Source organism: Lissotriton vulgaris, chromosome 4_1 (genome assembly GCF_964263255.1).
Source record: "Lissotriton vulgaris chromosome 4_1, aLisVul1.2, whole genome shotgun sequence".
Taxonomy (NCBI): domain Eukaryota; kingdom Metazoa; phylum Chordata; class Amphibia; order Caudata; family Salamandridae; genus Lissotriton; species Lissotriton vulgaris.
In genome coordinates, this window is record NC_141691.1 from 1,006,986,392 (window position 1) to 1,007,058,480 (window position 72,089).

At 42.8% G+C, this 72,089-nt stretch overlaps 1 protein-coding gene across 1 annotated transcript; it reads left to right on the top strand.

Annotated features, from left to right (window-relative positions):
• The first annotated feature begins 14,055 nt into the window (after positions 1-14,055).
• Positions 14,056-39,656, top strand: LOC147722811 (uncharacterized). Its single transcript, XM_086967391.1, has 5 exons — positions 14,056-14,386; positions 17,622-17,819; positions 24,514-24,533; positions 24,592-24,628; positions 39,088-39,656. The coding sequence occupies exons 1-5, from the start codon at positions 14,056-14,058 to the stop codon at positions 39,654-39,656; spliced, it is 1,155 nt and encodes a 384-aa protein (XP_086823517.1).
• Positions 39,657-72,089: the final 32,433 nt, after the last annotated feature.

Sequence of the window (72,089 nt, forward strand, 5' to 3'; positions counted from 1 at the left end):
AAGAATAAGAATAATAGGAGTAAGAAACAATATTTATCCTTTTATATGAAGAAAATATTGATAAGAAGAAATTGGAGAAAAGGAGAAAAAAGAGAACAAAAAGAAAAGAGTGAGAAGTAAGGGCAGGACACATAAAAAACTAAATAACAATAAAAACATACCTCAGGGACAAAAAAATTGAGGATGGTAACGCCACATAAGGGGGATGACAGAACCGAAACCATGACGCAGCTAAAAAGAGGAATGGTAAAGTTAACCGACACAATCTACTCAATAAGGAAGAAAATATGAAAGTTAACAATACAAGACAAAAGTATAACCAGCATTTCCTAGGTTTTCCGAGAAAAAAATGTTCAAAAAATTGTTCATTCATGTCAAAGAAACTTTTGAAGTACCCAATCCTTCACCTTTGCAAATATTTATGAAACGTTGCAGCACCGAGGGATTAACGTATGTTGTTTTTTTTTTATTGGTTACTTTAAACAAACATGGGTGGAATGGTCCAAATCTTGCATTTAAAGATCGAAGAGCCAGTCTTGTCTTAAAATAATTTCCTCCAATCCGCCGTAGCTTTTGCAAACTCTTTTGCAAAATATAGTTGTGAACCAGACCAAAATATTCGTCCTTTGGCTTTAGCAGCTTTGATAACATGGAGAAGTTCAACATATTCTAAAAAGTAAAGAATAACAACTATAGGCTTCTGTCATGATGAAGGGTATCTACCGAAATGACACAATTATGTGCATGTTGAATATTCAGTAATGGTGAAGCTGGAAGATCTAAAAGCTTTGGAAGGAATGTTTGGAAGAAGGAAATGGGATCAGAACCTTCCGCTCCTTTCTTTACTCCAAACATGCGAAGGTTGTTTCTTCTACCTCTATTTCCCATATCTTCTGCATGTTTTCTCAAATGTGACACTTCTTTTTTGTGGCTTTCCAGAGTGTGTATCAAATCTTCTAGATCACTGACTCTTTGCTCAACATGTGTGACTCTATTGTCCATTAATGAGCAACTATCAATGAACAATTGGAATTCCTTTACTTAATTTCTTAATAGGGTTTAAGGACTATAATTTCTTCAAGAAGCAGTTTCATGGAAATGACATTAGAAGATATTACTGGAGACTTAGGATGTTTCTTAACTCACTTGGTAGCTCGCGTAGCATTGGAAAGTTGTTTAGAAGCCTTCTTGAGAATAGCAGAAATTAGCCCACTAGAAGAAGAAGTAGATGAAATGGAAGTCTTCTGACTACTGCTTTCCATATTATGAGCAAGTACTGAAAACAAGTTGTCTGCAACCAATGTGAATTTTTTCAACAAGAAAGAGGTATTAGATGGCAGCTGTCGCAACTTTCTACTTCTTCCCATAACTTAAAACAAGAGAAGGTGGAAGGCATACAATATAAAAATGCTTGTACATTTAAACCAAGGTAGAAAGCAAGTGAGGTATTTTAGAAGTTGAAAACATTGTAGTTATGTAGAATAATGACTGGAAAAGACAGTTGCAACATTTATTTCAGGTCATTTAAGGTGTTGAACAGGAAGCACAGTGTAGAGAGGCTACTACAGCTGAGTATAGGTTTCTGAGTGAGTTCAATAAACACAAAACACGCTGTAAGAGCCTTGCAGACTGACTTTAGAAAGCAATTAAATGTACTAACCACCTCAGTATTTTTATTTGGTCATTGAAGGAGAGAAAAAGAAGAGTTATTTAAAAAGAAATGAGCCCATGTTACTTCACAGAAAAGTATGCAGTTGCTGAAGAACGTTGTCGCTAAAGACTCTGCATGCACGTAAAAAATGGAAATTAAAATAGCGAGTTCGACATTCTCCTCAAATGCGCCCGCCTCTGTAAGCCAAACTTCAGGAAACAGCAAAAACTGGAAAACCATTCTTCTGAAGGAAGTGATTATTAAGCCGCTTGAAAGGTATGTCGGGTCCACTGTACTCCGCGGCGACACCTGAGCCCTCTATGGTGACACCATCTTCAACGATGTCAAGCCACACACCCCTGGCATTGCTAAGTATATTCAAGTAAAGAAGCCATAAAGTACTCTCTGAATTATATAAATCCCCTGGGATGCTATCAGGACCTGGATCTGTTTCTCTTTCCATGTGTTGGAGGGGTAACTCAGTTTCCTAAACAATTGTAGATGGATTAAGGCCAGTTGTTTGCATCCAAGGAAACATTTAACTATGTCCATTACCTAGATGAGATCCTGACCTGATATGTTCTCTTACATCATTCAAGGTAGAGAAATGGGCTTCCCATTGCTCCGTCGGAACATGTGAGTCAGGTTGAAAATAGCCTCAACCTACTTCCAGTGGCAATAATCTTCCAAAAGGCTCTATGCTCTTTTTTTTGTAGTGCATCTGTTAATTCAACCCACTGGGCTTCTTCACAGTTTTTCTTACATTTACTCAGAGTTGTCTTATAAAGCTTCCTCTCTTCAATGTTTCCTAATTTATTGACCTCTTTTACAGCCACACTAGAAGACCATTTTTGCCACCCTGCATTTTTTCTGAACCAAGCATACAAACTGGTTTTATCTTGAGGCTTTTTGGAGTATTTTCAAAAGTTAGATTTTAAGGTTTTGTAGAAGTCTAGTTGTATTGAGGCAAAAGCAAATGTGCTAAAGTTCATTTGTTCCTATGGTTTAAAATAGGCCACAAAGGCTTGGTAGATCAAGTCCATGACTTCCTCCTAATCCTTTATGTTAACCCATTTGATGTTCCTGAAGTTGTTTGTGAGAAAGCACAGTCCCCTTGATCTAACTTAACAATTACACACATTTAAAGATAATTAATATATAACCAAATATTGGAAAAATAATACTTTTATTCCAAGAGTAAGTTTATGCAAACAATATTAAAAACACAATGTAATATACATCCTATAGTAAAACACTGTATGCAAAATACACAAAAATACAGTTAAAATAAAGCGAATACATTCTCAATTATGACCCGCATAATCAGAAAACAGACAGAAACATTTAAGACATAAAGTTTGTTCAATACAATTTGTACATTCAATTTCCTACAATGTCCCTTTGCTCTATACATAGATATAATGGGGTGTTGGACAAATAAGCCAGGCTCATTGCGCACATGAAGACCGATTGGTATTACCCCTGCTTTTAAATAATTAATCAGGAATTCAGCATAAAGTTCCATACGTATTTTTTACTTTTTTAAATTAAGAATCTTCACTAGTTGTTCATGGCTCGTATTATTAAGCCTTTTGGAACCTCCATGGTGTGGGTTCATATTCATAAGTTTATTATAGAACCCAAAGGTTTTCAATTTATCCATTATGGAATAGATGACGTGACTTATCTATGTCAGAACTATAGTTCAAGAATCACTAAGTGAGACAGAACGCCTCTCCAACCAACAGGTTGCACAAACAATGTATAAAGAAATGAGAGGTACCCCTTAGTGTTATCAAGGGAACTGAGATTCAAACACCTGAGAAAGCACAGTCCCTTTGATCTAACTTAACAATTGCACACATTTAAAGACAATTGATATATAACCAAATATTAGAAAAATAATACTTTTATTCCAAAAATAAGTTTATGCAAACAATATTAAAAACTCATTGTAATATACATCCTATAGTAAAACACTGTATGCAAAATACACAAAAATACAGTTAAAATGAAGCTAATACATTCTCAATTATGACCCGCATAATCAGAAAACAGACAGACTTTATATTTTTCTGTCATGTGAGAGTGCAGCAGTGAAGAGCATGCTTTTTAAACAGTGAGATCGATGTAATTTTATGAGCAGGCCCCAATGGTATAGATTGCTACTATCGTTATGCAAGATGGTCTACTTAGATAGTCGTAGCACATAGAACAATCGTTTTGACTTTTTGATCATTATTGTAATGTGCTAATTTTATATGTATTTTTTGTAGGGAGAATTAACTATGGACCCTTCTCACATGAAAGAAAAATATAAAGTCTTGATAAAGATGGTGTAATTTGCTATATCCATCGAAACGTGTCGACACACTTTCCAAGTACAATTCAGGATTCCAACACTTTTGTTGAAATACAGATTATATCTATGTATAGAGCAAAGTAACATTATAGGAATTGAATGTACAAATTGTATTGAACAAACTTTATGTCTTACATGTTTCTGTCTGTTTTCTGATTATGCGGGTCATAATTGAGAATGTATTAGCTTCATTTAAGTGTATTTTTGTGTATTTTGCATACAGTGTTTTACTATAGGATGTATATTACATTGTGTTTTTAATATTATTTGCATAAACTTATTCTTGGAATAAAAGTATTATTTTTCTAATATTTGGTTATATAGTAATTGTCTTTAAATGTGTGTAATTGTTAAGTTAGATCAAGGGGACTGTGCTTTCTCAGGTGTTTGAACCTCATTTCCCTTGATAACACTAAGGGGTACCTCTCATTTCTTCATACCCTGAAGTTGTTTGTGACCGATTGCAGGTCCTCCAAAACACAGCTGCTAGGCTGGTACTGGATCTACCTCCTCGCACCCCCTCAGCAGTCTGCCTTAGATCACTACACTGGCTCCCCGTACAAAAGCGTATAAAGTTCAAGCTCTGCTGCCTAGTCCATAAGGCAGTAAATGGACATGGACCTGCTTATCTTGAACAGAAACTCAAAGCTCACGTCCCAAGCAGGACGCTACGCTCCTCCAGTAAAGCCTTTCTCTCCGTTCCCAGAGTCCGAACAGTAAGAAACGGAGATAGAGCTTTCAGCAAAACCGCCCCAGAAGCATGGAACTCCCTCCCCATCCTACTAAGAGCAGAGCCAGATCATATGGAATTCTGAAAACAACTAAAAACCTGGCTCTTTTCATTTTTAGCTTACTGAGCCCCCCGACCTCCTAAATCTGCTGGTTTTAAGGATCCTTGTCAGCTGCCAGCGCTCTGAGACCTTCGGGTGATTTACGCGCTATACAAATGAAATAAAATAGAAAATGGAAATATGTTGTGCAGATATTATTATTATGCTCCTGTGGCTTACCAAAGAGATCAGCATAGAGCTCTGCTACAAGAACAATATGGTCACTATCCGGGCGCAATACCACTTCCATATCACTCATATACTGCCATATCCTTAAATCAAGCAGTATGTAGTCTATGCAGCTTGTATACTGTCCTCGTTTGAGAGTTGGTTTCTGACTATAATCAGATTTAGTATGCCCATTTTCAGCTCTCAATCCATCTTTGAATGGCAACTGAAAGAGTTGATTAGACATTTTTGACCATTTTTTAACTGACTTAATTGAAACTTTGGGTACTTCCCACTTCTCATCCTCTATTTCTAACTATGATGAAAGGGGCTTGAAGGGTAAAAATGTCACATTACTATCCCCAGCTATGATCAAGAGTCAAGTATGATGTATAGATTCAAGTAGAGATTGCAAGGTGTATAATGTTTACGATTCTATGTTATACAGGACTGTACCTATTTATATATTTAGCACAGCAATTTTGTCTGTGCGGACATGTACACTGGAGGTGTTAGAAATGGATGTCTCTAGTTGGCATTGGTGTACACCCTATCCAAGTAGGCACCCTTCCTTCTAGTCAGGGTAAAGGAGTTACACACCCAAGATAACCCCTGCTCACCCCCTTGGTAGCTTGGCATAAGCAGTCAGGCCTGTCAGAGGCAATGTGTAACATATTTGTACATAACACACACAGTAACAAAGTGAAAACACTACAAATTGACACCACACCAGTTAAAAAAAATAACCAATCTTTTTCTAAACAAAACAAGACCAAAACAACAAAAATCAAACATACATAACTCAAAATATCACCTTTTTATAGGTATACGCAATTCTGTCGATAGAACTCTAAAGATGGGGTGGTTTTACACAAGGTACCTTTAATGCGTCAAAATCCACAAGGAAAAACAGACACAGAGGATGGAAGCATCGGAAAACACAGCGATGTGTCAGTCCTTGAGTCCCTGGGGAAGCAATACATCAGTTCTGCTGCATGCCGGAGACATGTTGCATTGGTTCCGTACTGTAAGAAGAAGCAATGCACCTCAATCAGTAAACTGTTCTGGTCTGTGGGTGATACTGTAGAAAGCTCTGTGCACAGGTGCGACTTGTGGAAATTGGGATGCACTGGAGGTGGAGGCGGCAAACAGGCGAGCCTGCGATGCGTTGATTCTTTCAGCCGCACAGCAGGGACTTAAATATTGGACCACCACCGCAAGTGCAGCAGTTGGAAGACCGCCGCACTCGTAATCAGGTCCTTCGACATTATATCGAAGGATTTATTGGGGGTAATCTTGACCCTCCTGTTAGACCTGGCATCAATGGGGTGGTTTCCTATGTTTTTCTGGCTCAACCTCCTGTATTTTTGATTGTATGTTGGACTTCACTTTTGCTAGTTTGTGTACTCTGGCAACTTTACCAATGCTTATTAGTGGCGGTCCACAGTCTACCATATTAGGACTTTCACCATCGTACTGGCAATGGACCACAGCCTGCGCCAGTGAACCACCGTTCCCTTGCCCTTGTGCCGAGAAGGGAAAATGTAATATGCTCAGCTGGACTGGCACAGTCCCGCCAAGCATATTGCGGGCTCCTCCATCGCCAGCCTTTTCATGGCATTAGCTCGTAACAAACAGGCTTGCGGTGGGGCAACATAGTGGGCCCTACAGGGTCCCCATGCCCCAGCCATGGGAATGCATTCAGGGCGGCACAACATATCTGCTTGCACCCCCAGTTCCAGCATGGCATGGACTTCACAATCCATGCCGTGTTGGAACATTTTTGCCGTTCCCATTGCAGTGCTCTTTTTCAGGGCATCACCATGGGAAAGGCAAAAAGAACGTCTGCTGCACAAATTGAACTTGTAATCAGGAAAGCGGTCTTTGCGCTGTTTTGGCAGAGACCCAGCGCAACTGCGCTAAAGCCGTAATCATGCCCTAGGACTTTATTCTTACAAAGGATTGTCATTTTTTACCAAATAAGTAACTCCCCCAAGGCTCTCCCAGAGCTAGCAGTAGTAGCATTAATGTAAAATGAGATGTAGCCTGGCCTATGCACTGGCCCAGTCACCCAGGTTTTGTGTAGGAGGATAATAGGATGGTTATCAATATATTCCCCCCACTCCCAATCATTGAGCTTTGACTGAAGGTCGGCCAAGTTTCATGACATTAATTTAAATCGTACTCCCACCCTAACATGAAGCACAACTGAAGTTTCAGGCAAGGGCAATGCTGGAAGGAATATCTGTACATTCACCATATGGGATGCCCGACATTGTTCACTACCCCTATGACCAGCCCCAGATACACATGTGTTCAACTAAATATTTGAAAGATTTAACTGTTTTGAGGTATCAGTTGATGAATGGTTAGCACCAGTTTTATGCAACTGAACCTCGTAGAGTTAATCTAAGTCAGATGGGCAAAGGAACAGCATATTTCTGTTGGGGTCCCTCGATACTCATTAAACAATGGTCTATGCCCATTCATATTGCTTGGGTGTGGATCATAAGGCGGATTCACTTTTATACGAATGTTTGAGCCATTGGATAGTGTTGTTCTATGCTCCAAGCCAATTAAGCCCTCAATAATTTCAATTCCAACAAATTTTACACCAATATAATCAATGATGCTATACTTAACTGTGTAACGATCCATATTAGCAATGTACTCTTATTCTCACCCATCTTCAATTGTGGACACGCTGTAGCCAGTGAATACATTTGTTAGTTAATGATTCACTACTTTCAAGAGTTCTGTTTGTCAAGTTTAGCACATTTATCATAAATATTTATTTGCTTAGTTGGCAATTAATAGCCTTCCCTCTAAATGCAGAGGTCTGTGGGGCAAAATTGATTCTTTTCAAGGTTAAAGGAGTTATTGCCTGTGCTACTGGTCTTACATAGTTGTCTGTGCCCATCCTCTTACTCTGTGAGTACCTTGTGTTCCAGGAAAGTAGGGGGCTATTGTCCACTCTCTTCTAATCACCAACAGACTGTTTTGTGTTGCTTCTCTTTGTTTTAGTACCCAAAAGTTCCCTGCCTTAGCGCTGTTGAGGGAGAGTGATGCTTGCCCTTTATTGTGTTGAGTCGCTTAAAGTATCACCAGAGAGGTGGTCTTGCTCGACACTACCATTGGGTATATTCCACCCCTCTTTAGTAAGGTGGATTTGTACTTTGCTCTAATTTATCTACTTTTCCAGTTAAGTGTCTGTGAAAGCGTGGTGACCGCATTTTTAATCCTACTGTCTCTGCTTTCAAATGCTTATACTGTGCCGCGAGCTTGGCCTCTACTAATTGTTAAGTATGATCAACAACACTTGCAGGGCTTCTTTGTGAAGGGTCAACCTAAGTCATAACATTCCCCATCACATCCAGCTGTTGGAAGCTATTCTTACAGTCCATATTGACCACTAAAGGTGTTTATGGCCTTTCTCTCTCCTCCCCTTTATGCATTTTTTAATTTAACTGTTCACTTGCTAAATCCTTAGTAGTATCTTGATGCACTATTTCACTAGCTGGTGAAACCTCGCTTTTTCTTGTGAGTGATTTTGTTAAGTATGACCTAATAACCCCCCATTGCCTTTATTCATCGATATCTTGCCCTCCCTTCTCCCTTGTGTTTAACAGACTGTCCACTTTTTCAGCTAGAACATCTATCTCATCTAAAGTGTAGCTTTTGGCTGTGCATTTGGCTTGCTTCCTAGCCTTCCCTAACTTAGCTAAATTATCTGCTGCTTTTGTTTTCCAATTTTATGATAGAGTGGTCCCTCCCTGATCCATGGCAATACTAGGAAGGTGCTCATTGGTCAAACTAATAATAGCTAAGATTCAGGAGTAGAATAATATCACCCAATAGGTTACTATCACATTAATCACCGCGGGCCGATTCACAGAACTAATCTGAGATAAAGTCCTAAACTTGCTACTTTTGGTATTCACAGAAGGCAATTTTTAGTAGTGAAGTTAGGGCTCCTAATTTACTACTACTAAACTGATACAAAATCCTAACTTTACGACTTTCCGTATTCACAAAAGGCATTTAGTAGTAGTAAAGTTAGGAGTCCTTACTTTACTACTACTAAATGCCTTCTATGAATACCAAAATTAGTATGTTTAGGATTGTATCCCAGTTTAGTAGTAGTAAAGTTGGGAGTCCTAACTTTACCACTAGTAAATACCTTCTGTGAATACCAAAAGTATTACGTTTAGGATTTTATCTCAGATTAGTTCTGTGGATCGGCCCCTAAGTAAAGGCCTTAATCTGTTCATAAAATCTAACAGGTTGTTAGAAGTGGGGTTTCTGGGTGTCAGTTTGCACCCTGTACAAGCAGGAACTACCACTCTAGTCAGGTTAAGATAAATACACACTAAAAGATAACCTGTGCTCACCTTCTGGTAGCTTTACACAGAGCAGTCAGGTTTATCTTAAGAGGCAATGTGTAAAGAGTGTGTGCAACACACACACAGAAAAACAATAAAAACACAGCAAAAATACTCCACACAGGATTAGAAAAATAAATAATATGTTATGAGAAAAACAAGACAAAAATGACAAAAATTCCAAAAGTAGAACCAAAATTATGAATTTTTAAAAGTTAAACCACAATCACATTTTATAGTGCTTAGATTCATAAAGCTTCAACTGGGGACATCTGGTCACACTAGACCGGGGTAAATCCAAAGGTCAGGCCAACTGTGATGGAAGGCAAGCTGGGACTCACATAAATCTTGCTGAAAATGTACTTTGGATGGAGGATGCATCAACGTCGAAGACTCAATGCAAGGAGCAGAGGAGGTGATGCGTCGTAGTTGATCCAGTGGATGCAGGTGATGAATTGGTTCCCATCTGTGCAGTCAATAAAGGCTTTGTCAATGAACCCCTTTATGATTCAGGAGATGCATCATCATCAAACCATGCATTCTGTCATTGTGAAGCTGTGCAGTCCATTGAAGCAATGTCGTCGATTGGCAGCCATGTCGGATTCAAAGGGCGATGCGTCCATTCTGATCAGCACAAAGTCAGCAGTGTGCCGGTTTTGATGGATAAGCTATGCTATGCTATGCTATGGGTACTTATAATGCGCGCAGCTGCTCCAGCAAAGGAGCGTCCCGGCGCATGACAAGGTAGAACACAGCATCGCCAAAAACAGAAAAGAGAGGATACCACTACAGGACAGAATTAAAATAAAAAGGTTTTGATAGCCTTTCGAAACGTCAGAAGATCCCCCATCAGACGGATTTCTACAGGGAGAGAATTCCAAAGCGCTGCCGCTCTCACACGAAAGGATCGGCCCCCAGCCCGACTGAGCTTAAACCGGGGAACCACAGCGAGAGCTTGGCCAAAGGATCTGAGAGAGCGGGTAGGAGTATAGAAGGACAAGAGGTTGGTGAGGATCTGGGGAGCGAAACCTTTCAAGATTTTAAAGGCCAAACATAAGACCTTAAACTGGATTCGCATGTTGACCGGCAGCCAGTGCAAAGAGCGTAACGTGCTCGAAGCGGAGCAAAACCTAGGAAGGCCAACTACCGCTCTGGCAGCAGCGTTTTGAACGCGCTGCAGGTGAGTGATTTCTGCCTGATTGGCCCCCACCAGTAAAGAGCTGGCGTAATCCAGCCGAGAGATCACCGTCGCCTGAATCACCAACTGCCTGGTCGAGGCATCGAAAAACTTAAGGACCGGTCTTAGTCCCCGAAGAATACCAAAACAGCAGGCCGCAGTTCTTTTAGTATGGCCAGCAAAACTAAGGGTGGAATCCAGCCAGACTCCCAGATTTCTTAATTCTGTAACCGGAGTCGGGCACGGCCCGAGTTCGGGAGGCCACCACCTGTCTCCCCAGAGTTCCGCTTTCTCTCCGACAATCATGATTTCAGTCTTTTTTGCGTTGAGTTGGAGACAGTTGGCATTCATCCACCCAGCCACCGCCCTCAGTCCACTCTGAAACCTAGGGGCATCCTGCTCCGCATCCCCGCTGATAGTAACCGCTAGCTGAGTGTCGTCGGCATATGATACCATATTCATGCCCCACTGCTTGACGACATCAGCCAGCGGTCTCACGTATAGATTGAATAACGTGGGACTCAGCGAGGATCCCTGCGGAACCCCCATGGCCAGAGGATGGAATTTGGACTGGTAAGGCGGGGTGGCAACACAAAAAGAGCGATTGTCAAGAAAGGAGCGAAACCACAACAGAATTCACCATTAAAGGGCCAAGGACTGGAGTGGCACCACTTGGCAGGGTAGCACTCACAGATGGCAGAGTCCAGGTGTTGTTGCAGGGGTGAAGGAAGTCTTTGATTACCCTGAGGCTTTAGAACAGGGAGCAAGACAGCAATCTCTTGGAGTCACTCTGATTCAAGTTAGATGGGTCCAGACCTTTTCCTCAGCAGAGCAGAGATCAGCAGGCAGCAGTGGAGCACAACAAAGCCAAAAAGCAGGCCTTCCAGAGCAGCACCCAATCAGAGAGGCAATGCTTGTAGCACAGCAGTGTTTACTCTTGGCAGAGTTCATCACTGTTCCAGTAGTGTACTGTCTTGATAGGGTCAGAACCCAGTACTTATATCCAGTTTTTGCTTTGAAGTGGGGTGACTTCAAAGAAGGGTCTTTGAAGTGCACACAAGCCCTTTCTCCCAAGTCGTTTCTTCCAAGCCCTGCCTCCAGACAACATTAAGGGATAATCAGCCCTTGTGTAGTAAACAGGAAATTGCCTATTCAGGTGTAAGTGTCAGCTCTCCCCTCTCTTCCTGCCCAGGAAGAGCTATCAGTATGCAGATGAATGCAGATGAGTTCTCTGTCACACCTACTCTTTCTGTGTCTGTAGCCGTCTAGAGGGAATGTACAAAGTGTAGCTGGCACCCACCCCAGACGTGTATTAGAGACAGGCTGCAGGTACACCAAACAGTATGAGCAGAGAAATACCCACTTTCTAAAAGTGGCATTTCTAAAATAGTAATGTTAAATGTAACTTTACCATTAAAAGGATTTACTATTAAAATTCCAGAAATATGAAACATGAATATAAAACATGATGCAGCTACTTCTTTCTGACCAGGAATTATAGCTGGAAAGTATAATAAGGAATTCCCAATGCTAACCTACGAGAGGAGTAGGACTACTTTAGGGGTTACCTATGTGTAATAAAAGGGGAGCTTAAGTCTTGGCAAGTAGCTTTAATTGCCAAGTCAAAGTGGCAGTAAGCTGCACACTCATGCCCTGCAATGACAGGCCAGAGATATGTCTCAAAGGCTACTTGTGTGGGTGGCACAATCAGTGCTGCAGGCACACTAGTAGCATTTACGTTACAAACCATGGGCATATGGTATACAACTTTACAGGTAAACTAAATATGCCAATTGTGTATACACCAATGTTACAATGGTTTGGGGAGAAGCACATGCCCTTTAGCACTGACCAGTAGTGACAAAGTGCTCTAGGTCCTAATGCCAAAAAAAAAATATTACCCAAAACAGGAGGTAAACAGGGGAAAGGTTTATGGGAAGAAAACCCTAAGTATGAATGGTCTAACAGAGGGTGAAAATAATACACACACAAAAATATATTTCCAGGCCTTAATACTGATTTGAATCTAAGACATTAAAGCTTAATTTCCAGATGTCTTCAACAGCAGTACCTAACAATTCCTTGTACCAACTGGCACAGCGTCTAGGCTCAAGTTAAACAAGTATCATGGTAAAATCAATGTAAAATTAATAATATGGACCAGTATTTAAAAGTCAAACTCACGTTTGACTGCCCCTGAACATTTCAGTAGGGTTTCAGGACACACAAATGTTTTTGATTGTGTCAAGGATGGCAAGGCTCCACAGCAGCAAAGATCAAAAGACAGTCTACTGTGTACTATTGGCCATATCCTAGTGGTTGGTAAGGAGATGTTAGTTGGCAGTACCTTTCATTTTGGAGCGAAGGGAGGTTGCCTCTCACAGCATCTTTCAGGCTCTGACGGGTACAGACTGGCCATCTCTTGGTCCAATCTTCGCCTGGGCATGCGCATGTGTGATTCCTTCACATGCCTTATGCTGCGGCCTAAAACAAGGTACCTAGAAGCATGAGATGCAGTGTGCCCCTTCTCCTGGGCTGAGAGCAGGTTGCACATAGTCCCACTTCAGCAGCAAATTCAGCAGTGCCTGCATCCCACACCGCAGGTAATACATGACACTTAAAAATGCGAGATGTGGCATGCCCCTCCTCCATGATTGAGCGCATGCTGCTGGGGGACTTAGTCCTAAACGAGCAGCAAAGTCAGCTGCGTTGTGTCCCTATTAGGCTACCCTTTAAATATGTACATGTGGAGGACATTTAGGGGTCTATTAGGATGGTGGTTGGAAAATCACCCTGACTGCCATGGTAGCGGGAAATAACTGCCCGCCGGTCCTGCAGCAAAACTGGCAGTCCGATTAGGATCAACCACCACCATTGGATTCGCAGCGTAAACACACCAAACCGCCGCCAGGCCAGCGGAGAGACCGCACGGAAAATTAGCATTCCCCCGCTGTGATGTCGTGACATTCTGTTGTTTCCGACCGCCACGGTCGCAAACAGTGATGAATGGGAGAGCCGTGGATGGGCTCTTGCAAAGCCACCACTGCGGATGCTCCATGGCAAATATGGCGGTCGTCCAAAAAAAAAAACACAGCATGGCCAGCAATTGCACACAGCAAACTAGCCCTGCCCCTAAAACAACTAACACATCCCAATGACACACCCCCATGGCCACTTTAAAAATACAAATCCCATGACAACCCACACAACACACCTGACACTAATACTCCATTTTGATACACCCACATAACTGAGTATAAAACCATCCCCTTGCCTGGCCAGAATCCTTTGCACTACTCCAGCACTGAAGGAACCAAACCCTGCAGCACATTGGATAGGCAAAACACCACACATCTCACCTGCACAACAACACACACACACACCCCGCCTACACCACCCTCACAACTGCACCTCAACACATTAGCACATCACACACCATGGCACCACAGAAAATGCCGAAATTCACAGAGAGTTAGCTGTCCGTCATGGTAGATGAGATAATCAGAGTAGAACCACAAGGGTTTGTTCACCTGGTCCAACAGACACCATTAGCCACAAGAACACAAATGTGGACAAGGATAGTCAACAAGGTCAATGCAGTAGGGAACACCCTGCGCTTCAGAAATGAAATTATGAAGTGGTGGCATGACCTGAAGAGGGTTATGAAAGAAAAGAGGAACAAGAACTGTGAGCTGGCTCAGGGGACTGGCACTGGCCTTCCCATCCCTCCAAAAACATTCACTGCATGGGAGGAGAAGGTGCTTGCCATTCTGCAGCCAAAGAGTCTCACAGGAATAGCCGGGGGAGTGCAGGCTGGTAAGGACAAACACATTTCTACCATTACACTGCCATGTACCGTCTCACACAACTCCAAAGCTACACCTCGTAGGTCCAATCCCATCCATCTGCACCACCATACCCAACACAGGTCTCACAGATGTAACATTCACCCATATGATCCACCCCAAAGGTAGCCATATACAGTTTCAGGATGTATGTGTACAGGCAGCCAGCACTACAACTCCCTCCAGGCCCTGTCCCACCCGAGCAGGATGGAGCACTCCCTCCCACCTAGAAGCATGTTGGAGCCATTGCATTGTTCACCCTCATCTAACAGGTAGGTAGCTATCTTCCCAGGTTGTGCTGTTTGGGGGTGGGAGGCCTGCAATACTACTCCTACCATGCCCCCTTGTTCCCCAGGTGAGCAAGATGGAGCAATCCCAACCCACCCAGAAGCATGTGGCAGCCATTGCATTATTCACCTTCACCTAACAGGTAGGCAGCCATAATCTTAAGGAGGGCTGTTTGGGGGTGGGAGGCCTGCACTACAACTCCCCCCAGGCAGCCCTGTCCCACCCCTGACCAGGATGGAGCAATACCACCCAGAAGCATGTTGCAGCCATTGCATTGTTCACCCTCATCTAACAGGTGCGTAACCATCTCCCCTGGTTGTGCTGTTTGGGTGGGAGGCCTGCACTACAACTCCCACCAGGCACCCCGTCCCACCCCTGAGCAGGATGGAGCACCCCCACCAGAAGCATGTGGCAGCCAGTACATTGCCCTCATTAAACTAACAGATAGGTAGCCATCTTCCCAGGGAGGGTTATGTATGTGTGGGAGGCCTGCACTACAACTCCCAACAGTCCCCCTTGTCCCACTCCTGAGCAGGATGGAGCACTCCCTCCCACCCAGAAACATGTGGCAGCCATTACATTGCCTTCATCAAACTAAGAGGTAGGTAGCAATCCTCCCAGTGAAGAATGTGTGTACGTGGGAGTCCTGCACTGCAACTCCCAACAGTCTCCTTTGTCCCACCCCTGAACAGGATGGAGCACTCCCCTCCACCCAGAAGAATGTGGCAGCCATTGCATTGTTCACCTTCACCTAACAGGTAGATAGCCATCTTCCTAGGTTGTGCTGTCTGGGGCTGGGAGGCCTGCAATACTAATCCCACCATGCCCCCTTGTTCCCCAGCTGAGCAAGATGGAGCACTCCCCACCCACCTAGAAGCATGTGGCAGCCATTGCATTGTTCATCCTCATCTAAAAGGTAGGTAGCCATCTTCCCAGGTTGTGCTGTTTGGGTGTGGGAGGCCTGTACTGCAACTACCACCAGGCACCCATGTCACACCCTGAGCATGATGGAGCACTCCCCCCCTGGTACACGGGTCTAACACACTGGGCCGCATCACGCTCCTCGACTACTTTGTCCGGAATATGGGACAGGGCGAGATAACACGCCCAGGAGTTTTTTGGTCTTCCACATACGCAAGCGGGATTTTCGCTAAGCAGTGCCTACATTACCCAGCTATATGGTCTTGGTCCGACAACAGAATTACAGTGTGCCTCCTTGTGCGTACCATCCTGAGGCGATTCAACTTTGGGAATTGAGAATATCCACCTGAAGCGGACTGCTTATGTGTGCAATTCCGGGATATTAAAGGAGCTATTTTAAGGACCAGTGGAAACGATTTGGTCTTTTCTTCTATTGACGCTAATATCTTTTCGTCACTTCTTCCGACAATCTTCGAACTTTGATTGAACTCTAACTCTCACGTTGCCCTGAGAAAGCTCCCTGTGTGGGAGAGAAACGCGTTGGCGGATCTATTTTGATATAAATTATGAGTTTTTCAAAGAACTTTTAAAAAATAAAGAAGAGCTATTTTCACACATTTTTGCTTGTTTGGACTTTGTTTTGGTGCACCCCCATTAGTATCTAAAGACATGTGTCAGCCATTATATTGCCCTCATCGAACTAACAAGTAGGTAGCCATCTTCCCAGGGAGGGGTGTGTGTGTGTGGGAGGCCCTCACTACAACTCCCAACAGTATCTCTTGTCCCACCCATGAGCAGGATGGAACACTCTTTCCCACCCAGAAGCACGTGGCAGCCATTGCATTGTTCACCCTCATCTAACAGGTAGGTAGCCCTCTTTCCAGGTTGTGCTGTTTGGGGGTGGGAGGCCTGCACTACAACTCCCACCAGGCTCCCCTGTTCTAACCCTGAGCAGGATGGAGCACTCTGCCCCCCGAAGCATGTGGCAGCCATTACATTGCCCTCATCAAACTAACAGTTACGTACCCATCTTCCCAGGGAGGGGTGTGTGTGTGTGTGTGTGTGTGTGTGTGTGTGTGGGAGGCCTGCACTATAACTCCCAACAGTCTCCCTTGTTCCACCCCTGAGCAGGATGGATCACTCCCTCCCACCCAGAAGCATATGGCAGCCATTACATTGCCCTCATCAATCTCACAGGTAGGTAGCCATCTTACCAGGGAGCGATGTGTGTGTAGGGGAGGCTTGCACTACAACTCCCAACAGTCTCCCTTGTCCCGCCCCTGAGCAGGATGGAGCACTCAATCACAGACCCAGAGAGATGTGTCACATATTCCACCCAAATGTGACAACAGAACAGGCAAGTAGACAGTGCATGCACCCCGCCATTCCTCTCAAAAAGCATGAAGCCAAATGACAACACCAGCCCTCACATCCCACCAAAATATACACAGATACAATTGCCACTTACAATGTGCAGACAGCTAAGCATATGTAACTGTCACATAAACAGAAGTGTGACTCAACAAATCCCATCTCAAATCAAATCATGGCACAGACATGCACAGCAAGTTACATGGGGGCTGAGCTTAAAGGACCATATGAAAACAAACCAAGCATAGTCTGTCGAACAAATAAACCTAAGCCCAGGACATGACAAAGGTATGCATGATATGAGAATGCCTAGTACATGCACAAATTTAACGCCTGCCACGCAGAGTAATTAGCAAAGATGCCTCACATCAAGTTGTATTGCTGCCAGTTTTCAGATGACAACATATCCTCGTAATCACAGAATCTACACGTGGGGCATGGTAGCAATAGACATGTCACAACATGGAAATATTACGTATGTACCTCCAAATCATGTCATGATGCACATCACTGTGCAGAAGATACATCAACCACAAAGCTTTAGGGGTGTACATCAATGACCATTTCCCCTCTGACCTACAGGTGACCAACAACGGACTGCAGAGGACGACAACATCAACCTGCAGGGACAGTCTCCACCCCAGAACAAGGACTCTCTGAGAATGACTCCCTGGATTTCGAGGACGCAGAGCTCGAAGCCGGCCCACCTGGTGTGCCAGAGCACAACAGGTCCCAGGACCCCACTGTCCCCCCACCACCTCAGCAGCACCAACAACTATGTTTACCCCTGCTGGAACAAATTGTGCGTCCTACACCACCACCTTTTTTGGAGAAAAAAATCTCGCACTGGGCATAGTGCTAAATATTTAATTGTGCAGCAGCCGTAGCGTAGAATACTAAATATTCATAAACTTAATACTACTGTATTTGCAAAAATATATCATTTTTTATTTCTATTTCATTTTACTTATCATGACAGATATTAAGTATAAAAAACACATACATACATATAGTCAATAGTCATTTGTTATAAAAAATGCATCTTACATCTTTTCCTATACACAAATTACCACGGAAATTTCAATGAGATATGGTCTACCCACAAGGTACCAATAGCTTAAAAGTCAGACACATGGCTAATCACAGATGTTTACAATCTCCATAAGTGATTTTCAATGTCACTCTGTCACTTGGTGAATGTCACACATATTGTCTACATCTATTGAATACTGGTTACAAATGGTTATTGCCACCAACGCGTTTCGGGTTTAAGCCTTCCTCAGGGTGTTCTCACCAGTGGTAAGCTAGAAATGGAAAAAGATTTCATATGAAAATATTTCTATGTTACAGCTGCAAGTGCACTAAACACCCCTGATGCAATACTGATAAACACTACCCCCACATGTATAAGGATTCTTGGATTCAAAGTTTCAGTTCCGCCATTAAACGCACTCTCAACCCAACATGCACACTTCAACCACACACGTTAAAACAACACCCTGGTAGAAAGATGTATGTACAGTTTAAGATTATCTTATTATGTCCCCACTTCTTGGGTTGGTTACATAAGACAGTATATTGAGCTATTATTGCTTTAAGTCTGAAGGCTGTTTTTATTAATGCCTATCTATTTGTGTATAGACCAAACATCACCTATTTATAGTCTGAGAATAGAGATCTCACACTGTAAACCAGTATAGTTTTACCCAATGGATCTCTAACTGAGGAGGATTTTAACCTATCTTACTATCAAGATGTCATAGGCATCTAATAGATTACCTGATCTTCTTACCGGAATAGTAAAGTAAGTTCTTCTCTTTTATTCTTTACAGATCTGTTGTCTAGTTAGACAAACCATTCTACTTAATCAGGGCAAATGGTATCCGAGCATGTCTCTAATTCTTTAGGCACTATCAAAATAATAGTAAATCAATAATAAGAACCTGATTCCTTAATATATTGAAGTCCAAATTCATAGAGTGTATATCTGAAAAAACTCACCTAAATAATCGCAAAAGCCTTCTGTTGATGTCTAACCTCCTAGGTCTAAATTCTGGAGATACTGTATTAAAAGGTCACTTGATGCGACTCCTGTCTCACTTAGCTGTAACAGCACTATCATTGCTATATTATCTTTAGGGCAATATGTAGACACACTAACTCGTTTAGATTCAAGAATTGATCTGAAATAATATCATGCATCTGCTTACCTTATCTTTATTTCTCAGTCCATTTATAATCAAATGAAATTACTCCATAACGATTAAATTGGCCATTTATACTCCTAACTAGCCAGTTGTGGTACTGCTCCACTTGATATAAGTGGAAATACAAAGATGGGAGCTTAATAAGAAAAAGGAAAAGACAGGGGAATATATAACACATGCTATCTTACTGTCTTATTTTTATGTCTCTAATCTTTTATTATAGATTTGATTTATCTCTATATCCTTATTAAACGTGCATGACAGAATAAAACCAAGTTTCAAGCTCGGATAGACTTACATAAGGCCCTTAATGGAGGCAAACATACTTCTAGATCCTTAAATTATCGAGGGTACATTAAAGCTGCATCCTGCCTTCAAGATAAACACGTTACCCTTGAGGGTATCCATACTTAATGATTAGATTTAAATTTGCAATTCATGCATAGCCTTGCGCCATCATATTATCTGTTGACACAATCTTACCAGCGGCATCCTCCTTTATATAAATAGTACCAACTAGAATGATATAGGCAGGCACTAAGCGCACACAGGCTCACCTAAATAGTTTGGTGTGATGCCGCGCTAACTGCAGGCTGTGTTTCTGGGCGGGAATAATTTATTTCTTTTCTGCAAAGCCTTAGTTTGGTCTCTAATTACGCGACGACGATACGTTGTGGTTTCACTCTTGAGTGCCTACCCCAACAGAATATGCGAGTCTGGCCCCCATATTAAGAGGTCCTGCGCTCTGTCTGCGCAAAAGCTTAAAGATCTAACTAATCCATAATAGACTATAATATACAGATAGCGTACGTGCACAAATGATAGCAACCTTCATTACATATCTGAGCTAAGCACAATTGCACTCACATTGGACATAATCTTATTGGCGGCACTCTCCCGCATATAATTGTCTACTGCTGCATGGCCGCAATTAATAGCTCACCTCTTTATATAACTTAGCTAAGCGTAAACATACTCATGTTGGACACAATGCTCTAGGCTAGGCCATTTTTTAATCTCATTTAATTTACACTGTCCTACATCTAGGGTAGTAGCTTCTGTGACTAACTCAGGTAATTTCAGACTCTGGGATAAGCTGAATGTGGAGTCTCTTAACACTCTCCTGGCTAACCACGGCCGTGGCTAACCACGGCCATTGATACTTGTTTGCCCCTTGTGTCAAAACGGAGTTTCACACATCATCCTCCTGCCCCATGGTTTACAAACGCCCTCAAAATCACCAAGTCAAAGTGCAAAGCTCTAGAGAGAAGATGTAGGAGATCGTACTCTCCCACCCGCAAAGATGCTTATAAAGCTGCTCTCAAAGTTATCACTTAGACTGCAAAATGGCACTCACCTTTTATGTTGCAAGTACAATCACTCAGGCATCAAACCGTCCCCGGGCCTTATTCTCTGTAGTAAGGAAGCTAGCTGGTTCCGATACCACCCCCTCCCCCTGTTCTTGACGAAAGTCAACGCAATAATATCGCTGACTTCTTTATCCAGAAGGTTGAACTCATTTATAAGTCACTTTTGGCTTCTTTCTCCTTGTACAGAATGGCTTTTCCATCTGACCTGATGATTTACAGCACTTCCAATTTGACAGCCAAACTTTACTTCTGGGATCCTTTTGATGCGACGTCCTTTCAAAACTGTTTAAATAGCGTCAAGTCTAGCTCTCCCCTCGACCCTTTGCCCATTAACATCCTACGTCAGCTCTCTTCAACATCTAAAGGCATTGTTCTAGAACTTCTCAATGCCTCTATGCGGGAGGCTTCGGTCCCCCCCGAGTGGAAGCAGGCCGAGGTTGTCCCTTTACTGAAAAAGGCCGGAGCAGATTCTTCTGTACTATCGAATTTCAGGCCTATATAACTGCTCCCTGTATTTTCCAAAATTTTGGAAAAACATTTCTATACGCAACTGACTGAACACATAGAAAAAGTGGGTTATCTTCATCACTCTCAATCCGGGTTCAGAGCTAATTTCTCAACCGAAACTGCTCTGCTTGGGGTCACTGAGAAGTTGCGCCAACATCTTGACCGAGGGAAAACAGCGGCACTCATTCTATCAGATCTGAGTGCCGCATTCGACACCGTGTCACATAACATCTTGCTTAATGCCCTGAGGTCACTCGGGCTTGATAGCATTGCCTTATCTTGGTTTGCCTCATTTCTCAATGGTCACACATTTCAGGTCTTTTCTGCCAAGTCATCATCTAAGCTCTGCGCATCAGCACACGGAGTCCCACAGGGGTCAATTTGAAGCCCCTTGCTGTTTAACATCTACGTTATACCCCTGGCTAAAATCGTGAAGGAGGCAGGCTTATCCCTCTATTCGTATGCTGATGATACGCAGATTGTTTTTTCATTGTCCACCGCCAAAGACGCTACAACATCTGCCCTTCAGTGCGGCCTACGGCAAGTGACAGAGTGGATGTGCCTCAATTTATTGAAGTTGAATGGGGACAAGACGGAGGTTGTTATCCTAGGTAAGCATAAGGACCTATGGAGCCCTCACCACTGGCCTCACAAAATGGGTCCCTTTCCTGTTCCTGTCACTCATGTCCGCAATCTGGGCTTCATTATTGAAGAAAATCTTTCCATGAGACAAGAGGTGGCTAATGTGGCTGCCATCTGCTTTATGATCTTGAGATGGCTCCATAAGATCATCTGGATGCTCCCTGTCTCTGCCCAACGCACGGTAGTCCACGGACTTCTCACCTCTCGCCTCAATTACGGCAACGTTCTTTATCTTGGTAGTTGTCAAACGGTACTGAGAAAGTTACAGGTAGTGCAGAACTCTGCTGCATGCCTTCTCTGCCAAGTTCCCAGACAGGCTTCCATCTCGCCTTACCTTCGTGACCTCCACTGGCTACGAATCGATCAAAGAATTAAATGTAAAACTTTGTGTTACATCTTTAAAATCAAACAAGGGGTTGCATCACTGTATCTGCAAGAGCTCATCCATCCCTATATTCCTTTTCGTCCCCTGCGCTCTAAAGCTCATGGGGACGTTGTGATCCCCAGATTTAAATTGATAAGAATGGGAGGTTGTTCCTTCTCTTGGCCCCAAAATTTGGAATTCTCTTCCTGTATCTTTGAAAAATGACTTGTCTTATCTGAGCTTTCGAAGAAATCTTAAAACTTGGCTTTTCTAGCAGTAAATGTGCTTTAACCACTCGCTTTCTAGCAATTTGTGTACTAGGCGCCGGGAAACCCTTTTTGGGTATCTGTGCGCTTTACAAATTTAATTTAATCATAATAATAATAATAGGTGGTGCCCTCCCTCATATAGATATTTGCGTTAGACAGAGCCTACCATGCCAGGCCCTACCTAATATAATTCACACCAATAGGAAAAATATATCTATGTACACGGGGCAAACTGAGGCTTACCTTACTAGTTTTTCTTGATATCGCCCTGACTCCCAACCGTATATCGGGACAGAGAGCTTTACGAGATTACAAGCCGCCTTAAATGCGTCTCTAGTCATGCAACGACGTTGTGTAATGACGTCATTATCAAGATGCCTGGCTATGTTGGAGTGTACAAATGAGGCCGCCATCTTAAGATGTACTCTCTTCTAATTACATTTATGCTAGAAATGGATGCAAAAACCACCCGATCACTATATATGAACTGATGTTCATGTATTAAGAGTTCTATGAGAACATACCCTCAGATTCATCATGGTCATGTTTTGCGAGTCCTTAATAGCAAATTGTAAGGATTCGCTATTAAAGATTCGCAAAACGGGATACATGTAGAAATCGCGATATTTTATGCGATTTCTACTGCTTCCTTATTTGCGATTCGCTAATTGCTAATCGCAAATAAGGAATGGCTTTCCCATTCATTCCTATGGGCCTAATGGCCCATAGGAATGAATGGCCCATAGGAATGGCCCATAGGAATGAATGGCCCATAGGAATGAATTTGCGATTAGCAATTAGTGAATCGCAAATAAGGAAGCAATTTCAAGAGTGCAAGGGTGTCTAAAGGACACCCTGTAGCACCCCTCAAATGGTAATGTACACTGGTGTTGCGCACACACATGTCCAAAGGACGTGTGTGTGTGTAACATACAACTTAGAAAAATGCACTAAAGTGCACTCTTCTAAGTTTATGCTATTTACCACGTAGTTAGACTACGCGGTAAATAGTGGCCCCAGATTGCAAATTCGCAATTTTTAAATGGTTCCTGAATTGCATTTAAGGAATCTCAAATTGAGATTCCTTAAATGCAATTAATCGCAATTTAGCGATTTCTAGAATTGCGATTTTTGCATTTGGGATGATGAATCCCAAATGCAAAAATAGCGCTTGCAAAGGGCCAGATTCTCAGAATCTGGCCCTTTGCGAGCCGATTTCGGCTTGATGAATCTACCTGTTAATGTATTTCCCACTGCAAATTCAACGTGCTAATTGTGACCATGTGTTCTTAATTTTTAAATTTTCTTTAAGGCGCCTGACTCTGTTCTATTAATTATGCTGCACTTTCTAATTTTGACCATATGTTCTTATTATTTAATTTCTTCAAAACGGTCCACTTTATGCTACTAATTCTACAGGACTATCAACATTTTGACGAAAATAGAGATTACCTTATCATTGAACATACATACATATTTCTGGAAGCCCATGTTGCCATTACTAATAAAACCGAGAAATAGGCATGATCATATTACTAGTTTATGGTGTTACTAATCTGAGGATCACATGGAACATAGCTTGACAGGAAGTTTAGCCATGGCTAATGTATCCATGTAACTATAAACGTTAGTTATGTTTTATTGCTTGATCCCATGGTATTACTGCGTTCAACCCTTTTACCGCTGTCCTCAACATGAATATCCAATACACCGCTCTCATTTTGCGTATGGATTCTAAGGTTTTCCCTTCCTTTGGGCAGATACGTTCTAAAATGTACCAGCATATGTCTTCCGGAGTATGATTCTTTTCCAAATAATGACCTACTATCGGTGCTGCTATCTTTTTTGTCCTCACAGCAGACCTGTGTTTGGTCAATGTCACGTTCAATGACCTGCCTATCTCCCCCACATAACCCAAGTTACATGGGCAGATTAACAAGTAGATGACATTAGACGTTCTACAGTTGGTTTACTCAGTCGGAGTTATGATCTCGGAAGGGCAGCTTTTTGTTGAATTCAAATACATTATCTGTTAAGACAATTTTAAGGCATTCCAGAACAAACACTGATGGACAATCTATACTAAAAGCATGGATAAACCAAAGCACAGCTGATTTGGCGCCATCCATTGGAATATTACTGTAAGCCTACACCACCACCACCACCACCAGTGCTGCCTGCAACACTCTCCCTGCCCCAGAAGATGACCACCCCACCCCACCAACTGAAGGGGGCAGGGAGAGGAGGCGGGTGCCTATAGTGGTGAGGCAACAGGTCCATGACAGCAGGGCAGGTGGGAGGGCAAGAGGGAGTCGAAGCCAACAGGACACTGGGACCGAAGCACTGGACAACATCAACAGAGTCCTTGGGGCCTATGAACGGACCCAGTGATGAACGGGCTAGGCTGAGGAAGATTCACGTGAGCTCCCCCTGCTGCTGAAGTCCACCGACACCCGCATGAGACAAATTGTGGACCTCTTGGGCCAGCTAGTGGCGGTTCTGAGGGACAGACCTGTGCAACAAACAACACCTCTACCTCCCTCGTTGTTCCACATCCTCCCCTGCATGCATGAAGAGGGGGGACTCCTCAGACCCCACCGGCCCGCAGCAGAGGCCCCCCTACAAAATGACAAAGGATCCTTCCAACGAAATCCGAGGGAGGAACCCGTGGCAAAGCACCTGACAAACGACAGTCAGGGAGCCAGCCATGATGGCAACCCTCTTCACCATTGCATTGTCTTTGTTGACTGTCCTTCCCCACACTGCCTTGTTAATGGCATCCATCTGTTGGACTGGGTCACCACATCAATGTGGCGACTACTCGATTGTCTCATCTACCATCACTGAAAACTCATTGCTTCACTATTCACCTTTTCGTAAATATTCACTCCCCTGTCACTGGTACCCATTTTAAATAAACACTCCTTACACGCACGTCGTCGTGTCTGCTCCGTGTGCTTCAAAAAATTCTCCCTATCTTACCTGAACAATCCCGCAAAACTGTGGTCCAAGCATTAATTATGTCACAGTTAGACTACAGGAATTCTTTGTATCTGGGTGCACCCAAATACGTCATTAATCAGCTGTAGGTAGTACAGAATGCTGCAGCAAGGACCTTGCTCCAAATCCCGAGACAGCAGTCAGCCAGGGCAGCCCTGAAGACACTACACTGGCTTCTAGTGCAGTCTAGGATCAAATTTAAGGCAGTCTGTATTGCCCACAGAGCCATGAATGATAGAGGACCTGCCTTAAAAGAAAAACTGGTTGCTCACTATACCCCAAGGAAGGCACTAAGATCCTCAGCGGATATTCTCATGCAACAGGGTAGAATAAAAAGAGGACGATGGGGAGGAAGATCTTTCATGCACCTGGTTCCCAAAATATGGAACTTACTGCCCAGGGATATGCGCATGTTAACCAATGAATTGGCTTTCAGGAAGAGACTCAAAACATTGCTCTTTCCCTAAACTCCCACCTCAGGCAGCCTGACCGAGTACACCGTTGTTAGGTTTTCTCCTCGCGCTGGGAAGCCTAAGGGCACGTACCCGCTTTATAAATCCATAAACATAAACATTACAGGATGTGCAGACTTCGCCATGATTACAATGTACCTGGCGTACGGATTGTATGTAAGCAAGGAGAGGCTGAAGGGACCTAGAAAAATACACCAGAACAGTTTTCACTAGTCAGGTATTAGCATCACAGCCATCACACAACACGTCATCAGGGTACTCCAATCTGCATACATTACATTGAGCAACAGTAATGACCTGAACATACTGTACCTATGCCAAACTGCCCTGTCCCAGGAACATTGGCACCCAGCACTGAGTCAACAACAGGCTGCAGTCACAAAGCTCATATACACCTTAATACCAACAACGACATGAGAAGACAATGGCTCCGTTGTACATTATCATTCACCTTAAAGTGAAGTAGCAGTTGATCAGCTGTTGACACAGATCCACACCTTCCTCCTCTCCACTATAGGGATGATGCACATTTGGCCTCCTCCTAGGTAAGATGAAAGGGGACACATGTCAATGCATTCCACGAGGAGATGTGTCTGACATCTTACGTTTTGACTGACACAACTTCAACAATAACTGTCACCACAGTTAAGCTCACAGCCCAACTTACATGTAGGGACACCTTCAACTACACCATCCATACACCTGTTTTTATTTTACACAGCTAGCACCTCCCCAAAAATATCTGACTATGTGAATGCCTAAAGGGATATGTCCACATCTTGCATGTGGAGCCCTGAGCGTAGTTCAGACAGCATATGTGTGAAACAGCAACACTACTGTCTCATACCTAGCTGCTGTACGTGCCACACCTTCTTGTGTAAGTCGAACCTGGTACACATCAACAACACAATGAGCCCAGTCTGTGCGTAAAAAACAAGTCTGTGCTTGAGCTACGAGTAGACAGTTAAATATGCACATTGTGTTGTCAGACATTCATCACTGTGAATTGCTCTGCCCTTTCACACATTAACATGTGTACCCATTGGAGAGTCCATCACAACACTGTTCTGTGTAAATGCCCAGCAATATCATAAGTGACATGTAAGGGAGTACATGCCAAATATTAAAAGCATATACACAAATATGGCATGTGTAGTCAGCAGTGAGGTAAATGTTCCATTGGCATTGTGCACATTCATGTGCCATTAATCATGTGGCCACTGTGCACTGTTGAGAACGGCTCATTGGCCATTGACACAGCATGATGTGTCCAAAGGTGCTGTCAACGTGCTCCCCCACCCAAATCACAGTCATTCTTAGCAATGTATGGCATCCATATTGCGGTAGCTACCGCCTGACCCCAGCAGTGTGTCACTGCCAATGCCAAAGCCACACTCATGGTAGTGATAGGCAAATAAATGTAGATACCACAGCACCCAGTAGGATAGGGCCGACTTTTAGTAGAGGGCCAATCACAATAGAATCAATAAATAGAATCATGTATATATAGAAAAGAACAGAAGTAATTTGCTAGACGTTGATTGTGAATAACATGTTGAAAAAGATAAAATACTAAACTATTATCTCTCATCATTATAGCCACTGTCTATGTAAAAAAGAAAATGCAGAATTCCTGAGGAAGGCAAACGGCCGAAACGCGTTGAAGGGAATATATTCTGTATTCAAGAAATGAAGTTATAAATTGTTTAAACTAAGATTTTTTATGAATCAATCAATGTAAAATTACTGTCATGTGTTATATGTAAAAAAAACTTTGTATGAAAATAACAAAAATGTTTTGATAAAATATATAAATGAAGTAAGATATAAGAAAAAAATTGATACACTTTTAAAAAATAAAATAGAAACGCTTAACAGAAGCTAGTTGGTGGAAATTGATTTATCTAAAACAACGTCTTTCTTACTCAGAAGTAAATGTGCACGTAACCCGGTGTGTACGGTTCATTTTTACAAAAAGTGATAGGCAAATACCCATGGTCAAATGGTGGTTGGCATGCTCCGCCACCCAAATCACGGTCATTCTTAGAAATGTATGGCACCCATATCGTGGTAGATACTGCCTGTCCCCAGCAGTGTGTCACTGCCAATGCCAATGCCACTCTTGCGGTAGTGATAGGCATATACCCATGGTCAAATGGAGGTTGGCATGCTCTGCCACCCAAATCACAGTCATTCTTAGCAATGTATGGCACACATATCGCAGTAGCTACCACCTCGCTGCAGCGGTGTGTCACTATCAATGCCAAAGCCACATTCGCGTTAGTGATAGGCATATACCCATGGTCAAATGGCAGTTGTCAAGCTCCGCCACCGAAATCATGGTCATTATTAGCAATGTATGGCACCCATATCGTGGTAGCTACCGCCTGGCCCCATCGGTGTGTCACTGTCAATGCCCAAGCCCTAACAGCCAATGGAAACCACAATCACGGTAGACTAATTTTGAATATCGCGGTAGGCGTGCTCCACCTCCGTGGAGCCGGTCATTGGATGCATTTGAAAAAGGCTGACCTGGAACACCAATTGCAGCAGCTTAGAACCACTGAAACTGCCCCAGGGGGCTATATATATGTGGGAGTGAGCTCCACATTTCCACAGCTTCCAGAGCCTGCTGCTTGACACCCCTCACCACCAACTGCTGCTGCTGCTGTCTCCAGAGCCTGCTGCCTGACACCCCTCACCACCAACTGCTGCTGCTGCTCCTGTCTCCAGAGGCAGCTGCCTGACACCCCTCACCACCAACTGCTGCTGCTACTCCTGTCTCCAGAGCCTACTGCCTGACACCCCTCACTACCAACTGCTGCTGCTGCTCCTGTCTCCAGAGCCTGCTACCTGACACCCCTCACCACCAACTGCTGCTGCTCCTGTCTCCTGGACCACGGGATTTCGAGGACTAAGAAGATCTGGGCCCGTCCCTTCACCACCGAGGAGCTGGAGGTCCTGGTGGACAAGGTGCTCACACAGTATGTGAGGCTGTATGGTGCTCCAAATGTCGTGGTAAGTGTTTCAGAGTGGAGGTGAGAGTGCAGGGAGTGCAAACATGACATTGATCTGCTGCAGTATGTGCCTGAGAGTGTGGGGTTGTGTCATGCACTACCTAGCATGCTGTCTCCAGGGGAAAAGGGTTTCACACATTTCCCTGCCTGCACATCATAATTGGAGGGACATGTATTGTTTCTTCAGCCATACAGTGACGCAGCAAGTTGGTAATCCAGGATTCAGGACAAAAATTGCATGTGTAATGGATGAGTGGGTCCCTTATGTTCTTCACAGGCTCATCTGTGGCCTTAGCAAGGGTTTACGTCCAGAGGGTACTGATGGAATTGTGTCTGACTCAAAATTTGCCTCATGTATAGGTCAGCACTATGCTCAGGACTTCAATATCAGAGGGTGACACTCTTGGTGGTAAATCACCTATGACACAGCAGATTGTAGTACTTTTGTGCACAGCCCCTTCCATTTCCACCAGCATGTGTACTGGCTCACATGTGTAGCCACTGTTTGCGCTCTCAATTTGTCCCTTCATGTGACATTTCTGATGCCCCACATTGGACCTCAGTGTGAGCCCACCTGGCCTGCACATTCATTCCCAATTTGGCAAGGACACATCAGTGAATGTACAGAGTGAAACATGTGTGTTGTTTGCTAGACTATCAATCAAAGAGCCCTCTCAGCCCTGTAGATTGCACACAACAGGCCTTGTGAGAGGGTGTGAGATTGTAAGGTCATGTCCCTCAATGTGACCTCCATGACGCAGTGAGCCATTCACAGGGCAAGGACATTGATGGCTGTGAAGTGTTGGACACAGTGAGTCTGCCCCAAAACATAAATTCCAATGCAATGTATGTCTTGCTCACCCACAAACTGGATAGCGGATGTGGGCAGCCTACACATTGCTTTCTGTGCTGGCATCCTGCATGTGTATGAGATGGGCAGGTACTGTGTCCACCCTCATACCTGCATGCATTTTCGTATGATTCTCCCATGCTAATGTACTATGTGAGATGCTGTATTGTCTCTGCTAGACATATCTGTGAAGTAGTGCTGAGTTAGTATCGTGCTCCTGTACTGAGAGCTAGTGGTACATAACCTAGTGTCACTGATTTTTCCCCCTCTTGTCTCCCATGCCTCCAGCTCAAAGTCTACCAGCATAAGGCCGTGTGGAGGGCCATTGCATGCAAGGTGCAGGCTTTGGGTGTCTCCATCCGACAGCGCACACATTGTCACAAGAGGTGGGATGACATCTGGCAGCTGAGCAAAAACGTGGCAGAGATGACGCTGGGGCTGCTAACTCGGACTGGCAGGTTGGCACGCAGGAGCATGACACCACTAATGGCCCGCATCTAAGCTGTGACACAGCATGCGCTGGATGCACGTTTGAAGGAGCATCAGCAGCAAGCTGGGGGTGTGTATTCTGGGAAGGGTGACTTTGATTGTGAGTGTCTGCATGTGTGCACAAGTAATCAAAGAAAGAGTGTCCGTAAAGGAAGGATATACAGAAAAGTGGTTGTCGCACGTGAAGTCTGAGGCCAGTTGTAAGTGGTCAGATAGTAAGACCAATTTCATGAAAAAATACACTGTTTTTTCAGGAAACCCTCACTCACCCTAGTGGTGACATGCTTCATCATCGGGTCCACCGGGAGAGATCGAGTACCTCCCCGGTGTGCTGCGACGCCAGGAGACTGCGGAGCAGGTTTTTTGTGTGAGGATGAAGTGTGAAAAATAATAGGGTTAAAAATGTCAGAGGTTGTACCAAAAAGACTTTTATTGGTTGGTCAACCTGACATGTTAAAAACTGGTTATGTGTAGGGAAACTAGCCAATTACAATATACTGGTGTTTACCCTGAGAAGAAGGTCAACATGTTTCTGCCCAATCTATGTGTTAATTTACTGGGCTTTCATCAGGACCGGTAAGCGAGTGTGCCAATGACAGGAGGGGCACGCTAAGGCCCGCCCTGCCAATGGTCGTGAAAGTTAAAAATAGCACTATGTGTAAAATGGTGCAAAAAAGAAGAAAAACAAACTCATAAGTTTGGGGTTTTACCTCTTTTGCGAGGAACCTAGGAGTTTGTAAAAAGATAGAACCACGCCCCATAGAGCACAGCCTGGGCCAGCGCTGGGCCCTGTGATGTTGCTAGTGTGATGCAATGGCTTGTAAGTGGCCTCTGTGTTGGGTGCAGCTGTCATGCATTTTCCCTACCTGTACTTTCTCATGTCATTTGAGTAAGGGCCCTTGACATTGCATTCTTTTTTTTTTTTTTTTAAACGTTTTTATTGTTTGCAAGAAGTGACAAAGTTCGTAGCAGATCAGTTCCATAATTAACATACAGTTATAAATTCGTAACATAGAGGAATGGAAACATAAACCAGTATTTCTTAAATCAAACTTCACATTACTTCTAAAGAGAGAGAAAGAAAAAAAAAAAAAAAAAAAGGAAAGAAGAAAAAGAACAGATTAGGCCTAATCATAACTCTTGACCATCGAAAAATCTCTTCCATATCTTTTCTTTTTTCAAAAGGGCTTTAGGGCCTCTAAGCTTAGCTAGGGAGAACTCCATAGTTCTAATTTCATATACCAGTGCTAGCCAGTCAGCAACCATGGGGGGTTCTTTAGAGATCCAAACCCTGGCTATAATTAATCTAGCACATGCTATCAAAATCGTTAAAAGATCTTTGTTGGGACAGTTCATATCTTGAATATCTAACAGAACCCATTGTGCCGTGAAATCCATTGAGCTTATTTGGTAAAATTGAAGATAGTAGGATATACGATTCCAAAAATTAGAGAGTGCCGGACAATAATATAACATATGTTCAATTCCAACCGCAGCAGTATCACATTTAGCACACTTGGATTTATCTGTCAAGGAGTTACCTTGTGACCAACTAGATATCCTTTGTGGCGTATAATATAGCTCCGTAACAGTCCTATAGAGTTGCATTTTCAAATTGGAAGAGTGAATTATGTCATTTAAGTGAGTTAGGGCATTACCAATGTGAACTGAATTAATGTTTTGGTTTAATCTACGAGACCATTTAGCTGCAATTTGGGTTGTGTTTTCACCCTTCACCTTAATGAGCCATTGATATCCCCATTTAATCAATGATTTAGTTTTTCCTGAATAGATACCCTCAAGAATTTCAGATTGTCCAACTTCCATTATCTTCAATTTGTTCCAAAAAAAATCTCTAAGCTGTCTATATTTAAAATGCATATCATCAGTGAGCCCATTTGTAATTTTTAAATTATCAAAATCCATCAGGCCATTAATATCATACAAGTCTCCTAGCGTGTTTATACCTAGTCTCATCCACCGATTTCCCAAACCATCCGAGAAGATACCAGGCAGGCCCGGATTATTCCATAGTCTAAGCTCAGCGTTGTAAAATGAGGAATTGCTAATGTACAGGATTTTGTCCCAAATTCTGATAGCGTGCTTAGCCGTCTTAAATTTTACTCTTTTGAAGTAATTAGGGTCATGAACCCGTAGTAGAAATTGGTTGGCATCTGTTCCCAGCATATATTGATGAAAAAATAGAGGAGGGGTACTCTTTAATAAACTCCTAATGCGCAAAAAAAAAGTAGCTAAAAAATAAAGATTAAAATCCGGAAAAGTAAGTCCCCCTTTAGAGATAGGTAATGTCAGAAGTTTAATCGCCCTCCGTGCTTTTTTATACCCCCAAATAAAGCTGCTACAGATACCATCCAATTTCTTAAAAAACAACTTATTTGGCAGTAACGGTATAGCTCTGCACAAATAAAGTAACTTAGGTAAGATTTTCATTTTAATCAGATTTAATCTCCCTAGTAGACTCAGAGGTATCTTATGCCATTTTTTAAAACTTGCAGTTGTCTCTTTGAGAAAAGCCCCATAGTTTATTTCAACAATTTTCTCCACTTTAGCCATAAGCTTTATACCTAAATATACAGCTTCTTTGCAGGTCTTATAAATACATGCAGCCGGGGTGTAATTAAGTATGATTTGGGTTTTGTTAACATTTAATTTATATCCAGAGATTTCCCCATACTTGTGTGCTTCCTCTATAATTGCTGGCATAGCTTTACACACATCCGATGTATATATTGCGATGTCATCCGCAAAAGCTGTTAATTTAAGGGTTATGTCCCCATGTTGAGCAGGTATTATATTTGTTTGGGTATTTAAAGCATTTAAAAAAGGTTCTAAAGATAAAGCAAATAATAATGGTGAAAGGGGGCATCCCTGCCTAGTACCTCTAGAAATCTTAAAATTATTAGAATCTATTCCTCCGTAGCTAATCACCGCCCGTGGTTCATCATAGATTGACATAACCCAGTCTAAGTAAGGGCCATTTATACCCATTTTTCCTAATACTGTCCATAAATAATCCCACCCCACTCGGTCAAATGCCTTTTCCGCATCTAACATTATCATACCGAGTGGGGTGTTAGTGGTTTCTGCTACATCTAAGGCCGTTATAGAAGTATTAACATGCATGGTGGTATCTCTACCTATCACAAAGCCATGCTGTTGGGGATTAACAATATCTGGCATATGGGGCGCTAGTCGATTAGCTAAAATTTTGGCAAAAATGTTCACATCAGAATTTAATAGAGATATGGGCCGATACGATCCACACTCTTTTTCTGGCTTCCCCTTTTTCAAAAAAAATATAATTTTAGCGAGTTTCCATGAAGAAGGAGCTTGTTTAGAAACAATAATAGAGTTAATAACTGTTTGTAATAAAGGAGCCAACTCTTGATAGCAAAGTTTGTACACCTCCCCTGGTATACAATCTTCCCCAACTGCCTTACCTAAGGGTAAATGATCAATAGCTATTTTAATCTCCTCAATAGAGATATTTGAGTTTAGATGTTGAATTGTTTCGTATTTAAGTTCTTGCGTTGAGTTTAAGTGTTGATCGAGATATTTTTCAATATTTAATTTGCTCGGTAGCTCCTCTGGGGTATATAGATGCTGGTAGAATTTAACAAATTGAGTTAAAATTTGATCCTCCTGCCCGTATAGCACTAGATCTGACCCCATTATTTCCTTTATTCTAGTTTTCGCTTTCCTATCCGCGGTTTTGAAGGCTAGTATTTTTCCGATACGGTCGCCCCCTTCATATTGATCTAATTTGTATTTATGTAGTCTAACCGCATATCTTTCCCTTAGCGTTTTCCTAAGTCCAGCTTGTATCCCTGCTAGTTGTGTTCTAATCTGATCAATATTATTTTTTGATTGCAGTGTTGCTTCCGCCAGTTGTAATTCCAGATCTGATAGTTTAGATGTCATATCCTTATTCTTATTACGATTTTCTGTATTAAGCCTATATACATACTGTTGGACACAGCCTCTGATACTACACTTGCAGGTGTCCCATACAGTATTGATGCTCGCTGTGTTAATATTTAGCGTAATAAATTCCTGTATATGATTTTTGATTGATGTAATGAAAGTTGGGTCAACCAATAAGTGTCTAGGAAAAGTAAATTTTCTTAATTTTACATTCTGATTATCAGTGTTAATTTCCATAAGAAGAGGATTGTGATCCGATGTTACTTTGGGACAGATTTCAATCGTGCATTTTTCTAAAATATTTTCTGAGGCCCATATCATGTCAATCCTAGAACATGATCTGTGCGGGGCAGAATAATAGGTGAAACCTGGCGTCTTTGGGTGTTTAGACCGCCATATGTCTCTAATGTTGTTTAATCTTGCCAATTCTAAAATCGCCATTCTAACTTTGTGCATTCTTTTAAAATTCATTGGCCCCGTAGAATCCATTTTATAATTCATCACACAATTAAAGTCTCCAGCAATAATAATTTCCCCTTCCCATTCTAGTAATTCTAAGCTTAGATCTTCATAGATTTTAGGTTTATCAATATTTGGGCCATATACCACACAGAATACTAATTTAGCTTTAGCACCTTGAATCTGTGCTATTGCCCATCTGCCTCTATTATCAGTCGCAGTCTTCATTATATCTAATTGAAGTGTTCTTTGTTTTAAAATAGCAACCCCCCTTATGGTCTCATTCAGCGAGGTACAGATAACCAATTCGTAGCCTAGTTGTGTGAGTAGTTTTTTATCCTGATATTTTATATGAGTTTCTGACAACAGCACTATGTTCGGATTATACATTTTAATCTCTTCTTTTACTAGATTTCTTTTACTTTTATTATTTAGGCCATCTACATTCCAACATAAAATTCTTAACTTAAGCATTTATTAAATATTGAATTTATACATAATAAACTCCTATTCCTCCTTGTTTTAACCTTCATTAGCATTACATTGCCACTTTCTTTAAACCAAAATAAAACGTCAAAACTTGCAAACACATTTTTCCTTTTAATCACCACCCCCCACCCCTGACTCCCGTTGCCACCCTTGCCCTTGTGGCAACCCCACCCCCTCCCTTGCAGCACCCCGTTTCTAGGGGGGGAGCTCCCCTCTAGCATTGCTGCCGCTGGAGTGGCAGCTCTGTGAAGAAGCATGCATGAGTGGTTGCTCAAACCTAAATTGAATCATACCTTTAGTACCTTTAGTAACTATATTCAACTCACATTTCAGAGTATCACAAAATATCAGCTTAAATTAGAGGAAGAAAAAAAGGAAAAGAGGAAAGAATGTACATACCTATGCCTGTATCTAACCTGCCTTCTTAAATATTAGAGAAGAAAAATTACGAGAAGGTAAAAGAAAGAAAAGAAAAAAAAGTATAGCACTAGTTCTCTTTTTCTTTTTGCTTTCTTCTTTCATTATCACATGAGAATTTTTCCAAGCATTGTTCCGCAGATAAGGGATCGGTGAAAAAGACCACTTGTCCATCCCGAATAACTTTAAGGCGAGCAGGTTCTTGCAAATAGGCCAAGCATCCTATATTTTTGAAGGCATCGATTAATTTCCGAAGTTCCCACCGTTTATCCATAGTTACCTTAGTTAAATCAGACTTCACAAAAAAAGTGAAGTTATCAACGGTTACAGGATTATTTGGTTTAGCTTTTAGTGCAACTGCTTGTCGCAAGAGAAAATTGCCAAAGTAAATCAGAAAAGGTCTTGGGAACTTGCTATTAGTATTCCTTTGAACTAACGGTAGTCTGTGTACCCTTTGGAGTTGGGAGTCCCAATCCCAGTCTGCGAGATCCACGAAGGCCCTTTGAAAAAGTTTGACCACAAAAGCTCTCGGGTCTGACCCCTCAATACCTTCCGGTATTCCAAATAATCTAAGATTTTGTCTTCGGGCCCTATTTTCCAGATCTTCCACTTTGGTTTCCAGAAGAGTCAATCTAGAAGTATTTTGTTTAATAGTTGAGGAAGCATGATTAACATCTTCTTCGACCTCCACTATTCGTGTTTTAATGTCTTCTATTTCTTTGCTTATTCCTCCTAGATTTTGACAAATGTCTCTCATGGTTCCTTGTATTTTAGTGTTATCCTCTCTCAATTGGAGGTATTGTTGTTGGCTCTCAACCCTCTGATCTAGAAAAGTCTGCATAATTGCCTCCATTGATATGCCCTTTGGTGGTATGGGATTGTAAGTGTGGAAGGAGCTTGGCGGAGAAGAGCTCCCGGCTTGTAATATAGACCCTCCAGGTATTGATTCTTGCAGATTTAAATATGTGCCTATTGGCACTTCAACCGAAGAATCTGATTCCACTACTTTTCCTGGATTGTTTTCAGGATTCTTATCAGTTTGATCTAGTTGTATCTGTGTTTTCCTCAAACTGGATACTATAGTTTCCTCGGGTACGTTTATCTCCTCACTATTTGGATCTAACAGCTCAAGATTTGGTTCCATACTTGATTTCTTGAGCTCATTTGATATAGTTTGCAGCGTAGAGGTATCTAGAGTACCAATAGAAATAAAAGAAACTCCAGGGGTCTCTGAGTGTGTCCCAACATTTAAATCATTATTCTCCTCTTCAGAGACTATGATCGTATTACTTGAGACCTCTTGGTTCAAAGGTAGTGCAATTCCATTAGAGTTAGTTAGGGGGTCCATAGGTCTGTCCACATTTAAGCATGTATTGTTGCTTAACTTATCCTCTTGAATTTTGCTCAACTGCCCGTTGAGCTCGTCCGGACTGGCCCCCGAGAGTCTTAAGGCCATATTCTTTACTCCGCCTTTAGCTTCTATCCACCTTCTCAAAGGACTGTCATCAATTAAGCGACTTTTTTTATTTTCGACCATTTCTTTACCTGTTGCCTTTAATAGGAGGATTTTTTGCTTCGTCTTGACCTTTCTCTTAGCTTTCCTTGGTACCAATTTTTTATTAGTTTTATTAGTTATCACTTTAGGAGTCTCATTAAGCCCTTCTTCTTCTTCCGATAGTTCCTCATAGTCAACATTTGAATCTTCATCTGACTTAGTTCCAGCTTCCTGACTCAAATCAATCACACCCTCTCCCTCCTTCTCCTTTTCTTTTGGCTTATTTTTATCAGCCTTTTCACATATGGTATTGCTAGCATTAGAAATCTCGGCGCCTCCCAGTTGATCTTGTAACATCTGTGGTGGTTTATTGGTTAGATCAGTCTCGATATTTTTCTGGACCAGCTTTGTTTCACTAGCTCCCTTAGTTTCCTTAATTGCAGAGATTATAGGCCCTTTGTCTATAGATACTTTATCCGATCCTTTCTTGCCACCACATCTCTCAGTAGTAAGCCCAATATCCTGGGTGACTTCCTGCGTACTCCTCTTTGCCTGTTCCACTCCAAATATTTTACCTAGTTCCTTATTTCTGGCATATGTTTCATCGTTTTTATTTTTATTTTTATTTTTATCACCTTTAACATTTTCATTACTCTTGTCTTTACCGACAGACTGCATCTCTGTTAAATTAGAGTCCATATTTAACACACCCTTGGCGTCTCCCTTAGCAGCAATGGTGGAATCAATCATCTTTCCTGAGCACAAACCCTTATCGACATCGCTAGCTCCAAGGGTGTTCAAACCGGGGTTGGCAGTCCCATTTAAAGCCGTTTGACTGGTCTCATTCTTATCCCCCAGGGTGCTTACCACCGTTACCCCTACAGCCACCGCAGTCATAGTACCTGTAAGTAGTTTCTTAGGCGCCAAAGCGGTCTTCCTGGATCTTGTCTGACGTGAGGACATCGACTCGTGCCCCACTGCTGTTTCTGTCAACTCCGCTGATTCTCTCTCTCCAGCGCGTCGCTGCAGCCGTGTTCCTGGGAGAGCTCTCAGGTGTGCACCCTGAGTCACCGCTCGGAACGCCCAGCTGATCAAAAAAGTGGAAGGCGGTGTAGTGCGAGTGAAGCTCGCTGCTCGGCTCCGGGAGCGAAGCAAGCTCCTGCCGTGTTGCAGCAGCTTCCACAACATTGATCCCGCCAACCGCCAAGCGCCGAACGCTAAACGCCAGTCTCCAGCCGATCTTCTTGTATCACTCCACACGTGAGTACAAATTGCCAAAAGTCAGTAAATCGCCAAAAAAGCAAAAAGCAATTTAAATCTTCCTCTCATTCCTCCCCTGCACCGCTCTCCGTACTCCGTACTCCGTTAGGTCTCTGTTGAATAGAATTCATTCCTTCGTTCATTAGTCGCAGTTACCAGGAGCAGACCACACATGCAGCGTCTCCACTCGGCGGTGCTCAGCCCGCCATCTTGACTCCTCCCCGACATTGCATTCTGAGTCATGGCCTTCTGGGATGATCTGCATTGGGGTAGTTAGGGGCATCACATGGAAGGAAACAGCAGTGTGCATCATCTGAGTGTGCTTTCATCAATGTGTGCATTGCCTGACATCAGAATTGATTGCACACAACAGGCCTTGTGAGAGGGTGTGAGATTGTAAGGTCATGTCCCTCAATGTGACCTCCATGACGCCCAAAGTATGACATGGTGGATGGCATGAGCTCATGGCCATTGAGGACTGTTATCTTGGAGTCTGTACCTGTGTTGTCCACTTCTGCTCCCTCCAGATGTGACAGTGGCAACATGTTGGGAGGTACATCTTTTACCCCCTCAGGGCCCTAGGTGTGCTCAGAGGGATCTTTGTGTCTGGTTACACGGAGCCACCAGCAGGTTTTTTGACTGTGTGGTCATCACATGCGTCACTTATACTATGTTTGCATGATAACCTGCAAAATTCGACTTTTGAATTGAGGGTGCACAATGTTACTGCACAGGGTAGTGTGCCACATGGGGATATCATCATCTTGTTTTGTGCTTTGTTTGCATATGATGTTTGTGTTAATGCCACTGACCTGACCCTACATCTTTGTCTCATGCAGCATCTCCCATGGGCACAGAAGGACAGGGGATGGACACCAATGGTGAGGCATCAAGCACGACTGCCTCACACGAGCACAGTGACACTGATGTGACCAGCGCCTTGGAGAGGGACAGGAGTCTGCTTGAGGAATCTCAGCCAGAGACACCAACCTCAATGTCATCTGATGCCAGCGGTGTTGCATCTATATTGGCGGGAACAGGAAGCGGGTACTCTGCCTTCTCTTCCATCACACAGCGTCCAGTGCCTACCCTCTCATCTACTTCCACTAGTGCTGCCCATGTTCACACCAGTAAGAAGGGAAGAGTGTCCTTCACCCCAGGCACCGTTGCCCCTGCCCCTGTCTCCCCTGCATCCATCAGTGTTGAGTCTGTGGACCTTTTGCGCCAGCTGTGTGTGGGCAAGACAACTCTCATCAACACCTTGGTAGACCACGACAAAAAGTTGGCACAGGTTGTTGCTTTCATGGAGGGCATTAATACAGACGTGGGTGGGCTACACCGGACTGTCCAGTCTTTGTCCTCCGCAGTGACAGCAGCCAATCTCAGAGTCCAGCTCCAGTCCCTTTAGCCACACCCCTGCCTACATTTGACAATAGTGACTACACACCACAGACCTCAGGCTCAAGATACAGCACACGCAGCACACAACAGCAGCAGGCCAAGCAGTCCAGAGCACTGGCACCATCCTCCAAAAAGCCAAAGCCACCCCAGAGCACAAAGGCAAAAGCCCTTCATGTGACACTCAGGGGCATAAAGCCAAGAAGCAGGCCTCAGGCTCACATGCCTCAGAGGCACCCCCAGCCAAGGACTCTCCTGTCCCAAAAGCATCGAGCAAAGACAAGCAGACAGTTGCCGTGCCCGCTGAGAAGCTGGTGCCTGCTAAGAGTCCACATAAAAAGAGCTCCAAGGCAAATTCACACACAACCTCAACTCCAATCCACACCCCTGTGAAGCAGGGAAAGGAGGGCACTGTAGGATGTACACCTGGTAAACAGGGGATGTAGGGCAAAGGCAAGGCCATGCCAAGCGTACTGCTGGATCCAGCATGTCTCCAGAGGGAAGGCCACCCACTGCACCTGATGCAGCTTTGGTGGAGATTGTTTAAAAAGCGTGGCGGTAGCACCAGGGATGAAGTCACAAAACAGCCAATTGTAACCTTTATCAAAATTCTTTATTCTTCTTCGTATTAGGAAATAGGACAACAGCCAACGCGTTTCAGTCCCGTTATAGGAACTTCATCAGGGCGAATAGGATAATGAATGGACCAAATACGATTTGGTTATTCCAGATGATAATCAGTCAAACCAGATGAAGACAAGTAAAGTCCAATTTCAAAAAAGCGTCCTAGCGAAGTAGCAGAACATTTGTCTCATAAGCTGCAAATAGCTTACTCCAGGTTGTTCCACTCAAGGTTACTATATAGATATGGGCAAGATTCAACCCACATCAGAAATTGCTGTTCACTGCTGTTGGCCCATTGCCTGTGCAGCTTCTCATGTACCTACTCTGCACATTGGACTGGCCACTGTCCTTGATGTTCACTGCTATTTGCCCATTCCCTGTGCAGGATCTCATGTACCTACTCTGCTCTTTGTACTGGCCACTGGCCTTGCTGTTTGCCCATTGCCTGTGCAGCTTCTCATGTGCTTACTCTGTACCTTGGACTTGCCACTGGCCTTGCTGTTCACTGCTGTTTGCCTAGTCCCTGTGCAGGATCTCATGTACCTACTCTGCACTTTGTACTGACCAATGGCCTTGCTGTTCACTGCTGTTTGCCCATTCCCCATGCAGGATCTCATGTACTTACTCTGCACTTTGTACTGGCCACTGGCCTTGCTCTTGTCTACTTGTGTTGCCTATCTGTGTAATATGTGAATAAGACAGTTAGTCCTGTTGTCTGCTTTGTCAGAGTCCTTGCTAAATAAAGGGTTTTCTGTGTGGGTATGGTTTAATGTGACACATAAACTGTATGCACTTCAACATTGCCAATGGTTTGTTCCACTTTTTCAGGGTTTTGCAAAGATGACAGGCACTTCAGTTCTTCTTGACTCTGAGGCTTGGGAGTGCAATGATGGTGGTTTGTGATGAATTAGTGTTGTCATAGTCATTGTTTTGTCAGGTTAGCTAAATTGTACACATGTCATGTTTGGATGCACTGCCAGCATAAAGTTAAATTCTACTACAGGATTGCAGGCAAGCTGACCAGGGCTATCATGTCTGTGTGATCTTTCTTGATGTGTGAACAGCAGTGTTGGTGTATGGTCATCTTGCGATGGCCAGTCATCCTAATCACATGGGTATCTTTCAATGTGTGCACTTGGTTGGTAAGAAGTGTGCAGTTTGAAGGGGGTGACTTTGTCAGTAGTGTTGATGTGAGTGTGTCCTGCAATGGCAACTGCACACATGTGTCACCCAGGAGTTGAGTGTCTGTTAGTTGGATTAGTCAGCCCTGTGCTTGTGATTGTGTGCACATGTGAGAGCTGTAGGTTGTGCACTGTGCAGTGTGGTGGGGTGGCCTTGCACTTCTGGGGGACACCTACTTGCTGTTGGTACCAATTGTGAGTATGCAGAGTGTGTGACTGGTAAGTCAGTGTTGTGTTTTGTTGATCAGCCATGTATCTTCATACTGTGTATGCTCACTGTGCAGACCTGCTCAGCCACACTGACATTGTTGGTGTGTTTTCTAATGCATTGCTGTCACTTGAGGTTTTTTTACTCCATTATGGCATGTGGGTTGTGGAGTCATTACATCCCCTATCTGTGCTTCTGATGCCTACCCATTGTGAGTATGAACTCCATCTATTTGTGTATGGGGCACTCCAGACATGTCCACTACTGACGTACACAACACTTCACTCTCATGTCAGCTGTTCCCTTGGTTTGCCAGTGTGTGTGCCTCCCCACCACTTTATTTGTTACACTTTGCTTTGTGGTGCTGATCTGTGCACAGGACCAATGTGCCACTCGGGACAGTTTCCCAATTGGTTATATGGTTTTCTTGTACTGTTTTGCAGTCATGGTTGCTTATATGCAGTTCAACTGTTTGTGCTGCACAATACTCTGGTCATGTTGTTTTCACCTGGGTGTCCCAGACTTGTGCATATGAGGGTTATGGGTGAGCTGTATGTGTGTTTGCTGAGCTACTACATCCCTTCTTGAGTGTGATGTTGTGTACTCCTGTTCTGTCTGGACTCACATTGCCTTTCCCCAGTTTTACTGCACAGGTCTGTGCTTGTTGTACTTCTGTGTATGTTGTTAGTAGGTTTTGTGTTTGGCTGTTGTTTTTGTGACAGCATTGGTTCAGGTATCCCTAAATGTATGTGTGTGATATTTGAGGTTGCCCCCCAGGGATGTGATTGTTTGTCAGTGTACTGACTGGACATTATTGCCACCATTCTGTGTGTTTGACAGTGGTGTTGAGTGCTGCACGTGTGAGATTGGTGGGGGGGGGGGTATGTGTGAAGGATCTAACCTGTGTTTGACAGTCATGGAGTGTAACAATGGGCCCTGTGTGTTGTGCTGCTGACATACACCTGCCATTAGTTGGATACAGATGTGTGGCTGAATACTGTTGGACTTCAGAGACTTCCTTTCATCCCTGTGCCTATGCATGGTTTATCTTGCTGTCTCCCTGAGTTGTTGCACAGAGGTGACTGTGGTTTAATTTCACTCACTGTGCCAGCCATGTGTGATTAGATGGGCTAAGGGTGTTGTTATATGTTCCTTCTCTTGCATGTGATGTATACATGCTTAGTGGCTAGCTCCTTGGCCTTCCATTTGTGGCCACCTCACTTTAGCTTTCCCATTTCTTGTCCTCCATTGCTTCTAACATCTGGTCTGTGTATGTGGCAGTGTGTCAGTGTGGAGTGTGTCTAGTTGAGTGATTGTTTCTATTTATTGTGAGTGTTAATTTTGTGATTGGACTCAGTTTACTTGACATGAGTGTAGTGTGGGTGTGGTGTGAGGGTTAACCTGGCCCTAAGATTATGTGCTGTGTGTTCCTGTGCAGCACAAACTGCCGTGACTGTCTCCTTGGTTGTTTGGTGTGTGGTGCAGGGTGTGGGTTGACCTGGATGGTTAGTGTGCATGGGGGTGCACAGGAGGGGCACATAGCATGTCCCGTAACAGGTAGGGGGGCCTGGTGTGTGGAGGGGTGTCCCTATGATCTTTCTGGACTGCCCATGCCTGACACTGGCCCTGCCTTCTACATTGTGTGCATGTTTTCCTGCGTCTTCACCGCTGCGGTGATGTGACTGGGACATTGCATTGATATCGCGGTTGATGGGTGACCTGGATGCGGAGGGGTGATTTAGTGACATTTAGGACATGTGGGGGTACACTTGTGGATGTGTTCCTGCCCCCACCAGGGTGTCTGGTGTGGACAGGAACCGTATATGAGCCCTGGAGTTGCGTTTTGTGGCTGTATGCATAGTTGTGTGATTGCGTACCTGCGGCGGCGTCTTCGATGGTGCATACATTGCTGGTAGTGTATCAGGTACAGCACAGGGAAGATATGTAGAGCTGGATCCATTGCGGTCCGGACCGGGTAGTGTGGACCTGGAATCTGGTTTGGCGCTCTGCAGTGGTGCTTCCGCGGTCTCTGGTTGGGTGGTTTTTCCGCTGCAGTGTAACTGGCTGTTTGGGGAGTTCTGATTTGTACAGCGGTCGGGACGTCATTCCGCACAGCAGTGGGTCTCCATTGGGTCCCACCGCCACAGTGGCTGGGGCATTTAAATGGTGATCCCAGTCGCACCGTGGCGTATGGGAAATGGGCTATGTTTGTCCATACTAATATGGCGGGCGTAAGGACCGCTGCTTGCCTCCGCCCGCCATCATAATTGGCCCCTTAGTTCTCAGAAGTGTTTCCATATTCGTTTTGTGAGGATTTGAATAAGGTGCAGATATCGGTATTGCTGGGAGGCCCTGCACTCTTTTCTATAGGTGAAGGGTTGATCTTGAGAAGGTCAATGCATTTTATTATTGCTAAGAAAGCTTTTCAATGTGTGTTCTTTTCAGTACTCGATTTGCAAGTATTCCTTTAATGGTAGATGTTTGGTTTTGTTTCTTAACCTATCATTTATGATACAGCCTCTGACTAGTCTCAAAAAGTGGCTAATGCATGCAGAAAGAAGATACATTTTGCTACTCCTGACATAGCCTTGACATCGCTAAATAGATTGATAATTTTAAAGTTCCATGTGGAGCACCACTGGCTCATAACTATCCTGCTGCTTTTTAATATTAATGTGCCCCCTATCCAATGGTTTTCCAAGCAGTACTAGGTCAACCTCCAAAAGGAGCACTGATGTAACCCAAATCTATTTCCAATTAAAATATTATCAAAGTTGTCAAACATCACCATCAATTGCATATGATGAAAGGGAGGCTCCTATGGATGAACTGGAACACAGCAGTTTTCAGATATCTGCTGAGGTAATCAAAACAGGCATATTAATGCAGTTTTTAGATTTTCTGGAGGTCTCACTTTCCCCAAGTAACACACTGCTCTTCTTTCCTATTGGTCCCCATTTGCCATTTAATATGCGTCTTCCTCCTCAATCACTTGGCAGTTTTTGTTCTCTTTCCTGCCTCTCAATAGGAAATCACTAACATGTCACTCACCTCCTCACTGACCCTGAGATCTATCTGTTCCTCTCTCTCTTTCAACAACATGTTGACCAGATTCTGACTTCCCCTATGTTCTGGTAATTGTTATTTATTTAGCAATTTATTTAATGCATTGTTCTTAGGATATGCTTTAGCAATGTACCTCAAAAAGAACAATTGATGGACAGAATGCAGAACAATGTCATACATTCACCCCAGTACAGAGATCTGGGCCTAAATCCTGTTTTTGCTCACCATGTCATTCCAGTTTAGACCCAGCCATATGCAAAACAGTATTGACCATGCGCCCAATGGGAACAGTCCAGCCAAAACTGCCAGGCAAAGTATTCCCTGTACTGGAAACAAGCATCCTAGGTCTAGTTTCGGGCTTTCAGCTCTCATCAGCCAGGATAGCTTGACTCCAGTGGCATAGAGAGCACGGGACCTATGTCTGGGCATATCCGTCCCACCAAGGGTGACAAACGCAAAATGAACAATTGATGGACAAAATGCAGAACAATGTCATACATTCACCCCAGTACAGTGATCTGGGCAAAAATCCATCTTTTTTTGCTCACCATGTCATTCCAGTTTGGAACCAGTCATATGCAAATCAGTCTTGACCCAGGGCCCAATGGGAACAGCCCAGCCCGAACAGCCAGGCCAGGACCTCCCTGGATTGGAAACAAGCATCCTAGCACCGGTTTCGGGCTTTCAAACCTCATCAGCAAGGATAACTTGACTCCAGTGGTATGGAGAGCACGGGAACCACGTCTGGGCATACCCGTCCCGCTCGGGGTGACAAAGCAAAAAGAACAGTTGATGAAAAAAATGCAGAACAATGTCATACATTCACCACAGTACAGAGATCTGGGCCTAAATCCATTGTTTATTGCTCATCATGCCATTCCAGTTAGGACCCAGCCATATATGAATTAATCTTGACCCTGCACCCAATTTGAACAGTCCAGCCCTAACTGCCAGGACAGGTCCTCCCTGGACTGGAAACAAATATCCTAGGACCGGTTTTGGGCTTTACCTTGAAACCGGTCGCAGGATGCTTGTTTCCGGTTCAAGGAAGACCTGGCTTCGCAGTTCGGGCTGGACTGTTCCCATGAGGCACAGGGTCAGGACTGATTTGCATATAGTTGGTCTGAACTGAGGTGCCGAAGTGAGTTAGAGAATGATGATGGATTCAATCCAGATCTATAACTGGTGGTGAGTGTCTGAAAAGATTCAGTGCTCCGTCTATTATCTCTTTGTGTTTGCTTTAACAATATACCTCATCTCAATAGAATCACAAAATTGTATACAACGAATACATAAAACCAGCACTATACTCAATAACATTATTATGATCATCAATCCATTAAAAAAAACAGTACCAACATCTACCCACTCTCAGCTGACATGGCAAGTTAATAAATTAATAACTCGTAAGACTTAAAGCACAATGTTAATAAGCACTCATCTAACATGGTGACAAGTTTTAAATTGGTCTGATTTCTCCTTGCTTTTCAGCTTTCCAGTCATAATCAGGGCACTGGGTGACCCATTCCATGGCACAAATCTAAGGCATCTAACTCGTTCAGTTCCTATGAAAACGAACACTGTAGAGTATAGGAACAAGGGCAATGATTTCTGAAATTAGTTTAATACCCAATTCGAAGTAGTGTCACTAATGACATACCCGGTCCCAGTGAAAGTAATGATCTGAAAAATGTGTTCCCAATTTTCTGAATTGTGGGTACAGCTATATATAGCCCAAGATTTCTGCTCCATATTTTACTGCAGATTCTTCCTTAGCTATGTATACATGAAATAGTGAGCTTAGGGACTGTCCCCCCCAACCTTTGTCTGCATCTAAGGACTGCCATCACTGCCTGTTTAAATATCACTGCTACAGTTTCCCCGTTCTGGCTCCAAGTCAGCTTAGTGTTGTATTGTAGGCTTAAGTAATCACATGTATTCTATCGCTCCAGGATCTCATTATTCATGATAAAATAACTCTGGTTCCATTATCATAATATGGTTTTGAAGACATTAATAACCAAATGTTTCCACTAACAGTAGTTCACAAAGCCCTTAATTAGCTTATGCATCAAGAGTTTGGTGAGAGATAACAGAACCGCATCATCTGTGAAATAAAGCACAGAGATCCTTGTGTCCCCAGGTCTCGGGCTATCCAGCTTCAGACTATCTCATTGAGGTCACCAGAAGACGGAAAATCTTAACAATAATCTTCTCAAGAGGGTCAATGTCCTAATATCTTCAGCCTATTCAAACTCCATCAGCAATAGTTTATCACTATTGGGTTGAATTGTGCTCTTCAAGTCCTGGGTACAATACTTTTTTTTTCATGGTTCCACCTAACTGGCCTTCTAATTCATTGCTGGGATTTTGAAATGTCACTATACTCACCATCTACATTAAAAACGGGGGATCCGAGATTGTTCCTAACACAGAGATACAACACGTAAATTGTGATCACTATCTGGGTGAAGTACCACCCGCATACTTACCAATGGCCAAGATTCAATATTCACAAAAATAGGATCTATAGTGGAGGAACCCCTATTGCTGTGATGGATTGCAGCTGCTGGAACATCAGAAAGAGTACAGCCATTAAGGTGTTTTGGTCCACAGGTCAACAATAGATCTAAACCTCCCCTACTATATGTACCCAGGACCTGTAATTAATTATTGTGCCACCCACTATAGTAGCCCTCTAAACATGTCTCACGTGGCCATTGCAGCATGTGTGTGCAATTTAACCGGCCATTTTGACCAGGTATAACAAACCTTTTGCCAATCCTAAACATTTCTTTTTAATACATACAAGTCACCCCTGTGGTAGGCTGTGAATATCCCAAAGGACAGGGTGCAGTGTATTTAAAAAGTAGGACATGTACTTATAATGTGTACGTGTCCCGATATTGAAAAACCCTCAAATTCATGTTTCACTATTGCAAGGCTTGACTTCCCATAGGATATTGTGAGCAGGTAGGGATATTGAGTTTGGCGTCTAAAGAATTGCAGTTAAAACCCTCTTAATGGTAAAGTTGGATTTTAAGTCACAATTCTAAAAATACGAATTTCAGAAAGTTGGAATTTTCTTTTCCCAACCAATTGGTGCCTGCAGACTGTATCCTGCGTCACATGACAAAGAGTGGCTGGCAGTTGGTCTTTGTGTATTGCACCCAGACAGTGAGACAAAAGGGGGATAGGTGTTGGCAGGCTGGGCCATCTCTGCTTTGATGAGGGGGAGTAGCTGTCCCCTACCACACTTGCACTTCAGAAAGGCTCTGCTCAGCGCTCTCAAAAAGGGTTTGAAACGAGTCTTTTGTGCACCCAGACAAGCTGGGACCAGGGAAGGGAGACAGGAATTTCCAAACACCTCTGCAGGTGGAAACCTCCAGAACCTTCACCTACTTTAAAGCGGGCACCAAGTATAAATTTGGACTCTCAGACCCAACTCTTCAGTAGTACTCTGGACCTGTGGAATAATCAGACACACTTCTGTGCTGCTCTGCAAGAAGGACTGATACTCTTCTGACCTGGTGCCCTGCTGTCTGAGTGATAAGGACTGGACATGCATACTGAACCCAGAACCTCCAGAGTGACTCAAATGGCTAGTTGGCTGGCCTCCTGATCAGAAGCTTCAGGGACTAAAAAGGTTCCAACCACCTTGAACCCTGCACCAGGACTCTGCCTGCTGTGAGTCTCACCCCAAGTGATGCCACCCCAGTTCTTGACCCTTGGAAGTGGGCCTGAAGGTGCTCTGTCAGTACAAGTAGTGGACTTTGGGCAGAACCGATGCAGCATGATGCATCTCCTCCCAACTTTGCATTGTAACTGCAACTGTACTATGTATCCATGACGCAGGACATCGCTTTGCAAGCCTCTGCCAACAGCTACATTGGAACTACCACTGCTTGAAGCACACTCAACACAGGACCTTACACTGCTGCCCGCAGTTCATCAGAACTGCTGTTGCATGACGCATCCTTAGTGCAGGATCTTGCGGACCTAACTTGGTCCCTGTATCTGGCCAGTACTCCATCACTGTCGGCCTGAACTTGTGACTTTGTCTAGGTCCTGGTAAGGAGAAAGTATTTATTTAGAGACAATTCAAAAATAAAGCAACTGAGAAAGTAAATGCATCTATAATGTTTTATTCACATTATAGGAGAAGGTAATCAAAACCAATTTAACAAATGACAGTTGTATTAGTGCCCCTGGGGGTAGGGAGGACGTGCAGTCGTGAGGATAGTGTAAGGGGGGATAGTGATAATAAAAAACACGTATTCATCAAACAGTAGTATTAGTTCAATGTCTGATAGGCAGTAGAATGATCATAAATCAACATAAACGTTCACAAAGCACATGCCTCAATGTCCATACTGTGCAGAAATTATGGGTAGGAGGAGGCTGTGTAAAAGGGTGAGGAAGTCGACGTTTCGACCCAGGCAGAGCAGGTATCAGTGAAATCCTTGCATGAGGGTCTTAATCAGGACGAGAGGGGTAACGGGGCAAACAACCTAAGTTTAAATAAATATATTGGGTCAATGTACCATATTTAAAGATGACCACATCGCAGTTATTATGAGGGTAGACAATATTAGATGAACATACCTGATTGTTTCGGGATGTGGTTCTATATTAAAGCCACTAGGACGATATATTGATTTCTTCTTAAAACCTCTGGCAGAGTCTACACCCACATACTTACGGGACACTCTACAAACCATCAATCTGGTTGATAATTTACCATTTAACCCGTTGACACAATCGATGGCCACCTGTGATGTGGTATCCCTGTATACCTGCATTCCGCAAGAAGAAGCACTAGCAGTCATTACAAGATACTTGGATTCACGACCGGCGCCCATGCAAGTTCCAACTGAATTCATCACAGCACTTCTTCGAATTGCTATGACGAAAAACTTCTTCGTGTTCAGAAATGAATTTTTCTTACAAATCAAAGGTGTGGCAATGGGGGCTCCTTTTGCCCCGGACGTAGCCATCCTATACATGGCATCCTTCGAAGACAATAATATATTGAATATTCGAAATCCTTTTCAAAACCATCTCAGTGTGTGGGTTCGCTATATAGACGACATCTTGATAATCTGGAATGGTGATTTGACCACATTTACTGCATTTTACGACTGGCTGAACCAACAATCACCCCATTTACAATTTACTATCAAATCTGATAACCAAAAAATAGATTTCTTGGATATTACCATCTACCATCATCAAGGTCAACTCTTAACCACCCTCTATAGAAAACCATCCGAGAGGAACTCACTACTTCAATACAGCAGCCACCGCCCCCGTGCACTAAAGGATAATCTGCCTTTTGGGCAGTTTCTGCGCATTCGCAGGAACTGTTCTACTAAGGAACATTACTTCCAACAATCAGCAGACCTGTTGGATCGCCTAACAGCACGTGGATATCCTAAAAGACTGGTCACGAAGGCACGAAAAAGAGCCTGGTTCTACCCTCGTGATGAACTCCTGAAAGGAAAGGACTCCAACACCAACCAAGGGGATCGCATTGTGTGCGTCACCACTTTCTCAACCAAGAGTAACCTAATCAAAAAATCGTCAACCGCCATTGGCAATTGATCTCAGACGACATTGAACACCCTGACAACCCTCTTCATGCTTTCAGAAAATCTAAGAGTGTCAAAGACTATGTTGTACGCTCCCTCCTTCCTACCAAGGAAGCACCATCTATTAGGTCACTATGGAATCTTCAACCCGTAGTGGGTCACTTCAAATGCGGTCAATGCAAAGCTTGTCATAGCACTATACAGACCAAAGAGTTTCAACATAACCAGAATAAGATCCAATTAAAAGCTCTAACTAACTGTAACACCTCCATGGTGATATATGCCATCGTTTGCCCATGCAATCTCATTTATATTGGCCAAACCCAACAAAAGATAAAACAACGCATCCTACAACACATGAGCAGAATAAGGTGCGAAGTGGTAGGGGCTCCCCTTGTAGATCACTTTAAATCAGCTGCACATCCACCGGAGAGTCTAAAATGGGTCGTGATTGAGAGAGCCACCTTAGGCCCTAGGGGTGGTAATGTCTCTACTATACTGAACATTAGAGAACTCAAATGGATGTTCTTTTTCAATTCTATCCAACTAGGATTAAATGAACACGATAGCTCTTTCTCTCAACTTGCTACTCTACCCTGAACACTGTATATCTAGTCTTAAGTCTTAACCTGACTCGGTTTACTGTATCTTTGTCAGACGCACAGTCCACGATAAACTGATACTGCCTTTACCGTCATGTGATAGGTACGCAGTTTGTATTGTGCCTTGTAGTTCGGATGTACAAATATACTATGCTCATAATTTTTGAATGCTGTTGCTCTCCTATGGCATATCTCGATTTGCATTCTGTTTTGCTAACGCATGCAATATCTATACTGCCTTGACCATCATGTGAGAGGTCCGCAGTGCAAATGCTCATGTTGGTTTGTCAATATCTTGGAACGAATTGCCATGGACTCTTTGCCCCTTATGTGAGGTAGGGTCCTCACATGCTCCCTTGTTACTGCCTTGACCATCATGTGATAGGTCCGCAGTGTAACTGCTCATCTCGGCATATCCATATGTTGGACCGGTATGTCATGTCTTTCACCTCCACATATGAGAGAAGGATCTTACTTGCATAAGCACCTTTTCATAAATTTGTCTCTCTAACCAGTAATCCTATGTGATTAAATTGATCCTGACCCACTCGGGATAATTTAAATACCCAACTTAACCTAGGGATGCACCGCAATTATGGCCGTATTCCTTCGACCGATTTTGAATTTTTAATTAATACCTCCCACTCATTTTACGTGGTCTAAGGCATCGAGTGTCTTTTTAAACATTTCAGCGTATTTCCCAATCCACTGTTGTGACCGAGTTGCTATGACAACGGACTACTTCCTTAGTCTTTTGTCAATCTCCATTGTCACGTGCCCCCTGGTTGCTATGACAACAGCGGCACCAGGAAGCCCGGCGTTCTCCTCGAGGAAGCCGAGAGAGACGCTTGATTTGCACTGAATTACGAACTGACCGGTAAGCCTGCCAGATATCGCCCTCCGATATTGGCGCGCACTATTACACCTTTAACTCGAGTAGCCTCTAATATTGACGCCCCTCTCCTATCTTCCCTCTGGTAGGATATTTATCCTGATTTAATCGGACGCTATCCTGCATCTGGGGACACATTAACTCTACTTAACTCGGTAAGCCTCGCCGACCTGTTTTCTCATTCTCCCACCTTGAGCAATGTTATTTTGGTCGACACCCACCCCCCCTCCCCTCTGAATAATGTTCCCTTTATTTAGATACGTAAAGCTGTCCCCCCCAGTCCAGTGCCCGGATCGTTTTCACCTTATTCCTTCGGGATAATGGTACTTTCCAAGTAAGTCTAATAATTTTGCTAGCCCTTCATATGAACACGACCAGCAATTGATTAATATTTTAATGGGCACTCTATTGATTTTTCCCAGGATTGAATGCTCATTATCGATTCTTCCACTGAATCTTATACAACTCTGATTTATTCAGGTATGTTCATCCAATATTGTCTACCCTCATAATAACTGCGATGTGGTCATCTTTAAATATGGTACATTGACCCAATATATTTATTTAAACTTAGGTTGTTTGCCCCGTTACCCCTCTCGTCCTGATGAAGACCCTCATGCAAGGATTTCACTGATACCTGCTCTGCCTGGGTCGAAACGTTGACTTCCTCACCCTTTTACACAGCCTCCTCCTACCCATCATTTCTGCACAGTATGGACATTGAGGCATGTGCTTTGTGAAAGTTTATGTTGATTTATGATCATTCTACTGCCTATCAGACATTGAACTAATACTACTGTTTGATGAATACGTGTTTTTTATTATCACTATCCCCCCTTACACTATCCTCACGACTGCACGTCCTCCCTACCCCCAGGGGCACTAATACAACTGTCATTTGTTAAATTGGTTTTGATTACCTTCTCCTATAATGTGAATAAAACATTATAGATGCATTTACTTTCTCAGTTGCTTTATTTTTGAATTGTCTCTAAATAAATACTTTCTCCTTACTGGGACCCCCTCTTCTTAACGCTAGACACCCAGGTCCCAGTGACTTTATTGGGTTAACCCTCTCTCTTGATACTATATTTGTCTAGGTCCAGCGCAACCAGATAATCACAGTTGGCGCTTTGTGCTTCTGGGCACTATTTTCACTAAAATCTTTGAAATTGCTTATCTCCAGTACTACTGATGGGATTTTGATCATTTTGGTCTCAAATCATTTAGTAAATGTTCCCCAATTTTTATAAATGGGTGTGGTATTTTTCTTGTGTAGTGTTTTCACTTTATTACAATTTGAAGTGCTGCAGAAATACTTTACAGATTGCCTCACTGCGCCAAGCTATCAGAGGGTGAAGCACACACTAATTTGGGGTTTGCTTATGTTTCACCCTGTGAAGAATTTTGTTTGTTGCTTGAGTAGGGTTTTCACCTCCCTCAACCAGTAACCCAATTTCCTACAACTTCCTTGCACAATAGTCATTAGGCAACATTATTTCTTCACTAGTGGCCACTCATGACCCCTGTTACCCTTCTATTATTTATGTTCTTCTCTCTCATCATCATATCCTTTCTCCCGACCATTCTTTCTCTCCCATTTTAATCTCCTTGAGCACTCATCTCCTTACTCCCTCGCTCCTCTTGTATCTTTCTCTTACTGTTAGAATGGATTTTTCTAAATGTCTTACCTTGGCTCTAGTCAATCTTCCATCTCACTCATATTGACTGGGTTCATGATCCTCCTTTCTCCCCTTTCCCTAGACTAGCTATTCTGTCATTATTTTTTAAGCCTCTTTTTTCTTCTCTGCTATCTGTTCTAACTTGCTATCACAGACTTCCCTTCCTCTCTGTATCTTACTCTTTATATTCATTGTCTCTACATAATGGTCATTGCTATCTCTATCTCCTCGATAGTCTACTCCTCTCTGGCTTCTCCTCTCTCTCTCTCACACACACACAAATATACACACACACACACACACACACCCCCCCCCCCCACACACACACACATACACACACACACACTATCTGAATCATGCATTTGATTTGAACTGGTCTTCCATTGACTCAATTTTGCTGTCAACATGTATGCTCTCCTTTCACCTGTTTTAGTCTTCTTGTCCCCCCAACTTTTCATCAGGGAGCAGTACTTATGTTTTGCCAGTGGTTGCAGGTAGTCAACACCAGCACTATTGTTTGTGAGAAATTACTCATTTTTCGATTCACAGCAAGGGAGTAAAGCAGAAGACAGAGGAAGAAGAATGAATACAAAGATAGGAAAACAGACAAATGGGAGACATTAGGAATGACACATAAACTCCAAGAGTGAGATAAAGAGACAGGGGTAGTATGTAAGGTAGTACATGAAAGAAGAATGATCCGTAATGCAAATTAGGTTGCCTGGGTATTTGATCACTCCACATTTAGTAGCATCAGTAGCAGACTCCTACAAAAAGCTTTGGGCCTCTGTACTATTTTCTTTTTTTTAAGCATTCAAATAGAGTATGTCTGTAGAGGGTGGCTGATGCTGAAATGTGCTTTAAGAATTATTTCTGATTGATGCCTAGTGTGCGTGAATTAAGCTGCTAAGGACAACGCTTAATTCAGAAAATGATATGCGCTGTTGCTCAATGTTTTTCTCAGAAACTAAAATCCAGCACTGACAAATGTCAGGACTGCCAAACACCAAGGCTGCATAGTCTTGATTCCACCTCCTGCCTTTCTTCCATCATCATTCATTCCCTTCCTGTCTGGTTCACTCTTCCAGGTTAATTACATCCGTGCTGTCTTCTTTTTTTTTACAGTATTCCCTCTTTCTCTTCCTCCTTCTTTCCTTTTTTTCTCCTTCTCGTTCTGGGTCAAAGTCTTAATAGGAAATGTAAGAGCTAGTCCCCAAAAGTGAGTGCAGGTTGGCCCCAACTGCAGCAACAACTCAAGTTAAGCATGGAAGAGACCAACTCGTCACCAACTGGATCCTTACATGCCCGCTATACAAAAGAAAGAAAATCTTGCAGCATCACCCTCCCATCAGCCATAAAACTTAAAAAATAAAACAATAATACAAGTGTTTATCATTCTATTTTTCTTCCAATAACCAAGTCTTCGGGTGGGGCGTAATTTGGGATGGTTATGGAGCTGGAGTGGTGGGTAGGGCACTATTGATATTGCGCATCTGGGTTTGACTGGCCGTCTCAGGATGGCCAAACTAACATGCGCACTGAAGCTGTCTCATACCTGAGATGCGTTGCCGGGTTGGAAAATCATCGCAATCAAGGTAATCCTGGCACTGTTTTCATGCTGGCAGTAGCATGCCAGCAGCATCAATAGAGCATCAGGATTGGCTGCAGCGAATTCTGGGAACCTGTGCTGGTGAGGACGGAGTAGAAGAGTGATGATGCAGCAATGCAGCAGGTAAGTTATTATTTTATTTTTGTGTCTCCTTTGTTGTTTTTCGTTCGTTGCCCCTCCGACCCCCGCCACCCTGCCACTCTGCCCGTACACGAGGCGCTACTGCTCTCTTGAAGGGCACTGAAAAGTCTAAAATGCATCTTTCTGTGTTTTTCAAAACTGCTTAATAAGCAAAGTAAATACAGAAATAAATAAATATGTGAAACCATATGATTCTTAAATGGAACTTTGTTTCAAAAGAAATTAGTCAGTATCAAGGTAACACACCCTAAGTTCCGATTTATGCTTCCTGCAAATGAGCATGATATGCATTTGGTGATTTTTGTTGTGTGCATGGTAGAAGTTTCTTTGTCTCCAAATTATCCCTTTCTCAAAGACATTTCTACTTTGAATGTAATTATGGAGTGGGGGCAATGCAAGCCAAGTTTTGATATTGCACATGATCTCACTTTTAATAGGAAGTGCTGGACAATAAATCAATGCGGAGCGTTTTATCATGTACGTGTACAAATAAGATTAAATAATAACTTTCCTTTCTAGTGAAGTAAATTGTATTGCTCTGTTAGGGTGGTCACCTTTGCTTCGCCAATCTGTTTGAGAGAATGACCCACTTACAGGCGTTTTTAATGTAATTGGGCTCTGGTCCGCTGCAGCGAAAGTGTCTGCCTTGTGTTTGCCCTTTGGACTATTTTGCTATTGTTTAGTTCTTGCTTCACTGACAGCTCCCTCTTCCATATAATTCACTTACATTGCCTTGAAAGACCCGTTTACACCTCAGAACCGTTCCTCTTAAAAGAAATATAGCATATTTGGATACAGACCTTTTGGGTCAAGCAGAAAAATTAAAATGAAACAATACTTACAACTTTTTTAGTTCAAAGAAAAATTTATTAAAATAATGGAATAATGGCAACATAATATACAAAGAGAAAACAATAAGAATAGCATGAATATTAACTGAGAGCAGTATAAGAAATGTGATGAAATAAAATGAGGGGAGGGACAAAAAAGAAAGGGAGGAGAGGGAGGATAAAAATACAGGGAGATAACAATGAGGCTGAAACTTTAAAAAGTACAATCATTACAACTTACAACTAAGGCAAATAAATTCACAATTCATCATATTTTCAGGAAACCTTTCAAATATTTGTAATTTAAAAAATATATAAAAATCAGCATTAGAACAGTGTTTTGTATGCCTCTCTTAAGCTAGTAGAAAACTGGATTCTAGATCCGATTATTCACTGTAGTAAAAAGAAAGCCGCATTTCCCTGTCTGTGGTGGTCATTTCAGGTGCCACTGACTTAAGAATTTCAAAGCTGTGCTGACACTTCTCTTAGAGACACTGCTTGGTCGGTCAATGTTTTGCTCTCTGTTTTGCTCTCTGCTCTATGGAGAGCAGAGAGCATTGCTCTTGCAAAGTAGTGGAGGGCGTCATGAGTTAGTGAGACTAGAGGCCAGAAAGCAAGGTATTTTCATTTTATATTTGGGTGAGGAAAAGAGATTGAGTGCAGGACTGTTCATGGAGACCTGCGTGTGCTTCGAAATGTTAAAGCAAAACGAATTTCGTTCAGCACGCACAGGTCTCCATGAACGAAATCAGCCCCCAGCTCAGCAGCATTCCAAACTGCCCGGTAGCCAGTCCAGCCCTGATTGAGTGAAAAGAAGATAGCAAGGCACCAGTTTTAAAATCTGGGTGGGAGAGCTGAGGATAAACAATGCAGATAATTGTAAGTAGATTCAAGTCTTCAGTTTTAAACTAGCTTTGTTAAGATAGGTTTTTCGTTGGGGTCAGTGGGGTAGCAGAGCGTTATGTTTTCAACCCTCAGGTGACGGTATCCGTCACAGCATATTTTTTGTAATACTAGGCACATGTTTCATTTTTTTCATAAGAAATGTAATGTTTTTTATGTTTATTACTTTTAGATGATATGCATGTGTATAATTACCTGCTTTTCAACTTATCGGACGCATGATAGTGGTGGTTAGATGACATTTGCGGGGTCACATACTCATCAACAACAGTATACATGATCCGGCAACGAGTTTTTTTTATTTATATGAGATCTGTTTTATCATAGTTACCCCTCATGAAGGGACGTTTTTGCCCGAAATGCATTAGGTTATATAATTTACGTTGCACCATGTGGAACAGATAATCCCCATGTACTTCGGAAAAAGCCTAGACTGGCATCTGTTGAACGTTTTGTCAAATATTGAGTGTTGGACTTGGCCCTTTTTGCAGGGCTATCCCTAAACCTTTTGCCTTCCTCCTACCCTTTTTGCTGACTGGCTATTGGTGGTTTTAGGACTCCGGACACTTTAGCACTGGTTAGCAGTGAAGAGTGTGTGCCCTCTCTACCCTCCATAGGCTAACATTGGGAACCCCCCCACCCCCCCTTATGGGATAATTCCTGAATAAAACAAAATAAGTATGGCATGTTTGATATGTGTGGAATGGAAATGACAAATGCTGCGCAATGGTGTGCACAGATTTACTTTTACTATTTAGGGATGCCACTTTTAGAAGTTGCCATTTCTGTGTGCTGTGTGCCTGCCTGCATGTCTGTTTCTAGAAGTGACCTCGGCTGGTGAGGAGTGGGTGGCTCCAGGGAGGCAGGGTCAGGCTGAGTGGGAGGTCTGCAACTAGAGTAGTGGGTGGAGGAATCCCCTGTCCCTGACTAGGTCAGTGCCTGCCCTGTGCAAGGCTAGCTCCACCCCTACTAACACCCTTCCCAGCGCCAGTTGGGACTGGAACCTCCAAGATCCTTCCAGAAGCCCCTACCCGCAGATCCTTCCAGAAACTTCTACCTCCTTCCAGGCGCAGGGCAGGGAGGTGTATAAATACAGGGGCTGTGAGCCCATGAGGTGGTTGTGCTTACAGGACTGGAGGGGACACTCTGCTGGAAGGAGCCACTGCGGGACTCAAATGCTGGCCCCTGAGGGTCCCTGCGTGCTGGCCCCTCTGCTCAGCTTTGCTCCTCTGCTACTGGACCCAGGAACAGACTCTGCTGGAACACGGGCTGCTGTACTTCAAGATCGCCATCCTCGCTGTGTTTGACTATCCCCCGCGGTGGCTATACTGCTGGCAAGAGCTGCCCTGAGGACAGCTGACCTCTGCCCAACCCGGACTGCTTCCTGAACCCTAACACCTCGTGAGCGCTATATGCCACTTGCCCTCGAAGAAGAAGCATGGATCATCCAGCGCTGTGCTGCAGACGTGCTGTGAGAGAATCCCAGCGTTTGGGATTCCCCCTGTGGTGCCAGCCATCAAGCAAGAGCCCACCTCGCATTTGCATCCTTGTGGGTGCCCACCCCTCAATTTTTTTTATTTGAAAGCGGGTGCCCACCCTGCGAATCACCACCGCAGCCCAAGCTGCGAGAAGGACAGCAAGGTTACACTCTAATGCAACTTCCTTTTGCTTCTTTCCTTTGGAATAACTCAATAGTATTCCCCATCACTTCTTTAGAGTGAAGTGAATTCACACTATAATATTCATAAATTTCTTCAGTTCTGGATACATCCACTTTTTCAATTTGTCCAGTTGACAAACCACTGTCCTCTTCTACAGTTATTTCCTCTTCTCGTACATATACATTTTCATAGCACTGATTATTTTTTACCAAATACAGCATTGCCTTTTTCACTTTACTAACATCCACTAATTCTTGCCGGATTTTCTTACTCTTCGTAGAAACGCCATTAACTAGAATAACTAGAGGTTCCTCTTCCACAATTTCTACACCAATTGTTTCTATATTTTTCTTTACATCTAGAGGCAAATATACAACTCTTCCTTTTAATCCTCTCTGTAAATCTGAAGGAGGAAATTTCCCTGTCTTAGACTCCATACGAACAATAGTCTGAAATGGATGCACACATTGAATAAGAATAGACTCATAAGTATTTAAATCCATCAGTTCAGAAGGAATATTTACCAACTCAAGATTATTATGTACAGCTCTAGGAGGCATTTTGTTTTCATTTAATTTATTATAACAATATTTACAAATACGTTGATCAGAACCCAAATCAAAGCAATTCTCTAGCAACAAATAAGTTGCAAATTCCTTCCACTGATTATTATTCTCCTTCTCACTTTTTAAATATAGATCAACTAACCTGCTCTGATTTTTATAATGAATTCGTCTACAACAAATACAAGAAAAGTTTGGCCTTTCACCTGAAATTACCTTAAACCTTGTAATTTCTTGCTCAAAATTTTCTGTACTAAAATTCTGTACATTTTCTCCCACATTTCCTTCTACTAATGTATCCGTTTCTGCACTGTCTTCTTCAAGACCAAAGTAACTAACCTCAATTTCTTTACAAATGCTGATTACATCTTATACAGATCCATGCAAAAGAGCACTGTTTAACTTTTTTAACATTAGTGATGGACATTTTCCATAATACAACCTTTTCACTAATTTCCTCATTTTAATATGATGTACTGCTAACATCCTGAAATGGTGAAAAAACACTCTGACATACTTTTTTGGAAAGACAAGCCAGAGAATGACCTTGCAAACCCGTTTGCAAGGGTTTAATTCTTGCAACATCTTAATCTTTTGTTTAATACTTTTCTTAGTATAATTACGTAAGAAATTGTGAAAAAAATCAATTGAATCCTGTCGTACACTACAAATACTACTACAATTCCAAGTGTACACTGGAGCCTTAGGACGTCTCCCTAAAACTTCATCAGCTAACACCTCTTCTGCATTTCTAGGGATAATTTTCTCTTTTTCAATCGGACAATCATTCTTAACCTCATAAGCTCGACCACTGGTGTCAACTGCATGCAACAAATCATTACTCTGAAGGTAACTCTCTTCATTAAAAAACGGATCACAACTTGAACTATGTTTCCATTCTCCAGGAAAAACATTACAAAAATTAGTTCTATTAATTAGTCTTTTCCACCTACTTTTAGCCTTCATAACATTGATTAGCTTATCTAGTGTTCGAATCCTATTGATTACTAAAATGAACAATTTTTTTAAATTCAAAAGCCTTCTCAACAATTGTTTCTATATGTTTCTTTTTCTTATGAAAAGCTGTTTTTCTTTTAGAATTCTTTATATTTTGTAATACATTTAAAACAACTCTGTTATAAAACATTCGCTTCCGACTTTCAATAAACTGATTTTCTCGTCTATTACTATACATAATATCTTTACCACATAGTTTTCCATCATTTTTCTTTTTTCCTATAGTTTTTCCTGGTAGTTACAGAAATATATATGTTTTCCTGATTCTCCACACTTTTTTTAGTTTATTTTATTCTCCTTATAAAATCCTTTGTTGTCTTACCAGGAGCGTTCTTCTTTTTTTCCACACATTGTTGTTTAGATAAATACTGTACATGTTTTTTCTTGGAAAAGTAAGCCTGTTTATATCTTTTTCTTTTCTCACTCTTCGAAGGCATAATGGTCTTTGTTTCTGTAGATAATTAAAATCTTTTGTTAAGAAAACAAAACATGTTCCATTTTTTTTTAACAATTATAGAACACTACCAGCATACTACATAGCAATTAGAAGCACTATATGTTGTAAAGTGTGGTTCACTCCATAAGTAAGTTAAAGGCACAGCAGCAGTGTACGGGCAGTGTAGGAGATCATGCAGGGAGTGCTGTTTCAAGGTTTAGGGAAGAGCAGTGGTGTTTCAACATTATAGGAGAATTCGCTGAGGATGGTGATTCTGAGTTAAGAGCAATGCAGTTGTGTTTGAGCAGTCTATGGTATCATGCAAGGGCTAGGACTATAAAGCACTGCATATCCTAAAGCCTAACTCACTTCATGAACACATGTATTCCCATGTCTGCAAACGCATGCACGGTGCATGGGATTCTGTCACAATATTCTAAAAAACCCACTGACTCACATTGTGATTCTTTACAAAAAAATATATCCCTTGTAATTCACTTAAATGATTACTACATGCTACAGAGTGAGTTGCAATGGCATTTCTACAGCACACCCAGGATCTCTATTACACAGCATGGAGACTATTTGGGAATTAAGAGGCCTGACGCACATACTGCATAGGACTTTGTAGCACTACATGTCCTAAAGCTGACTTACGTCATGAGTACATGTATTCCCATATTTTTAAACACATCAACTAGGCAAATTATTTTGCCACATTTTTCAGAAATGAATACTGACTCACACTGTGATCTTAGACACATGACAGTATCCCTTGCAATTCAGTAAAATTATTAATACAGTGAAAGGGGGTCTTGCTGGGAGTGCTGTTTCAGGTTTTAAAGCAGTGCAGTAGTGTTGAAAGAGTTTAGTACGTTTTGCTAGGGACGGTGTTCCAGGGTTTAGGTCAGGGCAGTGGTGTTCAGGCAGTGTAGGAGATCAAAGTGGGACTGATATTTCTGTGTTCAGAGCAATGCAGTTGTGTTTGGGCAGTGTATGGTATCATGCAAGGGCTAGGATTCGAAAGCACTGCATGTCCTAAAGCCTAACTCACTCCATGAACACATGTATTCCCATGTCTGCAAACACATCAACTAAGGAAATTATTCTGCCACATGAAAGATTTTCTATGGATTTGTGCAGCACACCCAAAATGGAGACGTATTCAGAATTGGAGATTCCCTGCCCACGTGTCCTGCTACCTGGGAGGAACATTTGTGCTGCTGCTGCCCTGCTTGGCGCAGAGAGCGTGACAACGCCTGCCGGTCCCCCAGCCGCCCCTAACCGCCATTCCAGCGGCCGCAGTGCGGGGGGACTACATGCCCCGGAATCCCTAGCGGGACTGAGCCGCCCATCCGCCACACTTCCATGCCCGGAGGCGCTTAAAACACCTGCGCTTGCTCCGTGGAGCGGGACAAGTATTCAGAATTGTAGATTCCCTGCCCGCGTGTCCTGCTACCTGGGAGGAACATTTGTGCTTTTGCTGCCCTGCTTCGCGCCGAGAGTTCGACAACGCCTGCCGGTCCCCCCCGCCGCCTCTAACCGTCATTTCAGAGGCCGCAGTGCGGGGGGACTACATGCCCCAGAATCCCTAGCGGGACTGAGCCGCCCTTCCGCCACACTTCCGCGTCCGGAGGCGCTTAAAACACCTGCGCTTGCTCCGCATCGCGGGACAGGCGCTGCCGGCGCCGAGATTAGCCTGGGCAAAGGGCGGGCCATCTGTGGCCGTCCGGGGCTGGCCGAGGCTGGGCTGGATGATCTCCCGTAAACCCCTGGACTCACTGGACATATTAGTAGAACTTTTTATTCTCTGTATTTCTTTTTTTCTCTAATCCTAATACAGTCTATCTGTTTTTAGGGTATACTTGTACGTGCCTTTTAATTTACCACATCCATCATGGTCACTCTACCAACATTGGCCAGGAAATCTTTTGTGGGTGGGTCTGTACAGGGAACACTAGACCAATTTATCTCAAGGGCGGCGGCGGTTTTAGAGCGCGAAATCGCTCTTACTGAGCGGAGCTTATCTTCTGAACTGCAAAAGAAACGTTCCTTCCAGGGCCATATACAGCCAGTAAACACTCCTCTCGATCAGGTTTTGGCCTCGGATTGCTCCTCTGATATCGGTATTCCCTTACAGCTTCAAGATTTGCCAGATACACCAACAGGAAGTAGGTTATCTAATCAGGTGGATATTAGCTCCTGCTCACAAACAGAGATTTCCTCAATCGAACAGATAAGTCTAGCAACCATTAATCCTACTAACAAAGGGGAAACAGAAACATTAACTAACACCTGTGGCGCAGGCCTACTATCTAAAGGGAATGATGGGGAAATAGACGCAAGGGTAGACGCACCAAGTCAGTTAAATTAGTAACGAACCTAGCCAACACCAAAGACCCAGTAGAAAGTAAATGTGAGCAGTGTAACTCATGTACTAAAACATTCTGTACACAAGATCTAATGAGTGACTTAGAAAAATTGATTAAATCCCTGGTCATACCACTTGTAGAGAGGGCTAAAAGGCTGGCGGAGCAACTGGGGTCTCTTCAAGAGGTAAATCTAGCTAATTCAGAACTGCTTAAAACAGTAGCTAATAATAGCAAGCATCTACCTGTTGACCTAACGCCAGAAATGGTTAAACTTCATTCTCTGCAAAGCTTCGAATCCTTGCTTACCAAAAGAAATGTCATCCCCTCTATCCCGCCCGTGACCACTGCTCAGGTTCCAACGAAAAATGTGCTATCTGGTGTTAGAGGGTTAAAAAGTAACCAAGGTTGTGAACAGATTAAAATTTCAAACCAATCTCACGTGGGGCATATTCCATCAGGACTTGACCAGCATATTGACCTACCGCCGCAGGTGGAACCTTATGTAATTGTACTTACCGGTGTACCGGAGCTGCCAGCAGGGAAATATGAGGCCCATCAGGACCTGAAAAACAAGGTAATACACTGGCTAAGCAAAAACAGGCCCCTACCACCCGAAATCGATGGTGAGATATTGCTTGTCAGAAGATTAGGGTGGGTAGGAAGGAGGCCAAAGGACATTCAGGGGGACTGTATCATCATCAATTTTAGAGACCGTAGGGCAACTAATTACATCAGAGACTGGTGTCCTGGTGGTTATGGGGGTGGCATATCCACCAGGGTCTTAAGTTACTTTTACCCACGTGCCCTAATAGGGACAAACTCCAGAGCCTTTTATCAGTCCAGCCGAAGCATCCAAGGTTCTACCTTCAATGTTACCACCCTTAATAGGTTTGCCCCACTAGAGGGAATGGAGGGAGTAGATTGACGCCCAAGTGGGTCAAAGGACTTGGGGGTGGATCACGTTCAATCCGTATCTGGTGTTATTTTACCTGTAAATGAGGAAGCAGGAGTACTCGATGCCTTGCTGAACATAGGGGAGATTTCTACCAGTAATAACAAAACCCATGCAGGTTATCGGTTCTTGTCCTTGAACCTAGCAGGGCTAAAGGATAAAATGGACCTTCCTGATTGGCTAGATTTGGTAAAACAATAGAAAATCTTGTGCTATCAAGAAACTTGGTCGGTGAACAAGTTTAATTTACTGACAACAAAAAGCACACAGTGGATTTGCTACGTTTGGTCTGCACATCTGTGAATACTTGTTCCCCTTAATAATAGTTGCAATACAATGTATTTAGTACACTCTATTGGAGTGCTCTTTGGTATTGTGCTTATCCACCTTAAAGCAACAATCCACGATCTCCTACTCACTCCTGGTGAGACAGAATCTCGTACATAAATTAGAAACGGTACCAAGGCACATCCCTCTCAGTTGCTATTCTCCAAATATCATGTTCGCCATTACAACTCCAAAGACAAATGATTTCACCAACGTCTGTATTCCTCAAAAAGACATGTACAATGTTACAGGTTTCAGCACATTCATTTACATTTTCTGATTGCGTGTCACTGATCTTGTTGCCACACCTGTCCTTCCTCTTTGATCCTGATCTCTTGAGCCCCCTCCTTGTCCTTTTGTGTTGGTATCTTTCTTGAATGTTTCTTTGTTCCCCTTGCGGAAACGTTGTAGCTCTAAAAAAAATGGGTCTGGCATAGGGCCCTCTGCCCCTCCCTCTGCGCCTGCTGATTCTATACTGGTCACGCTGCTCATACTGGAAATGTCGGACATGCTGGTAGTCCCTGCTGTCTGCGAAGTCATATCTGAGCCATTTCTGTTATTATTAGGGGGATTGATGTTGTCAAATTTTCTTGCGAAAGTATATACTCTTCCGCATTTATAATCCCGTTCGTCCCGTTTGATTTTTTGGGATTTTTTATCTCTTAAGTATATCTGATGTTTTTGAAGTTGATCTTTTAATATGGCCCAATTTTTATCTGCTACCTCAGGCATGCCCATGTCCCTGATCTCCTTTTCCAAATTTGTAATCTCCAGTAGTAGTTTCTCTCTTTTCAGGTCAGCATCCCTGATGAGGATATCCATCATACCCATAGAAGAATGTGACAATAGTTTTTCCCATTCTTTTAGGTGTCCCCTATCCAGATCCTCAAAGGAGGGGAAAATTAGCACTCGCAGTCCTCTTGGGACCTGTTGTTTGTCAATATATTTACGTAGGACAGTGGCATCCCACCATCGTGAGAGTTCCTGTTTCTTTATTCTTTCTAGCCTCATAAATTTCTGTCTCATGCCCTCATTGGCACTGGTTCTAGGTAAAGATGTACTACCCAGGTTCTCATTGAACAGGTCACCAAGTAAGGCATCCCTGTTATCATCAAAGGTGGCCATGTTTGTATAGGCTATGTATATCTTCTCTGGTCCTCACGATCTCCTATCAGACTTTATTCAAAAATGGTAGTTCCCTTATTCCAATACAGTATAAATGAACCGTCACATATGATATAAATTAGGGACAGAGTGCTAGATCAGCAAAATTAATTCAGACAACAAAAAGCACACAGTGGATTTGCTACGTTTGGTCTGCACATCTGTGAATACTTGTTCCCCTTAATAATAGTTGCAATACAATGTATTTAGTACACTCTATTGAAGTGCTCTTTGGTATTGTGCTTATCCACCTTAAAGCAACAATCCACGATCTCCTACTCACTCCTGGTGAGACGGAATCTCGTACATAAATTAGAAACGGTACCAAGGCACATCCCTCTCAGTTGCTATTCTCCAAATATCATGTTCGCCATTACAACTCCAAAGACAAATGATTTCACCAACTTCTGTATTCCTCAAAAAGACATGTACAATGTTACAGGTTTCAGCACATTCATTTACATTTTCTGATTGCGTGTCACTGATCTTGTTGCCACACCTGTCCTTCCTCTTTGATCCTGATCTCTTGAGCCCCCTCCTTGTCCTTTTGTGTTGGTATCTTTCTTGAATGTTTCTTTGTTCCCCTTGCGGAAACGTTGTAGCTCTAAAAAAAATGGGTCTGGCATAGGGCCCTGTGCCCCTCCCTCTGCGCCTGCTGATTCTATACTGGTCACGCTGCTTATACTGGAAATGTCGGACATGCTGGTAGTCCCTGCTGTCTGCGAAGTCATATCTGAGCCATTTCTGTTATTATTAGGGGGATTGATGTTGTCAAATTTTCTTGCGAAAGTATATACTCTTCCGCATTTATAATCCCGTTCGTCCCGTTTGATTTTTTGGGATTTTTTATCTCTTAAGTATATCTGATGTTTTTGAAGTTGATCTTTTAATATGGCCCAATTTTTATCTGCTACCTCAGGCATGCCCATGTCCCTGATCTCCTTTTCCAAATTTGTAATCTCCAACAGTAGTTTCTCTCTTTTCAGGTCAGCATCCCTGATGAGGATATCCATCATACCCATAGAAGAATGTGACAATAGTTTTTCCCATTCTTTTAGGTGTCCCCTATCCAGATCCTCAAAGGAGGGGAAAATTAGCACTCGCAGTCCTCTTGGGACCTGTTGTTTGTCAATATATTTACGTAGGACAGTGGCATCCCACCATCGTGAGAGTTCCTGTTTCTTTATTCTTTCTAGCCTAATAAATTTCTGTCTCATGCCCTCATTGGCACTGGTTCTAGGTAAAGATGTACTACCCAGGTTCTCATTGAACAGGTCACCAAGTAAGGCATCCCTGTTATCATCAAAGGTGGCCATGTTTGTATAGGCTATGTATATCTTCTCTGGTCCTCATGATCTCCTATCAGACTTTATTCAAAAATGGTAGTTCCCTTATTCCAATACAGTATAAATGAACCGTCACATATGATATAAATTAGGGACAGAGTGCTAGATCAGCAAAATTAATTCAGACAACAAAAAGCACACAGTGGATTTGCTACGTTTGGTCTGCACATCTGTGAATACTTGTTCCCCTTAATAATAGTTGCAATACAATGTATTTAGTACACTCTATTGGAGTGCTCTTTGGTATTGTGCTTATCCACCTTAAAGCAACAATCCACGATCTCCTACTCACTCCTGGTGAGACGGAATCTCGTACATAAATTAGAAACGGTACCAAGGCACATCCCTCTCAGTTGCTATTCTCCAAATATCATGTTCGCCATTACAACTCCAAAGACAAATGATTTCACCAACTTCTGTATTCCTCAAAAAGACATGTACAATGTTACAGGTTTCAGCACATTCATTTACATTTTCTGATTGCGTGTCACTGATCTTGTTGCCACACCTGTCCTTCCTCTTTGATCCTGATCTCTTGAGCCCCCTCCTTGTCCTTTTGTGTTGGTATCTTTCTTGAATGTTTCTTTGTTCCCCTTGTGGAAACGTTGTAGCTCTAAAAGAAATGGGTCTGGCATAGGGCCCTGTGCCCCTCCCTCTGCGCCTGCTCATTCTATACTGGTCACGCTGCTTATACTGGAAATGTCGGACATGCTGGTAGTACCTGCTGTCTGCGAAGTCATATCTGAGCCATTTCTGTTATTATTAGGGGGATTGATGTTGTCAAATTTTCTTGCGAAAGTATATACTCTTCCGCATTTATAATCCCATTCGTCCCGTTTGATTTTTTGGGATTTTTTATCTCTTAAGTATATCTGATGTTTTTGAAGTTGATCTTTTAATATGGCCCAATTTGTATCTGCTACCTCAGGCATGCCCATGTCCCTGATCTCCTTTTCCAAATTTGTAATCTCCAGTTGTAGTTTCTCTCTTTTCAGGTCAGCATCCCTGATGAGGATATCCATCATACCCATAGAAGAATGTGACAATAGTTTTTCCCATTCTTTTAGGTGTCCCCAATCCAGATCCTCAAAGGAGGGGAAAATTAGCACTCGCAGTCCTCTTGGGACCTGTTGTTTGTCAATATATTTACGTAGGACAGTGGCATCCCACCATCGTGAGAGTTCCTGTTTCTTTATTCTTTCTAGCCTCATAAATTTCTGTCTCATGCCCTCATTGGCACTGGTTCTAGGTAAAGATGTACTACCCAGGTTCTCATTGAACAGGTCACCAAGTAAGGCATCCCTGTTATCATCAAAGGTGGCCATGTTTGTATAGGCTATGTATATCTTCTCTGGTCCTCACGATCTCCTATCAGACTTTATTCAAAAATGGTAGTTCCCTTATTCCAATACAGTATAAATGAACCGTCACATATGATATAAATTAGGGACAGAGTGCTAGATCAGCAAAATTAATTCAGACAACAAAAAGCACACAGTGGATTTGCTACGTTTGGTCTGCACATCTGTGAATACTTGTTCCCCTTAATAATAGTTGCAATACAATGTATTTAGTACACTCTATTGGAGTGCTCTTTGGTATTGTGCTTATCCACCTTAAAGCAACAATCCACGATCTCCTACTCACTCCTGGTGAGACGGAATCTCGTACATAAATTAGAAACGGTACCAAGGCACATCCCTCTCAGTTGCTATTCTCCAAATATCATGTTCGCCATTACAACTCCAAAGACAAATGATTTCACCAACTTCTGTATTCCTCAAAAAGACATGTACAATGTTACAGGTTTCAGCACATTCATTTACATTTTCTGATTGCGTGTCACTGATCTTGTTGCCACACCTGTCCTTCCTCTTTGATCCTGATCTCTTGAGCCCCCTCCTTGTCCTTTTGTGTTGGTATCTTTCTTGAATGTTTCTTTGTTCCCCTTGCGGAAACGTTGTAGCTCTAAAAAAAATGGGTCTGGCATAGGGCCCTGTGCCCCTCCCTCTGCGCCTGCTGATTCTATACTGGTCACGCTGCTTATACTGGAAATGTCGGACATGCTGGTAGTCCCTGCTGTCTGCGAAGTCATATCTGAGCCATTTCTGTTATTATTAGGGGGATTGATGTTGTCAAATTTTCTTGCGAAAGTATATACTCTTCCGCATTTATAATCCCGTTCGTCCCGTTTGATTTTTGGGGATTTTTTATCTCTTAAGTATATCTGATGTTTTTGAAGTTGATCTTTTAATATGGCCCAATTTTTATCTGCTACCTCAGGCATGCCCATGTCCCTGATCTCCTTTTCCAAATTTGTAATCTCCAGTTGTAGTTTCTCTCTTTTCAGGTCAGCATCCCTGATGAGGATATCCATCATACCCATAGAAGAATGTGACAATAGTTTTTCCCATTCTTTTAGGTGTCCCCTATCCAGATCCTCAAAGGAGGGGAAAATTAGCACTCGCAGTCCTCTTGGGACCTGTTGTTTGTCAATATATTTACGTAGGACAGTGGCATCCCACCATCGTGAGAGTTCCTGTTTCTTTATTCTTTCTAGCCTCATAAATTTCTGTCTCATGCCCTCATTGGCACTGGTTCTAGGTAAAAATGTACTACCCAGGTTCTCATTGAACAGGTCACCAAGTAAGGCATCCCTGTTATCATCAAAGGTGGCCATGTTTGTATAGGCTATGTATATCTTCTCTGGTCCTCACGATCTCCTATCAGACTTTATTCAAAAATGGTAGTTCCCTTATTCCAATACAGTATAAATGAACCGTCACATATGATATAAATTAGGGACAGAGTGCTAGATCAGCAAAATTAATTCAGACAACAAAAAGCACACAGTGGATTTGCTACGTTTGGTCTGCACATCTGTGAATACTTGTTCCCCTTAATAATAGTTGCAATACAATGTATTTAGTACACTCTATTGGAGTGCTCTTTGGTATTGTGCTTATCCACCTTAAAGCAACAATCCACGATCTCCTACTCACTCCTGGTGAGACGGAATCTCGTACATAAATTAGAAACGGTACCAAGGCACATCCCTCTCAGTTGCTATTCTCCAAATATCATGTTCGCCATTACAACTCCAAAGACAAATGATTTCACCAACTTCTGTATTCCTCAAAAAGACATGTACAATGTTACAGGTTTCAGCACATTCATTTACATTTTCTGATTGTGTGTCACTGATCTTGTTGCCACACCTGTCCTTCCTCTTTGATCCTGATCTCTTGAGCCCCCTCCTTGTCCTTTTGTGTTGGTATCTTTCTTGAATGTTTCTTTGTTCCCCTTGCGGAAACGTTGTAGCTCTAAAAAAAATGGGTCTGGCATAGGGCCCTGTGCCCCTCCCTCTGCGCCTGCTGATTCTATACTGGTCACGCTGCTTATACTGGAAATGTCGACATGCTGGTAGTCCCTGCTGTCTGCGAAGTCATATCTGAGCCATTTCTGTTATTATTAGGGGGATTGATGTTGTCAAATTTTCTTGCGAAAGTATATACTCTTCCGCATTTATAATCCCGTTCGTCCCGTTTGATTTTTTGGGATTTTTTATCTCTTAAGTATATCTGATGTTTTTGAAGTTTATCTTTTAATATGGCCCAATTTTTATCTGCTACCTCAGGCATGCCCATGTCCCTGATCTCCTTTTCCAAATTTGTAATCTCCAGTAGTAGTTTCTCTCTTTTCAGGTCAGCATCCCTGATGAGGATATCCATCATACCCATAGAAGAATGTGACAATAGTTTTTCCCATTCTTTTAGGTGTCCCCTATCCAGATCATCAAAGGAGGGGAAAATTAGCACTCACAGTCCTCTTGGGACCTGTTGTTTGTCAATATATTTACGTAGGACAGTGGCATCCCACCATCGTGAGAGTTCCTGTTTCTTTATTCTTTCTAGCCTCATAAATTTCTGTCTCATGCCCTCATTGGCACTGGTTCTAGGTAAAGATGTACTACCCAGGTTCTCATTGAACAGGTCACCAAGTAAGGCATCCCTGTTATCATCAAAGGTGGCCATGTTTGTATAGGCTATGTATATTTTCTCTGGTCCTCACGATCTCCTATCAGACTTTATTCAAAAATGGTAGTTCCCTTATTCCAATACAGTATAAATGAACCGTCACATATGATATAAATTAGGGACAGAGTGCTAGATCAGCAAAATTAATTCAGACAACAAAAAGCACACAGTGGATTTGCTACGTTTGGTCTGCACATCTGTGAATACTTGTTCCCCTTAATAATAGTTGCAATACAATGTATTTAGTACACTCTATTGGAGTGCTCTTTGGTATTGTGCTTATCCACCTTAAAGCAACAATCCACTATATCCTACTCACTCCTGGTGAGACGGAATCTCGTACATAAATTAGAAACGGTACCAAGGCACATCCCTCTCAGTTGCTATTCTCCAAATATCATGTTCGCCATTACAACTCCAAAGACAAATGATTTCACCAACTTCTGTATTCCTCAAAAAGACATGTACAATGTTACAGGTTTCAGCACATTCATTTACATTTTCTGATTGCGTGTCACTGATCTTGTTGCCACACCTGTCCTTCCTCTTTGATCCTGATCTCTTGAGCCCCCTCCTTGTCCTTTTGTGTTGGTATCTTTCTTAAATGTTTCTTTGTTCCCCTTGCGGAAACGTTGTAGCTCTAAAAAAAATGGGTCTGGCATAGGGCCCTGTGCCCCTCCCTCTGCGCCTGCTGATTCTATACTGGTCACGCTGCTTATACTGGAAATGTCGGACATGCTGGTAGTCCCTGCTGTCTGCGAAGTCATATCTGAGCCATTTCTGTTATTATTAGGGGGATTGATGTTGTCAAATTTTCTTGCGAAAGTATATACTCTTCCGCATTTATAATCCCGTTCGTCCCGTTTGATTTTTTGGGATTTTTTATCTCTTAAGTATATCTGATGTTTTTGAAGTTGATCTTTTAATATGGCCCAATTTTTATCTGCTACCTCAGGCATGCCCATGTCCCTGATCTCCTTTTCCAAATTTGTAATCTCCAGTAGTAGTTTCTCTCTTTTCAGGTCTGCATCCCTGATGAGGATATCCATCATACCCATAGAAGAATGTGACAATAGTTTTTCCCATTCTTTTAGGTGTCCCCTATCCAGATCCTCAAAGGAGGGGAAAATTAGCACTCGCAGTCCTCTTGGGACCTGTTGTTTGTCAATATATTTACGTAGGACAGTGGCATCCCACCATTGTGAGAGTTCCTGTTTCTTTATTCTTTCTAGCCTCATA

Coding starts and splice junctions, on each gene's coding strand:
- LOC147722811 (XM_086967391.1), top strand. CDS start 14,056: ATGGTAGATGAGATAATCAGAGTAGAACCACAAGGGTTTGTTCACCTG. Junction 17,820..24,513: donor GCGTCCTACACCACCACCTT/TTTTGGAGAAAA, acceptor CTACACCACCAC/CACCACCACCAGTGCTGCCT. Junction 24,629..39,087: donor CTATAGTGGTGAGGCAACAG/GTCCATGACAGC, acceptor TGTCTCATGCAG/CATCTCCCATGGGCACAGAA.